Genomic DNA, 72,089 nt, shown 5'->3' with positions numbered 1-72,089 from the left:
CACGAGTGTACTGAGAAAATTCAAACACTTCTGGATGTCCCACGCCCAAAGGAAGTATCACAGTTGCAGCCTTTTTTGGAATTTGTCAATTACTATAACAGGTTACCGCCAAACCTGCCTACTGTTCTTCACTCCTTGAATTCATTACTATCAATCAGGAAGAAATGCCAATGGACAAAAGGAACATGAGGTGTTTTCCAAAATGCAAAGGAAGTGGTGACAGCAGATGTTGTTTTCACACATTATGACGCAGATCATCCGGTGAAGCTTACCTTATGGTGTTGGTGCAGTCATGTCACATGTTGTGAGTGATGGACATGAATGTTTTTGTGTTACATTGTCTTACCACTGTAGAGCAAAATTATGCACAGATTGACAGAGAGGTCTTGAGTTTGGTTTGGAATGTAAAACATTTCAACCAGTACCTGTATGGGAGAGGGTTTACCTTCATTATTGATTATCGACCTCTAGTGTCCATTTTCAATCCCCAGAAGGGTGTTCCACTAAGAGTAGAGTTCTGTGGGCGAGAATGAGATTCTCGGAATGTATGTTGCCTCCTATGTTCCAGAGCCTGGGACATCTCGGATAGAGTCCTCACAATTCTTAAGTGGGAAGATGAGCACCCAGAGGTCACTGACAGCCCATGTAGGTGCCAATGACATGGGCAGGATGAATGATGAGATTCTGTACAGAGAGTTCAGGGATTTAGGTGCTAAGTTAAAGGGCAGGACCTCCAAGGTTGTGATCTCAGGATTGCTACCCATACTATGTGGCTTGTGAAGCGAGCCCTAGGAAGAATATGCTATTTAATATATGGCTAAGGAGCTGGTATAGGAGGGAGGGCATACGATATTTGGATCACTGGGCTCTCTTCCAGGGAAGGTGGGACCTGTACAGAAGGAAAGGCTTGCACCTGAGCTGGAGGGGGACTAATATCCTAGAGGGAAGGTTTATTAATGCTGCATAGTGGGGTTTAAACTAGAGTAGCAGAGGGATGGGAACCAGAGTGATAGAACAGTTAGTGGAGAGGTTGTGGAAGCAGATGTTGCTCAGACCTCATACAAAGTTAGGAATCAAAAGTTTGAGCATGGCAAGACTAGTGTCGTGAGCTGCATATATTTCAATGCAAGAAGTATCGCAGGAAAAGCAGATGAAGATGAGTTAGCTGGTTTTGCAAACAGAGGTAATGTGCAATAAGAAGAGGCTGTTGATATGGCAAAATTACAGTCAACAGAATGAGTTCCAAAATAAAAGATGGTCTAAATCAAAAAGGATGAATACAGGACTGGAAGTGTTATATTTGAAATCATGCAGTATACGGAATAAGGGACTGTCTATTTTTGGGTCTTCAGGTTGCTGGAGAGGCTGATCCAGGATTACCTCACAATCCTGCTCCCTTCAACACTTGCTGATCAGCAAGGAATTAGGGTGGATTTTCCTTTAATGGAGAACGCCTGTTTAACTTGGGGAGGGTGATGCATGACAGCCATCACATAGTCCTTGATAGATTGGGCTCAGGTCCAGTGGCATGGAATGCAAGACAACTGGGGACCCTTCAGTGCTGCAGCCTTCCTCTGCATCAACCACCATTGTGATGCATCATCATTTTCACCAGCTCGACTGGTGAGGTGTTGGTTTGATCGCTGTTTGTCTGGAACCTTCCCCTTGACCTTACCACCATGGATAACCTTACCTTGAACTAAGCAGCAGATGACTAAACTCCAGACGGCATCACTCAGGATCTCAGAAGCTCCCAAGCCTCTCCACCTCATCAAGATGACGATCCTCTGGGAAGATGCAGGTTTACTTTAATCTGTCTCTAGTGCAGAATTGAGGAATACTCCACCGTCGGAGATGGGTATTCCAAATGGGAGATCAAATGATATCCTTGTCTGCATTCCAGGCTTGATAAAGATACATGGTACTGCTGCAAAAGGGAGATAACTCTTGTGTCCTTGCAAAGATTTATTTCTCTATCAGCATCACTAAAAAAAGCACAAGTTACCTCATTCACACAGCACTCTTTATGGCAAAATTCTACTCAAATTTTCTGACTCAATTCTTACATTAAGAAGTTGGAGCCAATTTGCTGGCTTTAAGGTAGCTTTGGTCATCTGAAGGTCATGAAAGACTTGAAACCCAAGCATTATTTCATCCGTGTTCCCCAATCCTCTCAATGAGCCATGTTCTCTTGGAGAGAAATGATGCACTCATGCCACCCAGTGGCAAAGTAATACTGATCACTGATACACCAGCAACTGCAGCGGAGCAAAAAGTAAACTGCTGGGAAAATTCAGCAGGTCAAGCAAGACCTGGGAAGACAAAGGGATGATTGACATTTCAAGTCATGACCCTGCATCGGGACCGAGAGTGCAGAGGGAATATGACCAGTATCCAGAAGTGTGGGAGGGGGAGGGCAAAACAAGTTAGTAGGTGATTGGTCAATAAAGAAAACAAAAGAATAGGTTGATGGGGGCAGGTGGGACAGGAAAGGGGGTAGGACAGAGGTGGAATCTGGTGAGTGATAGATAGAATCAGATAAGGGAGGGCTGATGGGCAGATGGAACCAGTAGGGGGATGGCATTGAAGCTAGATAACAAGGGTGGGGATGGCTCGAAAAGTGAACGAAAGGTGAGAAATCCTGGCTGGACTAACAAGGAATGTGAAAGGAATACAGAGGGAGTGTGCTACCTAAAACTAGAAACTCCAGTGTTCATGTCATTGGACTCTAAGCTCTTCAAGCAGAAATGAGCTACAGTTCTTTTAGTTTGAGTTGACTTTATCTAACAGAAATGTGGGATGAAAGGGAAGAGGTGGCCGATATTGGGATCCTGTTGGAACTAGTGAAGAATGGTGTGAGGCTAATGGGATGAAAGGTTAGGGCCAAGGGATCTCTGTTGTTGTCTGTTCTGGGAAAGATGGGTTAAGCAGACATGCAAGAAGTATAGGAAATGCATATGAAAGCTCCATTAGCTTTTGTTAGTGGAGCCCCTCCCAGTGGAAATGGTTGATAACTTCACTGGAAAATGTGGTGAGTATGTCGGATTTAGATTCTAATCTGATCATTTGGTTAGCATGGTTGTCAAGGCCAAATGAACAAACAAAATTTACATAGCATCTGTCTTTAGAATGTCCCACCATGACTTTAAACTAATGAGGTATCATGGCATTGGAAAACAGGATATTGTTTGAAAAATTATTGAAAATTAATTGAAAAAGAATATTTTAAAACAGGTAAGAGAAAAAAATAGAGTTTGATCTCATCAGCTCTCACATTTCATTAAATTTACTCCTGCCTATAAATTTAGCTTTCGACTTTGAGCTGCAGCTTACAGTATCGGAAGGTATTCTAATAGTTCTATACACTTTATAGGAGAACTAGGTCCAGTCAAGAACATTTAACATCATCAAGCAGTTGTACAGAGCTTGTATGCCCATATCTAGTACTTCTATGTGACCCAAAATGGGACTCCAACATCTCCAATTGTAACGTTCTCCTTCGCGTGTACTAATAACGCCGAATTCAACGTCGAGATAAACAGTCAATGAGACCAGATCGCAGTAAGAATAACCATTTACTGTTCACTCTTCACATTAACATATGGTGAAAACTTGATAAAACAATACAAGATTGATACAGTATTTGTTCCTTCCTTAATATCACATTTCAATTGTAAATACTTGTAAAGGTGACTATAACTACATTACACTAAGGTGCAGTATACAGGGAGAGTTTACCTGCTCCATTGACTACTTTAAATACACTTCCATGCAAACTATCCGCAACTCTTTAACTAACGAAAGCATAAACATTATCGACCGTCGTTACTTCTAACAGGATCGGCATTAACATCTTAGTTCAATATATCGATTATCTATTAACTTACAGCATTGCTCTCACTGTGATTTCAACCTCTGCTTGGGTCTGCCTCGTGCGAGCCCCCCGCCCTCTCGTTGATCTCAAACCGGTATTTTCCCACAAGACGCGGCGAAACCGGATGTGACGTCATCGCATGCCGATACATTTTACATGCAATGAATATACTTTAAACACTTCTAATTCTAACTAGAAAATACTATCGAATGAATTACTAAGCAAAAATATTATAAACTAAATAACTGTCGTAAAGACAGCACACCAATCATACCATTAAGTTATAACTGTTGAAAGAATGTACCAATACTCAGGATCTGGCATCTATATGGAGAGAAGGCAAATCATAACGTAATATCACTGATAACTTTGGTACTTTGTAACACAATGTTTGAGACAAACTTGTGTTGGTTAAATAATTTTCAGCATCTGAAAGTACTATCAACACTTCTTGGTGATCACCAATTACTGACAAGTTAATTGTTTGTTGACTTCTATTAGCTATTGTTATTGTTTTCCAAGAGTACCTTGTAGCTGGCTCAATTTTCAGAAGTCTGCAGGTGTTGTGTAGGAGATCATGAAGGATCCTGTATTCACAGATGACCGATGCTGCCTGATTTGCGGGGCATTTCTAGCATTCACTGCTCTTTTCTGGTCTGAGACAAATTATCTTGAAGTGAGTCCTAAAAGTAAAGTTCACTTTGAACTTTCAAATATGCATGTAAAACCACTCAGGATTTTATATGCTTCAATCACATCCCCTTTGACTCTTCTAAAATGCAATGAATAGGAACCACTAGTCCCAGCTTTATGCAAGAAAGTTTGGACAAGCTAGGTTTGTGTCTGCTGAATCTTAGAAGAGCAAGAGACTCTACTGAAACATATCAGATTTTGAGGACATTTATATGGTCGGCACAGAGAAAAAGGTTTCCTCTCATGTGAAAATATAGAATTAGGAATCAGAAACAAAGATGAAGCATTTTAATTGCTCAGATGGTCACAAATATATGGAATTTTCTTCCTCAAAGGGCTATTCAACACAAAACCTTTGAATATTTTTTGTGATAGTGGCAGAAAACCAAAGAAGTATTGTAGTTGGCTCGGAGTGTTTCATTGAGGTTCAGGTTACATTCAGATCAAACATGCTCTTAGTGAATGATGGGCACCTGGCCTAATCCAGCTCTTAAACTGTGTGCTTGTATGTCTTGAAGGAACAACAGTAAGCAGGAAGGGATGGGAGGAAAAATGCCCATTTTTTGAGATGTCAGGAAATTTGTGTTCCCTGGAATCATAACTAATCCTCAATATGGTACCTCTGGTTCCATTGTTCTCTGTTGAAGAACAGCCTAACACTGAGCAACACATACTCGTTTAGTAGATCATGGTCATGTTCTTAGTAGTTTGAGTTTCCAGTAAAGCACCCAGATGTTAGAAGATTATTTCACATGTGCTACATTAGAGGTTGGAATGTCAACAGGCTACATCACAGCTGGGTCCATAAATGTGAAACTGGATTTGGACACAGCTTGCCAGCTGGATAAGGCTTCAGGCTTCATTTTGAGTCATGAGCCATGTCTGCACTTGATTCCTCAATGACTTTTATGTTTAATTTTACATAGTTTTCTGGCAGGATACTAAAAGCAACAAGAATTCCATACTGTTGAATCTGAGTTCTTAATTTTAATTGTCATTTTCTTTGCAGTTTAACAATTAATTATCTGCCTGTATTTTCTATACATAACAGTTTAACATGCCTCTAGAGTCTAAACAAAACATAATTCTGAAGATTTGTACTGCATTAAGTGGCAAGTATTTTCTCATTGGTTAATGTTTTACTCCAGTATTGAATTTTTTTCTAGTTGGCCGTCTCTTACCTATAGAATTTTTCCTATCTCCATTGCATAAAAGTTAAGCTGGCTGGTGGTGTAGTGGCATCAGCATAGGACTTCAAGGTGAATGGTTGTGAGTTCAAATCCAACTGGCTCCTTGCAGGCTTTCTGTCTGTGCTGGGTTGAGGATTGAGTGAGTAAAAAATAGTCAAATGCTATGGAATGTCAAAAATGCTGACCTCAATAAGAGTACCATAAAAGTAGCTGATTTGTACTGGGTGCCATCTTCCTATTCTTTCGTTCCTCTCTTCTTCAAGAAGCAAGACCTCCTGTCACTGTTCTGTCCTCCTTGTTCTATCAACTTTTAATAAAAATATTTGTGAAGCAACAAATCTTATGCCTTGTAACTGACCTCTAATGGAACCTTGGATTTAAACACTAGAATCCAACAAAATTAGCATAGTCAGCAAAAATATTTCAAAGTTCGGAATTTCTTACACTCAAAGATAACATTGGACCTTTAAGTGCACAGCTAATATGTAAGAGTTTTTTCTTAGTTCTTCTACTCAGAGAAAAAATGGTTCTTTCAACATCAGACGGGAATCAGGATTGAGGATTGTGTTGCTAATTTTTAATAAACAGATCTATATAAAAAATGCAGCTTGTTAGAGCTATGTGCCAAACCAGGAGAATGTGGACTAAGTACAAATTGGTAAACTTACAAAAATTAATTTTGAACAGGAGGAGTTGCACGCCAGTAGAGGGCATGTGGAAACTTAAATACTTGTAAGCTCATGGAGCATGGGGAAAAATAATCAAATTCGGGTTGTAGGACAACCAGTTAAATTTTTGGCTGCAAACTACTAAAATTTCGAGATTGTGGTCAAAGTAATAAAAAGTACGTAGAAATTACGTTTCAATCAAATCAATGGCCAAAGTCATGAAACCTACTAAGAACCCTTTTGTGAATAAAACACCTTTGTTGGAAAGAGTTAATGGAAAAAGTCCAAACAAAATATACCAACAATATTATGTTTATTAAGAATTAGAAAGTGTGCACTAAGAAAGAGAAAACAGCTACTACTGATTCAGAGATAAGACTACATGCTTGGTTTGATTGAATGTGTGAGCAATTGAAAGAGTTATCAGGACAAGTAAAATTTTTTCTGAATTAAAAGGAACTCAGAACTTGTGAAAAACTATAAAAACAGCATGACAGAGGCAGTAAAAAAATCCAAAGACAGTTTTTACATTAGCTGAATGAATGAAAGACAATACGATATTTCAATCAAAGTCCCACACACAAAATGCTGGAGGAACTTGTGTTTGTGTGTGTTGCTCTGGATTTCAAGTGTCTACAGTATCTCTTGTGTTTTTAATTAAATTGATATGCATTGTTCAGAGCTGAGAAACACGTTGAAAGAATGAAAGAAAGTGTAGCCATGACTTTAAGGGGTGGTTGTGCTAGTGACACTTCAAGTGCAATGCCACTGCTGATGGTAAGGTCAAGAAACACCTGCTGGTGAAGGTTCATCTGAGGAATTACAGCCCATGTTGAACAGTCTCCCTTTACAGCGCCATCATCCAAACTCCAGGGAATTACAGGCTACATTGGCCAGACACCGGGTACAGTGACACCATCTAAGCTCCACAGAATTACAGGATGGACGTGACTTGGACTCTACAGTGGCCTCTAGTGACTCAAGTAAGAATGACAGTGATGAAACAATAAGATTGACAGCTACGTAACAGCTTGCTCCAATAAAGACCAAGGGAGTGAAGACATAGGACTGAAGATGAAACCATTGTTAATCAATGTATTGACTACCTAGAGGCAGGTTAATCAACTATTGTTTAACAACTCTACAATCTGGTGAAGGAAAGCAAGTGCTCAGATGACCCCATAATTCCGAAGGAAGAACAACTGAAAGCATTTCACACTTCAAAGGTGGCATTGTGTACTGTATCTGCATTAAGAATTCCTAATGCAGGTAAACCATCTACCCTGTATGCCAATGAGAAATATATAATGACAGCTTTAACTCAGTTACATGGAGACCGACAGTGTATATTGTTGGCTATTACTCTGTCAAAGATCTGATTCTATATACTGATGGACCCTCAATGATTGAGGGAAGAATTCAAATGGTTGTTTCTGAAACTAAAGAGCTGGCTCAGGAAATATGGCTTCTGGTACCTATGTGTAATAGGCAGAAGTAAAAGCTTTAATTAAAGCCTATAAGTTGGCACAAGGAAGTTCAGCTAATATCTATACATTCTCAGTATGCTTTTGGAGTTGTTCATGAGTTTGGAAACTTTTGGGAACAAAAAGGATTTTCTATGGCCCTGTGGACCCCAGTCAATAATGGGCAAGTGGTACAAGAACTTGTGGCTGTCATACAGCAGCTGTCAGAAGTTGCTGTATTAAAATACAAAAGCCACTCCAAAGTTGACTACAATGGAAAGGCGTTGAAATGCATTCATGGATAAAACTGCAGAACAGGCAGCATGGGAAGGAGTAAAAGAAATAAAAGTACCTAGAACATGTGCAGAACCCATCAACTGGAATTATGGAAACAAAGTTGAACTGTGTATCACAGACAAACATACAAGATACTGAAGAGATGCAAGCTGAAATCGCTAACCAGGAAATGTTGTTCTGGATGGAGAATGATGGGAAGATAAGCAGTGAAAGATTAGGGAGATATGTATTAGTCATGGACTTGTAGCCCCAACTGCGTTGCTTCCTTATCGGGAACAACAAATACACTTTACTTTGGAGTGCAAAAGATTATCAACAGATTCTCCCAGTGGTAGTAGAATCCAAAGATCTGAGCACAAGCTCAATAAATGTTTGAAAGATGTATAACATACCAGAAAACAAATCTTAGAACAATGGAAAAGCCACCACAATTAAGTGCTCCTGCTAGCTAGTCCATTTTAACATTTACAATGGTCGACATTTCATTACCAAAATGACAAGAATACTCAGATGTTCAGAAAATAATGGACTCATTTTCAAAATGGATGGAAACTATTCCAGCAAAGAAAGCCACTGCCACACACATAGCAAAAGCTCTAATTAAGGACTATATTCCTAAATGGGGATTGCCATATCAAATTGACTCTGACCAAAGAACACATTTCACCAGGACTATTTGTCAGAAATTATGTCAAATGATGAACATTGAATGGCTTTTATGGAAATATATCCATAATTCTGAAAGCTTATGAATTTATAATCTTTGTAAAATGTAACGTGTCAAAATGGAACCGTGGTGCTCTCAGAATGCTTTGCTGAGTTGTTGGATGGTTTGGATGGGTGGTCTGTGTGTGTTTTAGATCAAGATGTATGTTTATGGCAGGACTGATTTGGCAACAGAGAATGGGACACAGCTGTCATGGGGGAAGAGTCTCGAAAGAGAAATGGTCTGATTGAAGAGTAGATGCCTGGAACCAGAGACAGATGCAGAATATGAAGGGATGCCATTATAAAATGAACAACCTAATTACTAGTCCCTGTAAAAGTATAAAAGTGGCTTGTACATGTATTGGGTTCTAAGATTGAAGCTACCTCCCAAGTTAACATGTGGAGGTAGACTTCCCTTGCACTTAAACAAAAGATGATTATAATTTGGTCCACTCTAAATTTGTCTTAGCTTTTTTTTTACTGTATATTAGAAGATACAACTGAAAGGTACTCAACACCTTTTCACTGTTCACATCACCTACAGCCATCAAACAAGGACTGATTAAGTATCATAAGGAAGGTGTACATCTTCCTATGGCTTTGTGTAGTATCAGAGCAGTCCCAAACAAGACAACCAAGCCAAGTCTATTCAAGTGGTAAAAGGGCATCCAATGTCATTGCTGGTGACCCTCAAACTCAGAGGGGCTGATATATACACACTATGCAGACAGGTTAGTTAACTTTTGTGTGAAATTAGCCCAAGCTGTCCAGCCTGTTTCTCAACAGGTTTTTTTTCCATTTGGGATGATATAACAGAAGAGAGATGCACACTGATTCCTGGTGAGTGGGTCCTGATTAAGAAACCACAGAATGATCCACCGGGAGCTCAGTGGGAAGTTCCATATCACGTGTTGTCAGTTACCACCTTGGTGGTGAAAGTAGAAGGTCAAAGTAAGTGGATATACACTAACCACTGTAAGTGACACAAAGTGGTACCTGACAAAGACAATAAATGCTGTTCTTAATGTGTTACTAGCCTCTTGCTCACAATGCCTATGCTGCTGGGGTACAGAGAGCAAATCACCAACTTGCCAGAAGTCTTCACGCAAGTTACTGACTATTGGACATAATGAAGTTTATTCAATATTAATATTTGCTGTTGTATTTTTGTCAACTTTCCCTACTCATAATGTACCAGTTGAGATGAATCATGATGTATGCTTGTATCAATGAGAATCACGAAAATATTAGAAGTCAACAAAGCTCCCGTCAAGTAATAAGAAATGGTCTAAGTTCATGGAATAATATGAACTTTGAATGTGGTGTTACGAACCCCGTAACTGGGTCACTTACCAGCAAAGATAGAGAGGTCCGTTGAAGTCTGATGGTACTATTTTTAACAGTATTTATTAGTAAAAATACACAAAAATAATATCAATGCAAACATACAGATAATATACGTCGTCAATACTAAATCTAAAAGTGCGGGTATAATAATAATCAATAAGAAATAGCTCTATCATTGTCTAGGGGATAATGTATTGTCCAATGGAAATATAAAAGTCACTCAGTTCATGCAGGCTGCAGCCTTTTGTTGGAGAGAGAGAGAGATTTTTAGAAACTTGCCGGCTTTCCTTTTTATGATTTCGATCTGGTGTGGTCGTTCACTTGTGGCCTCTCCTTTAGCTAAGCCGTTCTTCTGTGATGAGCCCACCACCCTGGCAAGTGAGGAAGCGCACGGGCCCTCACTGGCATTTGCTATAAAACGCTGTCACTAACTTTCCAGCGTTTCTCCTGGTGCGTCTGTAGGGGTTGTTCTCCAGACCCTCTTTTATCCTTACTCACTGGGTCTCAGATGTCAATCAGGTTGGGATGATACAATCCCTCAACCAGCCCACTCTGGTCATCCTCTGAGGGCTTCAATGAATAGTAGAGTACTCAATACACAATTCCATCTCCAAGAGACAATAACCGTTATCAGGGGTATTGTTTTCGCTGAGGCCAGGACACATTCCAAAACCTTGTGGATTCTCTCTCATTTCCTGGGTCCCAGACCCGAATTAACAGCAATCTTGCGATTCTCAAAAAGGAGGGGGCTACTTTGTACCCTTCGGCCCCTCAGAGTTGTGGCAGATTCGTAACACCCCCTTCCTTCAAAGAGTTTTACCATTGGTAAAAATGAATTAATACAGAGTCTTACAGGATTTTAGAATCTAACACAATACAAAAGAGTTTTTTTTTTCTACAGAGTAATACAGTTATACATTCAATTCAGCATCTAAACAGTTAGCGATTACATTGTCACTTCCTTTAATATCTTAACATCTTTCTTTCTTTTTCAATCTTTTTATTAAATTTCATATATAAAGAAAAACATAACATAATATTAAATAGGTTATAAATGCACTAGGCTTGAAGTTAATTAATAATAAGATAACAATATCTTATTAAAATATCAGCAAAAAAAATCGTACAATAATCAATCAAACCTATATTGATTCTACATGAAAAAGAATAATCACCAAAAGAAAAAAAAGAAAAAAAATATAAAAATGCAAGAAAAATGTATAATAAAAAAAAATAAACCTAAACTAACATGGGCAATAATAACAGTTTATATGTACATGATAGTGTCAAGAACTCCGGAGCTCCATACCAGAACAAGAATAGAAAGAGAAGAGGTCTGGAAGAGGCCAATTAATTCATATGAAAGTGTCGAATGAATGGTCCCCAAGTTTCTTCAAATTTAATTGATGAATCGAAAATAGTTCTTCTAATTTTTTCTAAACTCAAACAAGAAATAGTTTGAGAGAACCACTGAAACGTGGTAGGAGGATTTACTTCTTTCCAATTTTGTAATATAGATCTTCTGGCCATTAAGGTTGCAAAGGCAATCATTCGTCTAATTGAAGGGGAATGTCGACTACCATCCTCATTTTGTATACCAAAAATTGCAGTGATAAAATGAGGTTGTAAGTCAATATTCCAAACTGAGGAAATGGTAGCAAATATGTCCTTCCAATAGTTATGTAAGGTGGGACATGACCAAAACATGTGGGTCAATGAGGCCACATCTGAATGACATCTGTCACATTGAGGGTTAATATGGGAATAGAATTGAGCAAGCTTATCTTTAGACATATGAGCTCTATCTACGACCTTAAATTGTATTAAAGCATGTTTAACACATATAGAAGAAGAATTAACCATTTGTAGAATTTTTTCCCATTTTTCTGTTGATATATTATATTGAAGTTCTTTTTCCCACTCTTGTTTAATTCTACCTGACATTTCTGGTTGTATCTTCATAATCATATTATAAATAAGAGCCACTAATCCCTTCTGACAAGGATTCAAGGTAAAAATCATGTCTGAAAAATCTATCGAAGTTGAATTGGGAAATGATGGTACAACTTTATATAAAAAATTTCTGATATGTAAATATCTAAAAAAATAAGATTTAGGTAACTTAAATTTGTTGGAAAGTTGGTCAAAAGACATCAAACTACATTCAGAAAAAAGATCACGAAAACATATTATACTTTTCCTTTTCCATATGCTAAAGGCTTGATCTGTTAAAGAAGGTTTAAAAAAGAAGTTAAGTAAGATAGGGCTATCAAGAACAAAGTTTTTCAGAGTAAAAAACTTACGAAATTGAAACTAAATTTGTAATGTGTGTTTGACAATAGGGTTGGATATTTGTTTATTGAGTTTGACTAAATCAGCAGGAAGAGAAGAACCAAGAACGGAGAATAAAGAATATCCTTGTGCATCATTACATTCTAAATTTACCCACTGTGGGCACAATGGTGAATCCAAATCTAGTTTCCAATATATTAAGTTTCGAATATTATTCACCCAATAGTAAAATCTGAGGTTAGGTAAAGCTAAACCACCATCTTTTTTAGATTTCTGTAACTGTCTTTTACTTAACTTGGGGTTTTTATTTTGCCACACAAATGAGGAAATTTTTGAATCAATGTTATCAAAAAAAGATTTAGGAATAAAAATTGGTAAAGCTTGAAATAAATATAAAAATTTCAGTAAAATCATCATTTTAATAGCATTAATCCGACCAACCAATGATAAGGATAAGGGAGACCATCTAGTAGTAAGTTGTTGAATTTGATGAAGCATAGGTAAAAAATTCAATCTGAATAAATCTTTATATTTCTTGGTAATTTTTATACCTAAATAAATAAAGTTATCAGTAACAACTTTAAATGGTATCCTATCATTCAATAAAGTTTGCGCATTTAAAGAGAATAATTCACTCTTATCCAAGTTTAGTTTATAACCAAAAAAACTACCAAATTGAACCAACAAGGATAGAATAGCGGGAATAGGCCTATCAGGATCAGAAATATATAACAACAAGTCATCAGCATAAAGTGATAACTTGTATAACTTCTCATTATGGGTAATACCAAAAATATTAGGAGATTCACGAATAGCAATGGCTAGAGGTTCTAATGCAATATTAAATAATAAAGGACGTAAGGGACAACCTTGTCTTGTGCCACGAGATAATTGAAAAAAAGAGGATCTGTAATTATTTGTAAGAACAGAAGCAACAGGTTTATAATATATTAATTTAATCCATGATATAAAATTAGAACTAAAATTAAAATTTTTCAAGGCATTAAATAAGAATGTCCATTCAACTCTATCAAAAGCTTTTTCAGCATCTAATGAAATAACACATTCTGAGGCTCTGGGTGAAGAAGTATAGATTATTTTAATCAATTTTCTAACATTGAAAAAGGAATACCGGTTCCTAATAAAACCAGTTTGATCTTCTGAAATAATCTGTGATAGTATCTTTTCTAACCTAATAGCTAAAATTTTTGTAAGAATCTTAGAGTCTACATTTAATAGCGATATAGGGTGATAAGATGCACATAAAGTAGGATCCTTATCTTTTTTAAGAATTAGAGAGATAGTAGCTTCATAAAAAGACTGAGGTAATCTCTTCTTAGTAAATGCATCATTAAAGATTTCACATAACCAAGGGGAAAGCAAAGAAGAAAAAGTTTTAAAAAATTCTATAATATAACCATCAGGACCAGGAGCTTTCCCTGAATTCATTGATGAGATAGCCTCTCCTACTTCAGCCATAGAAATAGGAGCATCGAACAAACTCTGATCTTCATCTGTCAGTTTAGGAATATTCAAATTGTTAAAAAAATTATCAATCATGGACAGATCGCTGTCAAATTCTGATTGATATAAAGATTTGTAAAAATCTTGGAAGGTATTATTAATTTCTTTATGATCAGTAGTCAAATTACCGTCTTGTTTACGTATTTTAATAATTTGTCGCTTTGTCGAAATAGCTTTTAATTGGTTAGCTAACAATTTACCAGTTCGATCACTATGAATATAAAATTGAGTCCTGGTCTTAATTAATTGATTCTCATTTGAAGAAGATAATAATAAACTATTTTCCATTTGAAGCTCAACTCTCTTATAAAGTTCTTTGGTAGGAGTCACGGAATAAATCTTATCAATTTCTTTAATTTTATCCACCAATAAAGCTATATCTAAATATCTTTGTTTTCTTTTACCAACAGAATATGAGATAATTTGTCCACGGATAAAAGCCTTAAAAGAATCCCAAAGTATTCCTCTGTCAATCTCTTCGGTATAGTTTGTTGAAAAAAATAAGTCAATTTGCTGTTCTATGAAGGTGATAAATTCTGGATCTTGAAGCAAAGTAGCGTTGAGTCTCCAAGATCTAGTATTAATGGAAGAGTCCGATATCTTAATAGATAACTTCAAAGGTGCATGATCCGAAATGGCAATACAATTGTATTTACAATCAGTAACATCTGTTAATAAACGATGATCAGTAAGGAAATAATCAATTCTAGAATAACTATGATATACATGTGAAAAAAATGAAAATTCTTTATCTTTAGGGTTCAAAAACCGCCATATTTCAGTAATTCCCAAATCAACCATAAAGAAATTAATAAGTAAGGCTGATCTATTCGGAAGAAATCGAATAGGTTTAGATCTATCCATCAAAGGATTCAAACAGCAATTGAAATCTCCACCCATTATCAACATATATTCATTTAGATTATGAAGGGAAGTAAATAAACGTTTAAAAAATTCAGGGCAGTCAAAGTTTGGAGCATAAATATTAACTAGAGCCACTTTTCGATTAAAAAGTGAACCAGTAATCAACAAAAACCTACCCTGTGGGTCAGAAATAATTTCATGATGTGTAAACGAAATTGAAGGGTCTATAAAAATAGACACACCCCTAATTTTGGCGGTACAATTTGAGTGAAATTGTTGACCCTGCCAGAACCCAAAAAAGCGTTGATTATCCTCCCTCCTAATATGGGTTTCCTGTGCAAAGATAATATTAGCATTTAGTCTATGGAATACTTTAAATATTTTTTTACATTTAATCGGATGATTTATACCATTAGTATTCCAAGAGATAAAATTAATAGACTTATCCATCATGCCAATATTAATTGTATCTATCATAAAAGGTTAAAAAGACACATAACCCATAATTCAGGAAGAAGGAAAAATGATTCAGGAGCAACCGGAGAACATGACACCTCAACAATATTAATAATTTAAAGTCGGCCCATAAACTAAAAGCAAAAAAATAAAAAGCAAAAGCTACCCCCTCCCCCAACCCCTCGAAAAAAAGCTAAGCGGCAGGCGCACAAACTAATACTAATATTACCCCCATTTCAAGATGGCAACTCCATGAAAAGATAAAAAGAGACTATATAACACCCAGATTTAAATACAGGGTTGCAAAGAAAAAAGGATATATATCAATCAAAATGAAAAAAAATTAATATAATAAAGCAAAAGATCATTAATAAAAAAAGGATAAACATTAAAGTTTGAAAAAGTGTAATATGCCTTTAAAAAAAGAGATTCCATATTCAAATACAAGAAAATGACGTTTCAAAAGCAAAGACTTATGGGAAGAAGAAACGACATTTTGAAAAAACCATATTACAAAATATAAATGTAAATTCACCAATCTATTAAAATTTTTTTTTAAAAAAGTCATCAAAATAGGATTGAAAAAGGATTCAATAATCACTACAATGTAAAAAAAAGGTCCAAAAATCCAAAACATTCGTCCCATTTTCAAATACAAGCAAACAAATAAACGCTTACGGAAAGCAAAGTCTTATAGGAAGAAGAAACGACATCTTAAAAAATAAATCATTACCACAAAATATAGACGTGCATATCCAATTCAGAGAAAAAAAATTAAGAAAAAAGACATTATAGTAAAATTAAAAGAGCATCTATAAGCCATGATAATAAAAAAACCCAGGTCTACAGACCAAAGTAAAAAGCTATAGCGCAGCTTCATAAGTTAAAGCCCAAAACGAAATGGCATCTTCTCTCCAAAAATTCTTCAACATAACACATAGTTCAACTTATACTAGAAGGTCGATATTCTTCGATGAATTTCTTCGCATCTGCCGGAGTATTAAAGAAGCGCTGACTGTCGTCATTCAACGTAACTCTGAGATTAGCTGGGTATCTTAAAGCTTGTTTAAATCCAATTGAATGAATCTCTGCCATCACTGGTTTAAAAGTGATTCTTCTTTCATCACTTCAAATGAATATCTTAACATCTTGTACCTTAATAAAATTCTTGTAGCATCGGACTCCAATTTAATAACCACCTATTTTTATTCCTTTTCTTCAGCAAACAAAAACTAAAGAGTTGTGATCTTAGCTTACGTGTATACCACAAAAATTTATGCAAATACTAATTTTTATGTTATTTTCAAACTTAACAGTTAATCTTCCATGGGGTTGTCTTTATTATTCACCTGCTTTGCCGAAATCCCTTAAACCCAGGTCCTGTTATTAAAAATGGCATCCCGTCAACCCTCGCCCCATTTCCAGTTAACTCCCATGTGGTTAACTTGTATACTAGTGTGGAATAAGTTTTTGCATGCTCCTTTCATAGGAGTTATTTTATCAACAATGTGTTCCAAACTTAGGCCATTTTCCGAATTTCCACGCAATTCTTTAATTTTAAGTAAGTTGTTAGTTTTTTCTTCAGGACCCTTCATGCTATTGCTATTAGTTTTCAGCTTAAACGCTGCAAGCGATCCCTCTTTCACAGCACACTCTTGAATAACAATAGTGCGTGGGGCACCTTTACATTCTAAATCAACCTGTAATTGATTCGCAGGCACCGTGTTACCAAGCCATTGTCCCTGTAGCCTGGTTGCTGCTTCTGGCATCAATCCAGACTTTAAATTTTCTTCATTCAATTTAGGAACTACACTTTTCCCTTTTCCTTCAATAATAATATTCACCTCACCACCTTTTATCTCCTCACTAACTTTTAACACACCTTCGAACACAAACAACTGGGAATTCTCACTTCCCACTAGTACCAAGGTTAACCCTTTCTTCACTGAACCAAGTCCATCTGACCCATAAGGACTGCATTCCTTTTCAACTGAATCAAATACCTCAGACTTTTTCTGAGCTCCGTTACTAGGTTCAGTACCACATGCATCCACATCTTGGACACACTCAAATGGGACATCTGCCTCTTCCAGGCTTTCAATACTCGTACTCTGTTCAAATTCTAAATTGCCCGGATCCTCCCAGTTACTCTCTGGGCAATTCCCTTCCAGAGTAAACTCAACCCCGCGGGTTGAAACAACCTCATCTGCCAACCCAGCAGATTTCTTCAAGGTAATGGCATCCTTTTCATCTAGGACTGCCCTCATTTCATTATCGGGAACACCTTTAGAATTTTCAACTTCTTCAAACAGTTCTGCCAAACCAGACAGATCATCCATGTCCAACCCTGGACCTTTTAACAGCCTTATCTGTTTCTCATCTTTACTTCGTGCCTCTATAAATTTTCTCCTGGCTAAGGGCAGGTCTACCTCCTCTCCCTTACTCTCTTTCACTTTCCTATTCTCTGTTTTACCACCCTCTAAACCCTCTTGGTACAGGGTCAGTAAAAACATCTCGGCCAAATCGATACTGGCTGGATATAAACTAGTCTCGTTCTCAGCTGCCTTTCTCGACATGCTGCGAGTGGTCACGCATGTGGGATAGATCTTGGAATCTAGAGGCAGGACCTCAACACTCGTCAGCACCATGGCCGACCAAACGTCACCACCAGCTAAATCGTTACCCAGAAGGATGTTTACGTCAGTTCTCGGGAATTCTGATCGCACCCCTATTTCAACTGGTCCAGATACCAGCTCACAATTTATAATGATCCTATGCAAGGGCACCGCTTCTGTCCCTTTTCCTATGCCTCTCAAAGCTACCTCTGCAGGCTTGCGACCAAAATCCAGTACCTTACTGCTAATCAATGACAGTTCAGCTCCCGTGTCTCTCCAGATCCGCACTGGAACTGGTGTGTCTCCTTCTCTCACAGACACGGTTCCTTCTGAAATACATTTCTCAGACCCTTCTCGTACTCTGTCTACCTTGGGCTCTCTCGTCAATTTACTGATCACCACAACACATCCTGTAGGGACTGCTGCTTTCCATTTTCCTGTCTCCTTCCTTGGAGCAAGGCACTTAGATGCAATATGACCCACCTTTCCACAATTAAAGCAGGTCAAGCCAGGACCCCTCCTGCCATCTTACCTCTCCTGCTCAATTTTACCACTAGCTCCTGGCAGGATCTCTGCCTCAGCTGGCGGGCTTTCTCTACCATACCCACGGTCTTCCTGGTAACTTTTATTCGAGGAAAACTTTGTCTTGAGGGTTAGGGCATATTCATCTGCGAACCTAGCAAATTCAGAGATGGACTTTATTCGGCTTCTCATTCAAATACAGCCGTATATCATCCAAAACACAACCTTTAAATTCCTCAATCAGAATTAACTCCCTGAGATGCCAAAAATCTTCTTCCACTATTTCTGCTGCACACCAACGATCCAAGAGCACACCCTTCTCATAGGCAAACTCTGCATACATCTGATTCTACCCTTTCTTTAAATTTCTGAACTTTTGTCTATAGGCCTCAGGTACCAATTCGTAGGTCCAAAGAATGGCCTCCTTTACTTTTCCATAATTCTCCGACTCTTCCTCCTCCATGGACAATGCCACATATGCCCGTTGTGCCTTCCTTTTTAACACACTTTGTAACAATGCCACACATTGCCCTTTGGGCCACTTCTGACTCACTGCCACCTTTTCAAAATGCAAGAAATAATTATCAACATCCGTCTCCTCGAACGGAGGTACTAACCTAAACTCCCGACTAACATTAAACCGCTCCTCTCGGTCTGACCCTTGAGCTCTTCGCTCTTGCCTTAACTTCTCCATGTCCAAGTCATGTTGCCTCTGTTTCTCCGCCTCCCTCTCCTCCTCGGCTCTTTCCTTCTCCTTTTCAGCTGCTTCCAGCTGTTTTAGCTGAATTTCATGCTCCCTTTGTTTCTCAGCTCTTTCCTGCTCCCTCTTCACCTCTAACTACTTTAGCTGGAGCGCATGCTCCCTTTGCTTTTCGGCTCTTTCCTGCTCTTTTTCCTTCTCGGCCCTTTCCTTCTCCTTTTCCGCCCTTTCTTTCTCTTTCTCGGCTCTTTCCTTTTCCTTTTCAGCTGCTTCCAGCTGCTTTAACTTAATTTCATGTTCCAACCTTAATTTCTCCAACTCTAACTGAGCCGTCCCACTAGCTGGTGCCTTTTCAGGGATATTTTCCTATACCTCAGCAGAAAACACATTCTTCACAACATAATACTGAGTTATGGCCCTCCGCACCTCCTGCTTTTTCATTGACAACCTCACCTCTGCGAGGTTTAGTCCTTTCTCAATATTTATCAAGTCTGACTTGGTGGCCGCCTCCAGAGTCGGGTTTTCTATAAATTCATTCATGTCCATCTTTGCTGGTTTCCCGTCTGGCTACCCGCACAACCAGACCCACGTTTGGACTTAAGCCTGATTCTCTGGCCCTCCAATTTGGTATCAAATCCTGAGACAAGATCTCCACTTTGCTACGAACCCCGTAACTGGGTCACTTACCAGCAAAGATAGAGAGGTCCGTTGAAGTCTGATGGAACTATTTTTAACAGTATTTATTAGTAAAAATACACAAAAATAATATCAATGCAAACATACAGATAACATACGTCGTCAATACTAAATCTAAAAGTGCGGGTATAATAATAATCAATAAGAAATACCTCTATCATTGTCTAGGGGATAATGTATTGTCCAATGGAAATATAAAAGTCACTCAGTTCATGCAGGCTGCAGCCTTTTGTTGGAGAGAGAGAGAGATTTTTAGAAACTTGCCGGCTTTCCTTTTTATGATTTCGATCTGGTGTGGTCGTTCACTTGTGGCCTCTCCTTTAGCTAAGCCGTTCTTCTGTGATGAGCCCGCCACCCTGGCAAGTGAGGAAGCGCACGGGCCCTCACTGGCGTTTGCTATAAAACGCTGTCACTAACTTTCCAGCGTTTCTCCTGGTGCGTCTGTCGGGGTTGTTCTCCAGACCCTCTTTTATCATTACTCACAGGGTCTCAGATGTCAATCAGGTTGGGATGATGCAATCCCTCCCTCAACCAGCCCACTCTGGTCATCCCCTGAGGGCTTCAATGAAGAGTACAGTACTCAATACACAATTCCGTCTCCAAGAGACAATGGCCGTTATCAGGGGCTTTGTTTTCGCTGAGGCCAGGACACATTCCAAAACCTTGTGGATTCTCTCTCATTTCCTGTGTGCCAGACCCAAATTAATAGCGATCTTGCGATTCTCAAAAAGGAGGGGGCTACTTTGTACCCTTCGGCCCCTCAGAGTTGTGGCACATTCGTAACAGTGGAAATGGAGCCTACGCCTCTCTACCATGTAATTGGGTGGGGACTTGTTCTTCTCGCCATGAGACAAAAACATACCATTCTTTTACCTCCCAGGTCTAGAAGCCGATGAAACATCTCTGAAGGAAATTATTTCAAGTCCATTTTATTCTCATTTTATGGTGTGTGTGTATGTGTGTGTGAGTGAGAGAGAGAGAGAGAGAGAGACTACCATCTGACTCTTGCCTCGTTGAGCCAAAGCCCTCCTACTCTGTCTCCCTCTACTCTGAAGCCCACTCCTCCAACACTCACTCTATAACCTATCTCTTTTAAACTCTTTTCACTGTTCTAACTGGCTGATGCCCACATGTTTACACAGTTGTGACTCAATCAAACCACTGAAGAATTGAGATAAGGGATACATAAACTGGTTTGTTATTATCACCTGTGCGGAGATACACAGAGAAAGTTGTTCTGCATGTCATCCATACAGATCATATCATCACAACAACTTATGGAAGTAATAAATGGAAAGCACTAGCAGAATGCAGAATAAAGTGTTACAAAGAAAGTGCAGTGCAGGCAGAATAGCTACAAGGCCACAAAGAGTTAGATTGTGAGGTCAAGCATCCATATTGTCATCCCATTCAATAGTCTTATGACAGCACGACAGAAGCTGTCTTTGAGCTTGGGAATACATGCTTTCAGGTGCTTTATCTTCTGTTCACTAGGAAAGGGGAAAATAGGGTCTTTGATTCTGTCGGCTGCTTCACTGAGGGAGTAAGTTTCAGATCCAAATAAAAGTGCAATTCAAAGACTCAAGATTCAAAATATGTTTATTATCAAAGTATGTATGCAGTATACAACCCTGAAAATTGTCTTCCCCACAGACCGGCACGAAACAAAATACCATGGAACCAATGAGTTCATGTATCAGACCCTGCCTCCCCACTCTATGTTGGTTCTTTATGTCTTTGTTATGATTACCAGGCAGTGCGTGGTCCAACAAATGGTGGAAATCATTTATATATACAGATGGGGGAGTTGTTTTTTACACACTCTGGTTATAGTCAGGGTGATCCACAAACACACAAGTGAATAATTGTATAACCCAAGCTAAAATGAAACCATAAATGAACTTAACATTCCACCATAATCCCACAAATACATTTTAAAACAAGAACAACATCTAGCACTGGCCATTGGGAATGCTGGGGTGAGCTGTCGACCACACCTTTGGAGGGCCACACTGCCCTCACCTGAGGGGGTCAGTCATCTCCGGCAACCCCAGAGTCCCCAACAAAGTCCAAGAGTCACGGTGGTGGCTGGGGGATGTCTGGAAACCCCTCAGGGGAGGCACTGTTTGATGAAGCAAGTGGCAGGTGACCTGGAGTGACCCTTCCTTCCTTCAGCCCCGCTGGCTCGGTGGCAGCCTGGGACCAATCCCGGTACGGCACCACTGCCTTCTGAAGCTCAGGCAACTGCACCCAGTATACCACACCGGAGATGCAGTTGAGCACCTCTCCCTGCCCCTCCCAGGGGTCTCCTGGCTTGGGGAGTGGCTCCTTCTTCAGGGAGGTGCAGTAGACCCTTGCCTGACACCACCCTGCCCCCCCCCCCAGTAAAACCCTGTTCCTGGCTGTGGGCATCAGAAGCCCTTTGGATCTGCTGATCCATGTCGGGAGGTGCTACAGGTACTCCAACCCGCACTCCCAGGGGAGCGCTGACTTGGAGGGGGGATCCACCCGTGTGCGCAGCTCCCACCTGAACACGGGCACAGCCGGCGTTCACCCGGTGCTCTCCTGACCTGCTGCCCGGTATGCCCACAATACCAGGTGGTCCCAGTCACACTGGTGCAGTTATGCCCCCTGTCACCTTGGAGTTCCTCAGGGGCACCAAGAAGCAGAAGACCCCCTGCACTAGTCTCTCAGCAGTGGTGGTGGTGCTCTGGTCCGGGTCAGTCTACACCTCCGGGCATTTTGTGAAGTAATCAGTGGCATCGAGGATGTAACAGTTCCCAGCATCAGTCCAGGGGTAGGGGTCAGAATGTCCACCCCTTCCACTGGAGCTACCACCATGAACTGCTGCATTGGCACCCTAGACTGGTGGCTTGGCCCCTTCTACGACATTGAAGCATGAACAGCTCACAACCTGCCTGCTCCCAGGCCAATAGAAACGTTCACACAGCTTTACGAATGTCTTTGTAACCCCAAAATGGCCGATCCTCAACAGCCCGTGCACCGGTCGTAGCACTGTGGCATGGAGTCCTCAGGGGACCACCGTCTGCAGGCGATATCTGTCACCGTCGGAAAACTGTCACTGCTGGAACAGCAACCCGTCACGCATCTCCAGCATGCCCCACTGAGAGTACGGGGCCTCGGTCTCTGGATCCAGGGCTTAGACCACCCCTGACGCCAGCCGCCATCCCCTCACCCGGGCCAGCGTGGGATCACCCTCCTGCTCACTGCTGGAGGTCAGTGGAGGGGAGGTCTCCCTCACTGCCGTTTGCCCCTGGGTTTGTTCCTCGAGGCAGTGACAGTAGTGACACTCGGTGGCCTCACAGGGACGGTGCGAGAGTGCGTCAGCATTGCCGTGGTGTCCTCCGGCATGGTCTGTACCTGAAATTGTAGCCCTGGAGAGCCTCCAACCACCCTGCCAACTACCCCTCAGAAACACGGACGCTCAACAGTCAGGCCAGTGACACATGGTCTGTGCAAAGCAGGAACCATTGGGCGAAGAGGTTGGGGCGAAAGTAGTGGAGGTCCTGGACTAGGCCATGAGCTCCCAGCGAGTGACACAATAGCTCTGTTCACTGTGGCTCAGGATGTGGATGAAGTAGGCCACAACGTGCTCTCCTTGGTTCCGCTCTTATGACAGCACTGCATCAAGCCCCACCCCCCCCCCCCCCGCTGCATCTGTGTCAGTAACAAAGGGGGTGCTGGACTGGGGTACACCAACACTGGGGCCTGGGTGAGTGCAGCTCAGAGCTGGTTGAAGGCAGCAGCGCAGGTGGAGGGCCTCCCCTTCCTTGTGAGCTGGTGCAGGGAACTGGCGATGGTGGTGAAATCTATTATGAACCGGTGGTAGTATGATGCTTGCCCCAGGAAGCTGCGAAGCTCGGAAGCATCACAGGGTGGGCCACACTGCATCCCAGGTAACTATTGGCACCTTCTGAGGGTCCGTTACCACTCACTACGTGCCCCAGCAACTTCGTCTGGTGCCACATCAGGCGGCATTTTACCGGACTAAATTAGAGGTTCACCTGGCAGATGGCGGTGAAGGCCTTTTCCAAGCTCCACAAGACATAAACAAAGCAGCGGTGTGCACAAGGAGTCCGTCCAAATAGGTGACACAGCAACTCCGCAGAATGTAAGCCAGCACCCTCTCCATCAGTCTCACAAATGTGGCCGGGGCGTTAATCAGGCCAAACAGCAATACCTGGAATCGCCACATCCCTTGAGCGATGGTGAAGGCAGGCTGGGGCCGGGCCTTCGGGGCCAGTTCGACCAGCCTGTAACCACTGTGGAGATAGAGAGAGCTGAACCAGGTCAAACCCACGATACCATCCAGGGTATCATCAGTTCAGGGCAGTGGATAGGAGTCCTTCTGAGTCACCGTGTTGAGACGGTGGTGGTCTCCACAGAACCGCCACGACCCATCTTTCTTCCCGACTAACACCGCTGCGGCTGTCCACGGGTTGTCGGAAGGCTCCATGATGCCAAGCTCTGCCAGCTCTTTGATCCGCTGCTCCACTACCTGGAGCTGGTGATGGGGTTGCAAGCGGATGGGCTGCGCATCCCTGGTGTTAATGTGATGCTGGACCAGCCCTGAGCATCTGCTGCCCTCGTCCCTGGCTGTGAAGATGTCACAGTGCTGGTCGAGAAGGTCTTTCAGCCACCGTTGCTGGTTCTGACCCTAGCCCTGGCTGCACGTCCGGGCGGTCTCGCTGGAGGGTGCTGCTGATGTCATCACACTGCGCCGACGCAGTTGCTGGTGACAGGGGCCAGGTGGACTGTGATGGGGTGACCAATGGTGGCTGTTGCTGTGTCTGCCTGGTGCGGTCCTGCCAGAGAGCTACGGTGTCAGCACGTCCACATGGGCACCCCACCAGGACAGCAGATCCAGGCCAATGATGCAGGAGCCCTGGAGGTTGGCTAGCCACGTGCTCTGCTATGCTTTCTCTCCACAGCAATGTACCTCTTCATTCTCATCACCGCATAGTCACTGGTTTCCTAGCCCGTTGGACCGCTGTCATTGTCCACCCGTGTTGGAGAGGACACCTGGACGGATGATGGTGATGGTTGACTCCGCGTCCGCTTACGCACGGCATCCGATGCCCTCCGCCACGCAGTCTTGCTCTTCACCCAAATGGCCCACTCGGGGAGGGAACCACAGAGGGATCTGCTGGAGGTCTCGGGCGTCACTGGAGCACCTTGCGGAGCCAAAATTGCTTAGGTTCTCTCAGCCAGCGAAGATGATGATGTCAGGCGGACATGCTGCTGAAGGCGCTCCTGAGTCAGCGCCTTTACAAAAGAGTGGAGGGTAAGCTCTTCCAGGGCTGCAGGAGGGAACGGGGGTGGCTGTGCCCAGCACAGTGGTGGAGATCTGTTGCAAACGCCCTCAAACTTTCCCCTACCCGACAACATCCGTCACCCAGTTCTTCACTCAATGCTCCCTCCAATGGCCTCTGCTCGAAATGCTGCTCCAGAACCACTATGAGGGCCCTGTAGTCATGCTGCTGCACCAGTGTTAGGTTGAGAAGGTGCCCCCTCCAGTGCCAAGGCAAGGTGCTCCACCATCTCAAGCTTGCCTTGCTGGGGCCATTCTTTCTCCCATGGAGTTGGTGACACCTGCTGCGATGCCTGTCCTCCCATGGCTTCCATCTTAGCTTCCCAGATGTGGGACTCAAGGGAGGCAGATGATGTGCTGCGCTGTGGCCCTCGGAGGTGGGGGTAAGGCAGGGTATGCTCACCCCATCAGGGTTCCCTGGGAAAGCACAATGCTTGGCTCCCAGGTTCTCCCTCCAGATCTGCACCCCGTCTTCAGGAGCCAGCCGCAGGGGTGCGGGGATGTCATACTCTCGGTCCCTCGACTTATTCCCCGGGTCTTAATGCAAACTATCCAAAGTCATACCTCTTCAATTTCGCTATTAATTTCTGATCCCATTCCTGACACTGATATGGCAAGCAGTCGGTCCACGATGACAGGCGGGAAAAGCTTGTTTATCTCAACTGACGTCTTTATTGCGACAAGCACAAAAACAGACCAGGCGCTCTGAGCCGGGGAGAGAAACTTCTCAGTCGCGTTCATACAGGAGAGGTGGTTATTACACACCCTGGTTACAGTCAGAGTGACCCACAAACACAGAAGCAAATAACTGTATAACCCAAGCTAAAATGTAACAAAAGTGAACTTGAATATCCCACCATCATCCAACAAATGTTTTTTAAAACAAAAACAATAAATAGGCTGGCTGTGGTGAACTATGTGCCTATCTGGACACGCCCCCTTCTGACTGCTCCTGTGGCTCCTCCCACAGGCCCCTGTATAAAGGCGATCGAGGTCTGATCCTCTGCCTCATTCTCCAGGATGTAGTATGATGGTCACTCACTGCTGGTTCCTTCTTCAGTCAATAAAAGCCAATATCTCGCCTTACGTCTCAGTGTGAGTTATTGATGGTGCATCAATTTTATTGACTGAAAGTTTTAAAACATGGAAACCGTTTTACGTCCGGAAAGGTTGGATTTGGACCCTCAAGACCCTGAAGCAGCTCTTGCTTTTCAACTCTGGCTTGCATGCTTCCAATCATACTTGGCGGAGCTTCGTGCGACTGACCCTGCCGTTATGTAAGAATTCTCCTCTCGAGGGTCACCTCAAAAGTTTATTCCATTATCCGGGACCTGCCGACCTACGAAGGGGCACTGGATGCCCTCAAAAGACAGTACCTGCGGCCGGTGAACACCGTCTACGCAAGACATCGTTTAGCTACCCGGCGACAGCGGCCTGGAGAATCGAGCACCGAGTTTCTCCGAGCACTACAGACACTCGTCCGAGCTTGTGACTGCAAGACGCTCACGGCAGAACAACGTGCGGAGCTGCTAGTGCGAGACGCCTTTGTGACGGGACTGAGGTCAGTGTACGTGCGCCAGCGACTGCTGGAACACTCCGATCTTACCTTATGCTCGGCGATCGAGACGGCCAACGCTCTGGAAGCTGCGCTGCACAATGCTGACGCTGTCCAGTCGCGCGATTCCCCGCCGGTTCCATGGACACCTCAGACCCCGCCACCGCCGGCTCCCGCGAGTGAATTCGCCGCTGCTAGTCGCAATTCCACGAGCTCCCCGAACCCGACCACGGCGGTGGCCTGTCAAAGCCACTTTGTGACGGGGGGGAACTGAGGTCAAATTTAGGGAGACTAAGAAGGCTTGCTAGATTCTTTCATGAGATTCAGATGGGCCTGAGTTATTCTGGATAGTAATCAAATAATTTTATTGATCAGCTTTTTATGCTAATTACACAACAACAATACTTTAGGTCAGCATTTTTTTGAATGATGGTTCTAGTGTGTGGCAACAGCTTGGGTAATTTGGTCTGGACTAAGTAAAGACATTTAATATGTCTTTGGGAGGATGTTGCTTTAGTTTTTGTGGACTCATGCACACCAGAAATTTTCCATTGGATGTCATGACACTTGTTGCGTTCACTTGACACCAAAGCACATACCCAGTGAAACCTTGTGTCTGACTGTAGAGGCCTTGGTTAATGATCCAGAAGCCCTTCAGCTAGCCCGGGGGTCGGCAACCTGCGGCTCCGGAGCCGCATGTGGCTCTTTTACGTCTGTGCTGCGGCTCCCTGTTGCTTTGGGAAATAATTGGTTGTGGCGACCCTTTTCCTGGCACATCCAAACCAGCTCACAATTAGATAGCCTACGGGGGTTTGCGAGCACAGAGCTTTGGAGCCTCTGCGCCATGGGGGGCAGGTTGAGGGAGGCTTAAAAGTGAGGCTGAAGATTTCGAATAAAGTTTTTTCCTTCGACTGCAGTTACCGACTCCGTGTCGTAATTTTAGCGCTGCGTGTAGCACACCGCTACATGGTCAGTATTTAATTAAAATGTATTTTATGTTAGTTTGTTAGTTTTTGAAATGTAAATCTAAATTTGAAGATTATGGTGATCTTGTACAATCTAAATAAGACGTTGTGGCGACCCATTTCCTGACACATCCGAACCGGCTCACAATTAGCCAGCGTTCAGGCTAAGGGAGATAGCCTATGGGGGTTTGTGAGTACGTGTCTTTTGCAGCATCCGCGCCCATGGGGGGCGGGTTGAGGGAGGCTTAAAAGCAAGGCTGTTTAGTTCGAATAAAGCTATCTTTGACTGCAGTTTACTGACTGCGTGTAGCACACCGCTACAACGTGTTTTTATCGCTGGCTGTCCAGAGGGGAGGTGCTGAAACGCTTTGTCGCGTGTCTGGAAGAAGTGAAAACTTCCCTGGGCAGCAAAGGGTTCAACTTTCCTGAGCTGGAACAGCCAGAGTGGCTGGAAAAGCTACACTTCATGGTAGACATGACAGCGCACCTGAACACGCTGAACACAGCTCTTCAACGGGGTAAGGACGTACAGCTCTGCACATGTTGGAGGATGTTTTGGCATTCGAGCGCAAGTTGACAGTGCTTGCCAGAGATTTACAGAAAGGCACATTGTCTCACTTCCCCAATTTGAGAGAGTTCAAACAAGGTCACGACATGATAAATTCGGAGTATTTACATTCTGCAAATATCGCAATGCAAACATCGTTTGGGAAACGCTTCTGTGAGTTCAGAGAGGAAAAAAACACATTATCCTTCCCGGTCACTCCCCTAAGCATCGATCCATCCCTACTGAATACGACTGCATTGTCAGGTGTGAGTCAACCTGAACAAGTATGATAAATATTTTAATTGCCTATTATTTTACGTATATTCATATGTTTTCATTGTTCAGTGAAATAGTCCTTTTATTTTTCAGGTTGACAGCTGGCTGACGTTATTTTTGGTTTGCTGCTGGCGGCAAATTTAAGTTTGGCGTTTTTCATAAATACAAGAAGAACTCAAATAGACATTGAGTATTTTATTTAAAAGTAACCTTCAACCCAACCTCTTTTTTTCGGAGTTCAAAATGTTTTTGTTGCATGTAGAAATGTAATTTCGTTTTCTCTGCAGGAGTTCATCAATTTCATAAATGCAACACATTGTAGTTTGTTTATACATAGCATAAAGGCAAAACAAAACGTTGTATGCAGTGTTATTTCATTTTAAATGTCAAACGGGTTTTGCGGCTCCCAGTGTTTTCTTTTCTGTGGGAAACGGGTCCAAGTGGCTCTTTCAGTGGTAAAGGTTGCTGACCCCTGAGCTAGGAGAATTAAACTGTGATAGAATTTCAATACCACAAAGTAAGACAAAAATACCAGCTCCTATCAAAGCCATGCTTTTTCCTAACTGCTACTAAACCCATGGTATATTTTCTGTGTTCTTCAACTCCCTCTGTTATTTCCCCATCTGCAGTGAAACATTATGAGTAATGTTGCTTTTTGAAGCTTAGTTTATGTTATTAATATCAAGTCTTTATTTTATTTCATAACTTGAATAAGTTAATCTTCATGTGTGAACTCTGCAGCAGTCCATAACTCTGAAACTTTTACTATTTTTTACACGAGTCCACAACAGCATAAATCTGTTGTGCATATTTTGTTGATATAGTACATGGCTCTTGCCAGGGGAGGGTGCTAATGTTGTCTTCTACATGAATCAATATGTACTGCATTTGGCTGTGCTAGGTACTGCAGTGCTGTGGTTTGTGAAGAATGGCCGGCAGCGTGAGTTTTTTAAGTTTCAATCATATGAAGTAGGTTGTTCTCTAGTCATTATGAACAATAAATTTCTGAAGAGGCAAAAAGTGGAAAATTAAATTGAGCAGGAGGGTGATGGATATAGCCAGCTTATTTGTTTGTTGATTCATTTACTGATACAGTGCAGAATGCCTTTTAGTCCACTGAGCTGTGCTGCCCAGCAACCCACCGATTTAACCCTGGCTTAATCGCAGCACAATTTACAATGACGAATTAACCTACTTATTGGTAGACTGTGGGAGGAAGCTGAAGCACCGGGAGAAACACATGCACAGAAGAGGAGAACATGCAAACTTTCTGACAGAGTGTGCCAGAATTGAACTCCAAACTCTGTCTCCTTGAGCAGTAACAGCACCACGTTAACCACGATGCTACCACGGCGCCCAGTTGGATGATCATGAGAAGGATGGTACAGAATATCAAGGGTGCTTGATTCTGAAACATGACCAGTTCCATATGCTTATTGTTTGCTGTGAAATAAATAAGACCTTAATTCACAGGGGCCAAATTTGATCACTGCTCTCCCCTCTCCCCTCTTGCTGTGAAATGGGAACACCACTTTTTCCCTTATTAAGGAGGGGGAGAGAGCCTGTGGGATGTCAAATACCAGTTGAACAAGTAGTCTTTAGGATACTGTAAGTCTGTGTCTTTATTGATGACTTGCTGCACGCTTGAGAGCTCGGTGGAGGGGGCCGATGTTTTTTTGCGGGTGTGGTGGATGGGGGGAGTCGTCATGCTGCTTGTGCATGGAAGGAGGGGCTGGGGGGATCTTTAGGGTTTTCTAACATTTAACTGTCATTCATTCTTTGGGGCACTCTGTTTTCGTGGATGTTTGCAAAGAAGAAGAATTTCAGGATGTACATTGTATACTTTTCTCTAACATTAACTGTACCTATTGAATTGAAACCATTCCATCATGGCTGATTGAGTCAGATTCTCTTGCCTTCTCTTCATAATCTTTGATACACTTACTGATCAAGAACCTATCAATCTCTGCTTATTTATACCAAAAGACTTGGCCTCTGCAGCTGTTTATCAATAAATTCCACTTACTGGATAAAGGAATTCCTCTGGATAAAGACCCTTTATCCTCTAGATCAAAAAAATTCCTCTTCATCTCTGTCCTAAGGTAACATCTTTGTATTCTGAGGCTGTGCTCTCTGAATCTAGATTTCCGCGATGTTGGACACATTCTCTCTGCATCCACTTTATCTATGCCTTTATATATTTGATAGGTTTCAATAACATCCCCCTTATTCTTCTAAACTCCAGCGAATACAGGCCCAGAGCTATCAAAAGCTTCTCATGCATTAACCCTTTAATAATGTCTTTAACAGAGAGAAATGACAGGATCTCTAATTTTCATGGGTATCATGGATTTATTACAAGTACAAAGTACATCTCTTCCCTCCTCCCCCACCCCACCAAAGAACAGTATGAAGTCTCACAAAGATTTGTTTGAAAAAACTGCGTTCCTTCATCCTTGCACAAGCGCATTTGGGATGATTATAAGGTCAATGGACGAAGGCTGTTTGCATGAGACCAATAGACACAGATGAAAATATAGGCAAAGGGTAACAAAGGGATCCAAGGAGAAATAAAACATTATTTTTACTTGATGTAATAATAGAGAATCCACTGTCCATGGGGAAGGTAAAAATAGTATCAATCAGGGATTTGGAGAAAATTGTACATCATAGAGACTAATCTGCATGACTACAAACATAAAAAAATTTTGTAGATGCTAGAAATCCAAAGCAACAATCACAAAATGCTGGAGGAACTCAGTACGCCAGGCAGTATCAATGGAAAAGCATGAGCAGTCAACATTTTGGGCTGTCCCTAGATCAGAACTAGAAAGACGGAGTGCATTAATTTGCTGGAACCAACAAGTTTGCTTTTCTGGGAGCTGAATTAAATACAGTGGGCCAAATAGTGACCTCCTATGTCATAAAAAAATCTATCATTGTGTCCTTTTTCTCCTTGGTTAACTTTCATCATAAAGCAACTTCAGCACTACTCACCAATATCATTGATTGCAAGTTGTTTTATTTCCCAATGGATTGAGTGTTGGTGAAAGATTGAAATGAATTCTTGGAGAAATGGAAGTTTCAATCAAAGATGTGATACATGGATTCTCTCACCGTGACTGGAAGGTGATGGCTCTCCTTGATTATTCTCTGGTTTCTGTCAGATTTTAATGCTTTGATGGATGCAGTGATCCAAAAATAAAAGTCCAGCTGTATGGTTAAGGATTTTGCCCCTCTGAATAAGTCATGTTAGTGTTTTCATGCTTGATTCTTGATGCTGCAATCAGGAAGATTGCAGGACTCAGGACTCACACCACTCGGCTCAGGAACAGTTATTACCCCTCAACCATCAGGTTCCTGAATCAAAGGAGATAACTACACTCAGCTTCACTTGCCCCATCTCTACACTGTTCCGTCAACCTATGGACTCACTTTCAAGGACTTTTCATCTCATATTCTGTATATTTATTGCTTACTTTTTGTTATTATTATTGTTATCATTATTCTTTCTTTTTTTCTTTCTTTTTGTATTCATAGAGTTTGTTGTTTTTTGCACACAGGTTGTCCGCTCTGCTGGTGCATAGCAGAATTAATGTCATTGATTCTATTATGATTGTTAAAACATAGAAACATAGAAATCTACAGAACACAATGTTGTGCTGGCCACGTAACCTACATGAACTGCCTAGAATTTCCCTACCACATACCCCTCTGTTTTTCTATCTAAGAGTCTCTTAAAAGACCTTACTGTATCCGCCTCCACCACCTTTGCTGGCAGTGCATTCCACATATCGAGTATGCCCATATAAAAATCAATCTCAGGGTATATCATGTACTTTGATAACAAATTTACTTTGAACTTTTAGAGTGAAATACTGGACTCATCGGGGAGGAATGGTCTGTTACTTTGATCTATTTAAGTAAATAAAACTGTCTGATTCTTTGATGTATCTGATCGACACAAATGAGCTGAAGTGGAGGCAACTGATGATGTAATTACACCAAGCTTTCACACATCAGCGTTAAAACTGCATGCCATGCATCAAGTGGAATGTAATTGCTTCTCATTATTGGCTTCTATCATAAAAGATTATTGAACAATCCAAGAGACTGCAGATGCTGGAAATTTGAAATGAAGGTATCAACTGTTGAAAATACTGAGCAGGTCAGCAGTAACTATGGAAAGAGAAGCAGTTAATATTCAGAGAAGGATCTTGAGATGAATGGTGGTGGAAAATGTCCTTGGTCACTTGTATTAAAGTTTAAACACATTGAAACTCTCCTGGAAATTTGGCTTCATTGAAATGAATTTCAGAAGCGTAGTACAGTGTGAAGACAGTATGATCATCTGGGGGGGGAAGCAAGAGACCCTTTCTTCCCACTTAGCTTCCTGTACTTATTCAGGAGTTCAATGTGTTGTTTCAGTTTCTGACTAGAGCGGCAATAATCCTGGTTTTAGATAAACTTCATTCCATTATGACTTCAGACGTTCTTGATGTTAGTGCAATGTGGTGCCAACATATTCGAAAACTAAACTGATTATGAAGTATGCCTGCATTTGCATCAAAATGAGATTATCCAACATACACAAAATGCTGGAGGAACTCAGCAGGTCAGGCAGCATCTCTGGAAAAGCGCAAACAGTTGACGTTTTGGGCCAAGACCCAAATGTCAACTGTTTGCTTTTTTCCACAGATGCTGCCTGCCCTGCTGAGTTCCTCCAGCACTTTGTGTGTGCTGCTTGGATTTCCAGCATCTACAGATTTTATCGTGTTTGTCACCCAACATAGATTACTTGGTCATACTGCCAAATGCACTATATGCTTTTCTGATTTATGCTACATATACGAGATAGAGACATGGACAGAAAGTCAAAAATTGCACTTACTAGAAATTTAATATATAGAAAGTATGCTGGAAACACCCAAACTTGGAATTCATCAGTTTAAAAAGTTAATGCTTAGGTCAAAAATAAAAGGAATATAATTAGAAATATTAATGATACTTCTTTTTCCCTAGACAGTGCATGATTTGCTGAGTGTTTCCAGAATTTCCTGCATTTATTCAAGGCCACATGCTGGTTACATTCTTGAACTGTCAGAACTATTGCTCTTACATAGCTTAAACTTGTGATGCTCTCTCTTTGTTTATAAATAAAACTGAAAGCAGCACCCTTAATTTTTAGTTGGGACATAATGGCTGAATAGTCACTCTCGAGGTGCACTATGGGTACCAATGCTGTGCCCCTGTGTCATGTTGCCTCTCTCAACAGTACATTAAAGAAGCAACTTTATTTGGAAAATTCTCGTGAAATCTTCACAATTTTTGGGTGAAAGATAAATTATGGGTGTGCTACACGCAGCGCTAAAATTAAGACACGGAGTCGGTAACTGCAGTCGAAGGAAAAAACTTTATTCGAAATCCTCAGCCTCACTTTTAAGCCTCCCTCAACCTGCCCCCCGTGGCGCAGAGGCTCCAAAGCTCTGTGCTCGCAAACCCCCGTAGGCTATCTAATTGTGAGCCCGTTCGGATGTGCCAGGAAATGGGTCGCCACATAACCCCCCCCCCCCCAGAACCGGCGATACACCCCCCAATGTCCACAGTCTGGGCCAGAACCTGCTTGGGAGGTTGACCTCTGCGCCGAGGTGCCGGAAACTCGGCCGGTTGCGCCAGGTCCACATGGGCCGGTTTGAGGCGGTCCACCGTGAAAACCTCCTCTTTCTGCCCAACGTCCAGCACGAACGTGGACCCGTTGTTCCGGAGCACCATAAACAGCCCCTCGTAGGGCCGCTGCAGCAGTGGCCGATGCCTGCCCCTTCGTACAAACACAAACTTACAGTTCTGCAGGTCTTTGGGTACGCAGGTCGGGTTCTGCCCATGCTGTGAAGTGGGTATGGGGGCCAGGTTACCGAGCTTCTCGCGTAGTCTGCCCAGGACTGCTGCAGGATCTTCCTCTTGCCCCCGTGGGGCTGGTAGGAACTCCCCGGGGACGACCAGGGGCGCGCCGTATACCAACTCGGCCGACGAGGCGTGCAGGTCATCCTTGGGCGCTGTGCGGATGCCGAGTAGGACCCAGGGAAGCTCGTCCGCCCAGTTGGCTCCTTGCAGGCGGGCCATGAGGGCTGACTTCAGGTGACGGTGGAAACACTCCACTAGCCCGTTCGACTGTGGGTGATAGGCAGTTGTGTGGTGCAGCTGAGTCCCCAAAAGGCTGGCCATAGCTGACACAGGCTGGAGGTGAACTGGGCGCCTCTGTCGGAGGTAATGTGGGCCGGTACACCAAAGCGAGATATCCAGGTGGCGATCAGGGCTCGGGCGCAAGATTCGGAGGTGGTGTCGGTGAGCGGGACCGCCTCTGGCCATCTTGTGAACTGGTCCACGATAGTCAGGAGGTGCCGCACTCCGCACGACACTGGCAGGGGGCCCATGATATCCACATGAATGTGGTCGAAACGCCGGTGGGCGGGATGGAACTGCTGCGGTGGGGCTTTGGTGTGCCGCAGCACCTTGGCCGTCTGGCAGTGCATGCACGTTTTGGCCCATTCACTGACCTGTTTGCGGAGTCTGTGCCAAACAAACCTGCTGGAAACCATCCGGACAGTTGTCCGGATGGAGGGATGCGCCAAGTTATGAATGGAGTCGAAAACACGGCGCCGCCAGGCTGTCGGGACGACGGGACGGGGCTGGCCGGTGGAGACGTCACAGAGTAGGGTCCTCTCACCTGGGCCTACGGGGAGGTCCTGGAGCTGCAAACCGGAGACTGCGGTTCTGTAACTCGGAATCTCCTCATCCGCCTGCTGCGCCTCTGCCAGTGCCTCAAAGTCTACCCCTTGGGAAAGGGCATGAACGGTAGGACGAGAGAGTGCATCCGCCATGACATTGTCCTTACCCGAGACGTGCCGGACATCCGTCGTGTATTCAGAGATGTAGGACAGGTGGCGTTGCTGGCGGGACGACCAGGGGTCGGACGCTTTCGTAAACGCAAAGGTAAGCGGTTTGTGGTCCGTGAACGCGGTGAAGGGCCGACCTTCTAGGAAGTACCTGAGATGCCGGATTGCCAGGTAGAGCGCCAACAGTTCCCGGTCGAAAGCACTGTACTTGAGCTCAGGTGGCCGCAGGTGTTTGCTGAAAAACGCCAGGGGTTGCCAGCGACCTGCGATGAGTTGCTCCAGCACCCCACCGACTGCCGTGTTAGATGCATCCACTGTGAGGGCGGTAGGGGCGTCCATTCTGGGATGTACTAGCATTGCGGCGTTCGCCAAAGCTTCCTTCATTTGAATGAAAGTGGCGGCGGACTCCTCGTCCCAGGTAATGTCCTTGCTCGGACCCGACATCAGGGCGAACAGGGGGCGCATGATCCGGGCAGCTGAAGGGAGGAAGCGGTGGTAGAAATTGACCATACCTACGAATTCCTGAAGGCCTTTGATCGTGGTGGGTCGGGGAAAGTGGCGGACCGCATCTACCTTAGCGGGCAGAGGGGTTGCCCCGTCTTTAGTAATCCTGTGGCCCAGGAAGTCAATGGTATCGAGTCCGAACTGGCATTTGGCGGGGTTGATTGTAAGACTGTACTCACTCAGTCGGGCGCAGAGTTGACGGAGGTGGGACAGATGCTCCTGACGACTGCTGCTGGCTATGAGGATGTCGTCCAAATAGATGAACGCGAAGTCCAGGTCCCGTCCCACCGCGTCCATTAACCGCTGGAACGTCTGTGCGGCATTCTTCAGGCTGAACGGCATGTGGAGGAACTCGAAAAGGCCAAACGGGGTGATGATAGCCATTTTGGGGATGTCGTCAGGATGCATCGGGATTTGATGGTACCCTCGGACGAGGTCTACCTTGGAGAAGATCCGTGCTTGCAGGTTTGCTGCAAAGTCCTGAATGTGCGCCACGGGGTAGCGGTCCGGTGTGGTAGCCTCGTTCAGCCTGCGGTAGTCGCCGCACGGTCTCCAGCCTCTCGTTGCTTTGGGCACCATGTGCAGGGGGGAGGTCCATGGACTGTCGGACCTCCATATGATCCCCAATTCCTCCATCCTCTTGAACTCCTCCTTCGCCAGTCGGAGCTTGTCTGGGGGAAGCCGCCGAGCGCGGGCGTGGAGGGGTGGTCCCTGGGTCGGGATGTGGTGCTATTCGCCGTGCCTGGGCATGGCCGCTGTGAACTGCGGTGCCAGAACCGATGGGAAATCCGCCAGGACCCTGGTGAAGTCGAAGTCGGACAGCGTGATGGAGCCGAGGTGTGGGGCTGGCAACTGGGCTGCACCCAGGGAGAACATCTGAAAGGTCTCGGCATGTACCAGTCTCTTCCTGGGCAGGTCGACCAGTAGGCTGTGAGCTCGCAAAAAATCCGCACCCAGAAGCGGTTGGGCTACGACGGCCAGTGTAAAGTCCGACGTGAACTGGCTGGAGCCGAACTGTAGCTGCACCTGATGGGTGCCATAGGTCCTTAATGTGCTGCCATTCACGGCCCTCAGGGGGGGACCCGGTGCCCTGCTGCGGGTGTCGTAACTCGTCGGAGGTAAAACGCTGATCTCGGCCCCAGTATCGACCAAAAACCGGCGTCCCGACCTTCTATCCCACACATACAGGAGGCTATCCCGATGGCCAGCCGCCATAGCCATCAGCGGCAGCTGGCCCTGGCGTTTCCCAGGAACTTGCAGGGCGGAAGACAACGGCGGGCTTCTGCGCCCCACTGCTGGTGGTAGAAGCACCAGTGTTCCTTGGGCCGGGAGTTGGCGGGCTCTGCGGCCGGGCCTGGACTGGTTTGCTGCTGGGAGCGTGGCTGGAAGATCTGTGCGATGGACGACCCGCTCACCTTTTTGGCGTTCCACAGCAAGTCCGCCCGGGCTGCCACCTTCCGGGGGTCACTGAAATCCGCGTCGGACAGCAGCAGGCGTATGTCCTCGGGTAGCTGCTCCAGGAATGCCTGCTCAAACATGAGGCAGGGTGTGTGTCTGTCGGCTAGAGACAACATCTCATTCATTAAAGCCGATGGAGGTCTGTCGCCCAAGCCATCCAGGTGCAGTAAACGGGCAGCCCGCTCGCGCCTTGAGAGTCCGAAAGTCCTGAGGAGCAGGGCTTTGAATTCCGTGTACTTGCCGTCTGCCGGGGGCGAATGTACGAACTCCCCGACCTGGGCCGCTGTGTCCTGGTCGAGGGAGCTCACCACGTAGTAGTGGCGGGTGTCTTCTGAGGTGATCTGGCGAACGTGGAATTGGGCTTCGGCTTGCTGGAACCATAGGTTCAGTCGCTGTGTCCAGAAACCCGGCAGTTTCAACGAAACCGCATGAACAGAGGCGGCGTCGGTCATTTCTGGTCCAAAAATCGTTTGGACCGTCGGGGTCACCAATTGTAGCGGTGTGCTACACACAGTGCTAAAATTATGACACGGAGTCGGTAACTGCAGTCGAAGGAAAAAAGTTTATTCGAAATCCTCAGCCTCACTTTTAAGCCTCCCTCAACCTGCCCCCCCGTGGCGCAGAGGCTCCAAAGCTCTGTGCTCGCAAACCCCTGTAGGCTATCTAATTGTGAGCTGGTTCGGATGTGCCAGGAAATGGGTCGCCACAACCTCAATATATTATGCCATATGGAAAGCAGCTTGATCTCCTACTTTCCCTTAAACCAAATATAAAAGATATGATTTTATATATACTTAGAGTGTAGCTGACTAGCAGAATTGAATTACAGCACTGACAATTATTCCTTCTAAGAAGATATAAGTTCCTTGTGAATGCTTCCAGTGAAGGTGATAAATTTATGTGCCTATTTTCAAAAACAAGCCAATACTACTTTGCAGCTTTACAGAACAGGTGAGGTAACTACACTTGATAATGAATTATTAATGTGCCAATTTTTCACTATTGTTCCGGTGCTGGAGAAAAGTAAAAATACTTGACTTTTACTCTCCCTTTCTGGGCAATGACTCTCTTACAGTTAGAAGAGTCTGTGTTCTAATTGGAATTGTTAAACAGGAATTCTGATTTTTTTTTAGAAGGAACTATGACTTTGTAAAATTTGCATTTAGATTGACAAAGCGGCAACAAAAGTTATAATTTTGAGGGATGTGGGAGGAAAAGGTTAAGTGAAATGGAGTGTGTTATGTAAAATATAAATGCAGGTCTATAATGGAGAGGGAAAGATGAACTATTGCTTCATTGATTTTTAAATGTATTTTTGGTATTTTGAGCTTTCAATTGTAATTTTCAAAGAATAACTTTAACTTTTTCATACCAACCATCTGAAGATTCTGACAACATTGAATTGATACAAAAACAATAGATTAAAGCATATACTGTATATGCTATAGTCAGATATTGTGAATAATACATGCGAGAGTTGTTTTATGTGCTTAACAAAAGCTGCAGTGCCTTACTTCCATTACGAACAGAACAAAAGCAAAAACAAAGCAAAAAACCACATCAGTGATTTTTGGGACTGCCTGGTAAAGGAGGCCATTGAAATAAAACTAGAGGAAAAGAATTTTAACAAAGATGAAGGTCTTGCTCTAAGTAAGAATGGGAATTTGATTGCAAACAAGGTGGGAGCATGGAAACCTGATTGGATGAGGACGAACCAATCAGGAGGGATGGAATACAGGGGTATAAATACCACCGGACTACACATGCCTAGGCATCATCCCTGAAGAAAATGACAGCATTTGTCATCGAAACATCGATTATAATCAATACCTGTACCCGGCTGGAAGCCCAAGAAGAGCTTATTCATCAAAAAAAAAAGCAGTCACCCTGCTCCGATGCCATTACGTCAGACACCATCTCTTAAGGTGAGTGCAACAACTCAATGATGGTGTTTGTGAATTATGTAGAACAGTTTCTATTGTGAACAATATGTGTCATTATCACCCATTATATTACCCTACACAGACTCCCAGAACTCATAGAAATACATTCAGATTTTCTCTTCCCATCAACAATTTCAAAACATGGAACTGGGCGTCGTAAGGGAGCTTAAGGGGATGTCGATGTGTTTCAAGGTGGTAGACTGTGGGTCAACTGGAATCCAAGGGTGCTGTAAACCATAATGGGAGGTAGGAATTGAGTTTACTGGGGAGGGCGAAATGCTGCTGACATGCTTGCCAGGTGGTCATGGCATCAGGAATAAAATCAGCTGGCACCTGTAGTAGCTGTCCGTGTACCAACTCAGGTGGGGAGGACTGCAGGCATTCTAAACCCCAGCAGATCCATGGCGACGGTCGTTCCAATACTTGTACTTCAGCCTTTAAGGAACAGTGAAACCGCTTGCAAGGCTATTGGGCTGTAGGTGATATGCAATGGTGCGATGTAATTTAATGTCGAGGTTCTGGGACATCGTGGCCCAGAGGTCTGACATGAATTAAGGAAGAAATATCAGAGAGGACCAACCAGGTCCACGTTGATGAGGTTAAACCATTGCTCAGGGACCTCGAATGATGCAGATGGTGTTCAAACATGACGGCTAATTTTGGCCCACTGACACACAACACAGGCTGCACTCCAGTCCTTCCTAAGACCATGCCACACAAGCTTTAAAGCAACTAGTCTCTGTGAACCCTTCCTGCTCAGATGTGAGAGGCTGCGAATGGAGTTAAAACCAGTACGCTTCGAGTTTGCAGGCACTGTGGGGTGAGGGTGACTGGTTGAGAACTCACACAGGTGAGAAACTCCTTCATCTCCAAACTTGAGGTCAACCAACCTCAGGCTCATGGTAAATGTCCTGTAAGCCTGGATCTCTGGGTTGGTAACTTGGTCAGCTGCCATTCCTATATAGTTAAACCTGATGTGTAGGGCATTGACAGTAGCCGTGAGAGGCTATCAGCCTAGCGTTATTTTCAACTTCGATGTGCTATATGTCAGTCGTGAATTCTGAAACATAGGCCAGGTGGCATTGCTGTCTTGCAGACCAAGAGTCAGATGCTTTGGCCATCACGTGCATGTGATCAATAAATGCTGTGACAAGCCAACTCTCCAGCATAAAGCGAAAATGACTGACAGCCAGATACCGAACGAGAAGCTCATGGTCAAGTGTGCTGTTCTTCCCCTTGGGGAGGCAGAGCTGCTGGCTGAAGAAGGTAAATGGTGGCCATACGTCTCCAACCAACTTTTCGAGCACAGCACCCAGAGCATAGTCTGTGGGATCAGTAGCGATAGCTACATGCGTGGAGAGTGGGTGTGTGCTAGTAAGGCTGCATTTGAAAGAGTTTGCTTGGTGTCCTCAAATGCTCTGGTCATGTCTGCTGACCACTCAATCATGCTAATAGGGCAGGTGCTCCCAACCTGGGGTCCACGGACTCAGTTAATAGTGGGGTCCATGGCATCAGAGAGATTGGGAACACCTAGATTCGAGGCACTGCATAAGAGCAGCATAATTTCAGCAGCTTGCAGAATGAAATGGTGATAGAAAATAAATCATACTCAATTCTCTTGAAGTGCTTCAGTAGCGCGGGCCACGGAAAGTCCATAATAGTGGTGACGCTTGACGGCAACCATATTGTTCCCTCTGCGGAGACCAGGTGAACAAGAAAGCCAATAGTAGACAACCCAAACTGGTATCTAGTGGGATTATTAATCAGTCCAAGTAGGCTTAAGTGTTTGATAGGTGTGTGGAGATGCAATAAGCATTTGGTTTACATGTCCAGGTAAGCAAAAAGAATTTTTTTTAACACAAAGTCCATTAGTTGCTGTATTTTCAGTCCAAATGTCATGCACAGAAACTCAAATCCACCAAGTGGGGTTATGACAGCAATTTTGGGAATGTCCCCACCTGATGGTAGCCTCTGACTATGTCCACTTTAGAAAAAAATTATCTTTCCAGCTAAAAACAGTGAGAAATCTTGAATATATGGGACACCAGGAAACTCCTCGTTAAGGGGGCAGTAATCGCCACCACTATCGGCCTTAGGGACCATGGGGAGGGGTGAAACACAGGGGCTATTCGACTTGCATACAATGCCAGGCATTTCTATGTTAACAAACTCAGCCTTCACGCTGAGCAGCTTTTCTAAGTCTAGTCTATGCGTATGGGCGTGAACCAGTCAGCCAGTTATAGATACATGGTGTTTGACCCCACGTTTTGTGACTACAGTGGAAAATGTGGGCTTGGTGAGGTTTGAGAATCTGCCCAGCAGGAGAGAGAATTCACGAGGTGGTGCATGTGCTAGATTGAGTCCTCATGTTGAGCTTAAAGGGTAATGACTTAAAATGCTTTGCGTCCACAAGCCGGCTGTTGTCAAGATCTACCAACAGTTCTTGGGAGCACAGGAAATCTATGCCAAATGGGGGTCTAGCAACTTTAGCCAAGCAAAAGTCCCATGTGTAGCATCGCCTACTGAAGGAGAGCATCACCCGTCGTGTCCCAAAAGAGCTGACTCTGTTGCCGTTGGGTGTCTCCAGTAATGTCCTGTTACTCTTTGCCTTATCATCAAAGGGCGATGCTGGAAACACAATCACTTGAGTGCCCATGCCACTCAGGAAGTTGGAACCCGCAGTCTTCCCAGACCTTTGATGTCCTGACATGCTGGCACTGTTGAAGCAGCACTTTTTAGCATACATGCCAAAGTATGTGTAGTAAAAATACAGATCTGGCGTTGTATGGTTGAGATCTGTACACATGAGTCAGCTGGAGGCTATGCTGACAGGGATAATTGAGAACGTAAGTCCAAAGAACAAAAGAACATAAGAAATAGGAGCAGGAGTGGGCCATCTGGCCCACCAAGCCTGCTCCACCATTCAACAAGTTCATGGCTGATCTGGCTATGGACTCATCTCCACCAACCTGCCATTTCCCCATAACCCTTAATTGCCCGACTATGCTAAAAACTATCCAATCTTGTGTTAAATATATTTACTGAGGTAGCCTCCACCGTTTCATTGGGCAGAGAATTCCACAGATTCACCAATCTCTGGGAAAAGCTTCCTCATCTCTGTCCTAAATCTAATCTCCTGAATCTTGAGGCAATGTCCCCTAGTTCTAGTTTCACCTACCAGTGGAAACAACTTTCTTGTCTCTATCTTATTTATCCCTTTCATAATATTATATGTTTCTATAAGATCTCCTCTCATCCTTCTGAATTCCAGCAAATATAGACCCAGGCAACTCAACCTGTCCTCATAGTCTAGCCCCTCATCTCTGAAATCAACTTGGTGAATCTCCTCTGCACCGCCTCCAAAGCCAGTATATTCTTCCTCAAGTAAGGAGAACAGACTTGGATGCAGTCCTACAGGTGTGGCCTCACCAGTACCCTGTAAAGTTGCAGCATAACCTTCCTGCTCTTAAATTCAGTTCCTCTAGCAATCCCTCCTGCACCTGCAAACCAGCCTTTTGTGACTCATACACAAACAGTTCCAAGTCCTTCTGCACAGCAGCATGTTGCAATTTTTTTACCATTTAAATAATACTCTGTTCCATTCTTCCTTCCAAAGTGAATGACCTCACATTTACCAACATTGTACTCCATCTGCCAGACCTTTGTTCCCTCATGTAACCTCTGCAAACACTCCATATCTTCTGCACAATTTGCTTTTCCACTCAATTTAGTACCAAAATGCTCAATTTGCTTTTTCCCTGAGACAAGGAAAGTTGGAGGAGTGATGCACCTCTGACGGTCAGCCATTTTAGCAAGCTCCCTACAGTCCTTCACAGGTGTATTAGCAAGGGCTGTGCGAACTCAATCAGGCACCAAAGAAACCGTGACAATGGGTTGGTGTGGCAACATGGGAAATTTGAAATTAGGCTGGCGAAAGTTATGTCCAAACCAGCGGTGGAACCGAAATACCGATTGCCAGATTGAAGGTGCTCGATCAGTACTACATATGAAATTAAATTATTTATAACTGTGAGTGCCAGAAATGAACAAGTAAGCTGAAATCATTTGGCCAAGACTAAATGTAAGTATTGGGAGAATATGCAAAGAGATAGCTGATGCTCATTGCAAATATAAGAGCAGAGGAAACCCAGAGATGTTTAGACACAAAAGAGTGCATTTTACAATTTGAGACATGCCTGAGTTCATGCCTCTTCCCCATTCATTGTGTCTTATTGGTTCTTATTGTTCTAGTGTAGGGTAATGCAATGGGTAACAGATGAAACATATTGTTCATAACAGAAACTGTTCTATATTATTATAAACCACCGTCATTGAGTTGTTGTGTTCACTTTAAGAGACAGTGTCTGATATAATGACATAAATTTTGGCATTGCACAGTAGTTCCACTGCAGCCAGACTGCTGATTCTTCTAGAAGACCCAACTCTACGTGATAAATATATCACTCTGAAAACACACCTACTATAGATTTTTGGACTGTCTGATTCTGAACGCTTCAAACAGTTCGTCTCCTTGCCTAGACTTGGCCTTCAGAACTAATGAACTACATGCTATCTTTCCTGGAGAATCACTATCCTTACTTTATTTTTAAAGACGTGACTTGGGCTCACCCAAGTTTCTCATATTTATTTGATGCTTTAGCAGTTAGGTGGCTGGAAGTATCCAGTTTCAATATGTTCACAACCAGCAATCTCTTCAACATTCAAAGATTCAAAACTTCTAAGTAAATTTATTATCAAAATATGCATGCAGTATATAACCCTGAAATGTCTCTTCCTCTCAGGCAGTCACACAACAAAAATGAACCATGAAACCAATATGTTCAAAACAATACATCAAACACCAAACCCGCCCCCCCATGTGCAAAAAAATTCTGCAAACGGCAACAAAACAAAGGAGCAAAAACACAAAATATAAAACACAAACTCAAAGGGCATACTTCAGTACAATTCAGCTCAGTGTTCATTATCTGCAGGCCATCCCCATTGAAAAATCGCCCAAAAGTAGCAACAAATAAGAGCAACCAGAATTAGACTTAAAAACCAGGACTCATCATAAACCTGACTTAAAGTCCAAACCTACAATCCCCTCTGGCACCATCAAACAACAGCACTGAGGGAGAGAGAGGTCACTTGAACGCAAGGACCTTCCCTTGGGAGCAGCAAGTAAGAGACCGACACACACAGACACCTTCTCTGGCAGCAGTGAGTGAGAGGCTGGTAGATGCCACGGAACACTCACTCACCTTCTACAACCACCTCGATGGCGAGAGATGGAGTTGATGGGCTTGAGCCTCATCTCCTTATTTCCTGGCCTCCATGCAACAGCCACATGGAACAGTCTCGGAGACAGCAAAACAGCAGATCACACAATCAGCTGGAAATCACACTGCCAGAATGTAGATAACAGGCTCTAACAGCAGCAGAACCATATCTGAAATTTTAAAAAATATTGAAAAAAGAAAGGAGTTGCTTCATGAACTTCCTTGAGGATGTCACCTTTGGTATCGTCGTTCGTTGGTGCCATCTTCTACTGGACATTCCTCTCCATCTCACATTCACCTTCATGTGTTGTAAAATCTTATATCAGGAAGACAACTTTTTTTTTGCTAAATTCTGCTTTGCTTCTGTATCAGTCATGGTCATGTGATTGGATTAAGTTAGAATTTTGGTATCCTGCTCAATATAGATAGAATTTCAAGTTCTACATTTATCTGAGGTCTATGCATACCTTTTAATAAAATTTATTTCACTCTTGCTGTGAGCTAAATCTGTTTTCACGTTGAACAAGTGATTGAAGTTCCTGTTTTCCTGGTTGAATATCACACTCCAATCTATCGAAGACATAATTGGTATAATCTACATTGCATTCATATGATCCAAAATTTACAACTTCTCTAAAACATACATTTAAATTCTCATGTTTTGATTCTTTCTCTGCTTCATAGGCATTCCCTGGTAGCCACTAACTCTTGACTAAGTCAGTTATTGAGCTTGAAACATAAGGAACAACCTCCTCCCCATTTATGAAAGTATACTGAAATCTAAACAAATTGAATAGATTCTTTTTTCATGCTAGATCATTTATCATCATCAAGATACTTCTTTCCAAGAAGTTGTTAAAGATGACCTGATCTACAAAGCCATAACCTCTTTGTAATGCATACTTCTACACATTATTATTGCTCTTTCCTTCAAAGCATCTTTTAATATTTTTGCTTAATTTTGATGCTGGGCTTTCTGCCCTGCAAGTTCTTAATATTGGCATTGTTTTTCATCTAATTTTCTGATAAGAGTTTGAAGTAATCAGAAATATTTTGATACTTACTAAAATGAGACCAACTTCATTAAATGCCTTAATTTCCAAAGGGGATCTCTTTTCTTGGTAAACAAAGCATTCACTGTTACGTCAATCATTTTAAACAAGCATTCTCTTTAGGAATATTACATTGTGATGCCCTGCCTCAAAGTAATTTTCCTTACAGTTATTGATATTTGGAAAGAACATGATAAGTTTAAATAGTTATTGGCTTCTATCACTTAAGTTTTCAGCATATTCCGTAAGTATTGATGCTGACGTAGGAAGAATATTATTCACTGACTTTTCTGATCTTCAAGGAAGTACCTTGAATTATGCCAAAGAGAGAAGTAATTTCCTTCAATCATTCCATGTTTGTTCAGCCCATGTATGAGTGGTAACCAATGTCCTAAATGCCTCTCCGTCCAATTTGCTTTATTTCATTTTTCCTCTATTCATCTTGTTGTTAAAAGTCGATCTATGATCTGCCTCTATTGTGATCTCCTGCATTTGATTCCTCAGTCTTGCAGATAATTTTCTCCTTGTAAGGTAGAAGTAGAAGTGGAAATGCAGGGCTTAAACAGGACATGCAAAGGATTTGAACTAAATGGGATGTCAACCAAAATAATCTGAATAGTTATGTAGAATTAAGTATTCAGATTATTCCATACACCAATATTAATAATTGCCACTAATGGTTAAGCCTATGATTTATTCTTTGAAGTGTGGGCAGACATGTGTCTTGCTGAACTCAGCATTGCATTTGATTCTGAGTGGAGGAACAGATTGTGCTATTAATATGTGGAACTTAAAGACCAAAAATCTACAGAAAGCTTGCAAGATATGTAGCCTGAGGAAGCTTGTATATTCATGAATGCAATTTATCTTCGCTTGTAATCTTTTCATGGTGGAATACAATGGATGAAGTATCAGTATAATTGATGGTTTCTCCTGCATATGAAATCAGAGTAGGAATGTAACGTGTTTTCTCAAGGCTACTTTTCAAGGCTCGTGGCCAAGTGGTTAAGGCCTTGGTCTAGTGATCTGAAGGTCGCTAGTTCAAGCCTCAGCTAAGGCAATGTGTTGTGTCCTTGAGTAAGGCACTTAACCGCACATAACTGGTGCCAAGCTCTATTGGCCCTTGCCCTTCTCTTGGACAACATCGGTGGTGTGGAGAGGGGAGACTAACCGCATGGACAACTGCTGGTCTCCCAATCAACCCTGCACCGGCCTGCGCCCTGGAAACTTTCCAAGGAGCAAAACCATGGTCTCTTGAGACTAACGGATGCCTATTTATTTATTTTATTTTCAATTCGGCAAAAGATGCTGGCTGATCTGATGTTAGCAAGATTCCACTGTATTGCAAGTGAAGAAAAGTTTTGTGTTATTTTAAATGTTATAATGTGTTTACTGGCATTTCTGCCTCATGTGGCTAGATTTCTTTTAAGGATTATGAAAAAGCTTCTGAAAATATTGATTTCAAGTTGGTAAATTACAAACAGCTCAGTTCATTCTAGCTTTGAAGAAATGAGGCTTACTGCATTTCTAATTGCAGAATAAGCATCGCTGTTCTCGTCAATATTTTTATTTCAGTTGACAAACAACTATAGACATTTGATTTAAGGATGCCTTTGGCCCTGCTTGAGCACTTTAAAACAATAAGGTGACAAATAAGTGGTAGAATGTTACACTAATGATAGTCTCATCCCAAGATTAGATTGCTATGGGCTTGGTTTTCTCCATCAGACTGCAAAATTGAAATCTGAAAGCCAATAATAAACCTGTGCCGGTATTCTGACAAGTAGTCAGATGCTCGTCGATCTTACTTTTTGAAAGAGGTACCAAGTAAGTCCTGGATATTCTGGGATAGGGTTTTCTGATGCCTTGGCCAAATTCCAACTCTGCAGTGAAAATAAAACAAGAACAACTAATATTTTTGCATAAGCTTGGTGTGAAAAATGTGGTTGTTCTCTTTGTTTTGGTCAGCATAACTTCACCTTCCAAAATCACTTCAATCATCATCCAGCACACACTTAATACTTGCTGCAGTGTCCATGGGCTATCATGTTTTGTGGCTGCATTTAAGTCATTTTTAATTATTTTCTACTTGTAATTATTAAAGCAAAACTAATGCAAAATACATGTTACTTATTAAATATGGGATGAAAGAGACACCTTTGTCCCTTGAGTTTAATGGGGTGCAGTATCTTGGGTTATAGCAGAAAGAACTCATAAGGGCATGAAGAAAATGAATATAATTTGTGTGGATGTTAGGAATTTTGGGAAATGCTTTTGTTAATAAAGGAATTAAAATGACTGTACTGAGTGAACCTTCTCGAGGCTTTTCTTTTTATTCCTGTATTTAAAACCACCCAAAAGTTTTTGAATATTGAGGCTTGTTTATGAATCTAAGCTTGACTGAGAGTGGTTAAGGCCGGGTTGTGTTTACTTTGCCTTAACAATTCGTCACATAATCAGGTGTACTTTTATTTGGCATTTCTTCTCCATCTGCCATTTAACCAATGTCTACTCTCAAGCTACTGATATTTCCTAATGTCTAATTAGTAAAATGGTTACATTTTTCAATCTAATTATTCATGCAGGTAAATGAGTTCCTCTACGGGCCTGGGCTATTCGTTGCAAATAGAAGTAATGAATCATGAGCAACAAGCACCAGTTCTCGCATTGAGTATTAATTCAAGTAATCTACTCAATGTCGAAGAATCACTAGATGCTTTATTTCTTTTTTCTTTACAGGGTCACAAGGATATTATGACTTGCCTTGCCAGCCCTTGTGATGCCTATTGCATTCTCTCAGGGTCTCAGTCTGGTGAGATAATTCTTCTTCATAGCATGCATACAGATGAGGCTGGCACAAAGCTTTGTTGCTGTAGTCAGCAGGTAAAGTTCATACAGTGACCACAAGGAGGCGCTCTGAGACTTGGAATGGATGTGGTTTGTATCTTGTTTACTTTGATGACACCATCTAGTACTTTCACAGAAACGGTTTATACTCCACTGCAGATGGTTAGTTTCATGAAGTAATATGAATGTTATAATGTCAGAAATGTTTTAATCAAGGAAGCTGCGAGGGGTGATTAATAAGTTCGTGGCTTAAGGTAGAAGGTGTCAATTTTAGAAAACCTGGCACGTGTATTTTTCCTACATTTGCACACTTAGTCCAGCGGTTGTGGAGCATACAGATCCCTTCCCTGTAGAAGTCAGCGAGCATATTGGACCTCCAGAAGTGGTCCACAGCAGGGGTGATTGATAGGTTTGTGTCCTAAGGTAGAAGGAGATGTGTTATTAACTTCAAACTTCCTGCATTTTCATTCAGAATTGAACTGCACGTGCACGTAACCAGAGCTGTATAACTCATCTCCTTCCACCTTAGGCCACAAACTTATCAATCACCCCTGTTGTGGACCACTTCTACAAAGAAAGGATCCATATGCTCCACGACCACTGGACTAAGTGTTTACATGATGGAGGGGACTATGCTGAAAAATAGAAGAGCCAGGTTTTCTAAAACTGACTCCTTCTACCTTAGGCCACAAACCTATTAATCACCCCTCGTATATTCATAATATAGAGAGTTAGTCAGGGCAAGTTAGGTCTGTGATTGACAGCAAAACATGTTGGAATGACTTGATAGGTTACATATAAGTCTTTTGAAAGAGAAATAGAATTAATATTTCAGATCAAAGACCCTCTGTCTGAATTGGGAAAGAGAAGGGAGAAAATTGTTTATTTCGCAGTAAAAGAGGTAGAAGGCATGGATATGACAGGTTTAGTATCTATGATAGGAGGAAGCCTGAGCAGACTATCTGTTGAACCATAACAAAACATTTAAGTTTGAAAAAAAAGCACAGTGAAAAATGGCTGAGTTAAAAACAAAGCACAAGGCATTTTCTTTACTTCAGATCTTTTCTACATGATTTGCGTGGCTCACAATCCTTTAATTTGCTTTCTATAAATGTTAAATGTGGAGAACAAAGTGTTATGTGCTAATAAAGCATATAACAAAAGCTACTGGAGGGATTTAGAGAGTAAGGTAGCATTTGTGGAGGGACTGGTTCATAAGAGAAGACTTAACCCAAGATGTTGACTGTTCATTCTTCTCCACAAATGTATCTCTAGTATAGTAGATATCTTTGTCATTCTTAAGAAAATAATTTTACCTTGTTGGGAAACAAAAGTACAAATTAAAGTGTATTTTTTTTGGTGTAATTGGTGGGTGGGGCATGCTGATTCTTGAAGTAAATTAACAATATGTAATACAATGGAGCTTTGAATACACTGCCTCTTGTAATCATCTGGTATCACCCCCAGTTTGGAAATTTGCTCTGAGTAAACAAATTTACTTTTCCTTGGTGTAGTTAAGCAGGTGTCGTGCTGTATGAAATCATTAATATTTTCTTTTGAATTTTTTGCCATTGCATTTTGTAGGCCAATTGCAAATTATGCTAAGCAGGCCTTTGTAACCCTAGGATCATCTCTGTCAAACTAATACTGAAGAAGTAAACATTTAAATTGTTGAAAGGAACTCAAAATCACACCTTGTGGAATTGCAGTAACATAATGAAAGTGAAATCCAGAATCCAGGTCATTGGTTCTCAAAGGAGAATAAATTGAATTTTTTCTATGATATCCAAAACATGAGTATGAATTCCACACAACAAAATTAGAATTTGGTTTTATTAGTTCCGTTCCTTGGTAACACTGTTTATAAACTGGTGGAACAAGAGAAAATAACACCACACACATTTAAATCCCTTGTAATAAAAATAGAATTAAGTTTATTCAGTGTCTATAAACTGGTGGAAATTATCCTTATATAATCAAATTTTCTTGATATTTCTTGATAGGATGAATTAATTGAAAATGGTGTTGTGTATGTCTAGTCTCAAATTTGAACATGTTTCAGTTTCAGCAGCATTTGTGACAGGAATATTTTTTCTGGCGGGGGAATGAAAGAGTTTCACTCTGTGAAGGAACATCTTGGGGGTCATACAGTTTGTAGAACCACTGCCTTACTGTTCTAGCAGCCCTGCTCTCTTGTGCCAAAATCAAGTTTATTCTCATATGCACAGGTACAATGAATAGCTTCCAGCCTCATCAGAGACAACTAGTATTAGAGGAACAATATTAACAAGAAAAACAAGCACGAATTGTATAAGGAATAACTCAAAAGAGGAACTGATGTAGTGAAAGATTGCCATTGTGTTGCTATATTGAGATAATGATTAGTGTTGTGCCAGTTAGTTCAAGAATTAAATGGTGGAAAGGATGTATCTGTTCTTGAACCTGGAGGTATCAGGTTTAAGGTTTCTGTACCTTTCACCTGATAGTAGCTGTAGTAAAATGGTGTGGCCTGATTGTGGAGATCATTGCTAGATATTGGCTTCTTGAGATTGTGCCTCATGTCAATACCTTTCATGATGGGAAGGATGTACCTGTTTATGTTGGCTGAGCCCAATGCATTTTGCAGCATTTTGTGTTTCTGACCATTTGAATTGCAGTACTACACCATGACCCAACTAGGATACTTTCTGTAGATGGCTGTGAGAGTGTTGTTGTCATGGCGAATCTCCTTAACCTTTTAAGTAAGTAGAGATGGTGGTGCACCTTTCTTGTGATTACAGTTAGCAGGTTATTTGGCATGTTAATGCCCGGGAATTTAAATCTGCTAAATCTCCACACCACTGGTCCGACAGTGTAGACTGATGCATATTCATTCTCCTTCCCCTTCCTAAAATCAAAAATCTGTTCCTTATTTTACTGACATTGAACACTATTCAGCCAGGTGAATTGTCTTGTTCCTGTACACTGACTCATCACCATCTATGATTTGTCCAACAACTGTGGTGTAGGCAAACTTGCACATGGCATTGGAGTTGTGCATAACCCTATATATAGTATATATATATAGGGCTATATATATAGGGCTATATATAGGGCTATATATATATAGGGTTATATATATAGGGCTATATATATATAGGGCTATATATATAGGGCTATATATAGGGCTATATATATAGGGTTATATATATAGGGCTATATATATATAGGGTGTGTATAAAGAGAGCAGAGCAGAAAGCTAAGTATGCAGCCTTGAGATGCACCTGTGTTGATGTTTAGCAATGTTGCTAATTTTCAATGAGTTAGGTCTGTGTGGGGTTTGCCAGCTCTGCTTGTGACCGCATGGGATTCTCCTGAGAGTTCCTGTTTCCCACACACATCTTAAAGGGTGGCATGATTGGCTAGTATAATGTGCTGCTAGTGTGTAGGTGAGTAGTAGAATCTGAGGGAAGTTGATGAGAAAATGGCAAGAATATAACGAGATTAGTGAAGCATTAGTGCAAAATGAATGCTAATGGTCAGCATGGATCTGATGGGCCGAAGGAACTCTTTCCATGCCATATGATCCATGACTTTAATATTGCTCCTCTCTGTCTGTAAATCACCAGTATAGTTTAAGCAATGGTTTGGTTAAATCAGTGTTTTTGGTTCGTCAGTGTTTTGATAGCGGTAGCAGCTTCTGCTTAGAGTCCTGCCTCAGTTCTGTTTTATACTAGAAAGATCAAGATTTGCAGTATAGACTTAATAGCCAAATTCCTAATTTTCTTCTTTTGTGATAGTTTGTAAGTTAGTTTGATGTATTATATTTTTTGGTAATTATCCCACTTTCATGAGGCCTTGCATTTACATGATTACTTTTGAAAACCTTTTGTAATCCGAAAGGCATCCTAGCTCTAGGTACCAGCATCTATTTGACTATTGCATTAATGCATTAAGTATCTTGTACATTTGTTTTCCAATATTCTGAAGTCTGCTAGAGGCTGTACTGGGGTTAGAGGACCGTATTTGTGGGAGGGGAGAGAGGGAGGAAGGGGACATGTTTCGCTGTTTTTGCTATGTAACTTGCTGTGTTCAGTGTTGCTCTGCCGAGCATGATGGGCAAGCTAGGTTGGCCCTGGAATGTGAGGCGATGCTTGCAGGCTGAACCCAGCACAACTTTGGGTGTGTTAGTTGTTAGCACAAATGGCACATTTCACTGTACTTTTTGATGTACTTGTGATTAATAAATCTGAATAATAAACTACATTCAAATATATTTCCTACCATCCCTTAAATTCTCTTTTAATTATTTATTGTTACGTGTAAATTTTTAAATATTACTTCCAAGATCTGGCCTTCCCTTGTGATTGAAGCATATAAGATTATTAAGGGATTGGACAAGATAGAGGCAGGAAATATGTTCCAGTTGCTGGGAGAGTCCAGTACCTGAGGGCATGGTTTGAGAATAAGGGGTAGGTCACTTAGGACAGATTTAAGGAAAAACTTCTTCTCCCAGAGAGTTGGGGTCTGGAATGCGCTGCCTCGGAAGGTAGTGGAGGCCAATTCTCTGGATGCTTTCAAGAAGGAGCTAGATAGGTATCTTATGGATAGGGGAATCAAGGGGTATGGAGACAAGGCAGGAACTGGGTATTGGTAGTAGTTGATCAGCCATGATCTCAAAATGGCGGTGCAGGCTCGAAGGGCCGAATGGTCTACTTCTGCACCTATTGTCTATTGTCTATTGACATCCCAGGAACATGACAACTTGCTTGATTTGTTAGTACCCTGTCTTCCTCCAGCCTTGTTGTTTTTAAAATGCCTCCTACCTATAGACATTCGCACACAAGCAGAGTGACGTTTCTGAGGAAAGCTGAGGAGAATTTTTATTGAGATTCTGGAAATTTCAACGTTGAAGCCTAACAGATCAAATGCCCTTCTGAAATATGAAAATCATGCTTTTCATGAGCTCGTCGCATACCAATTCACTTTTTAAATTGTTCACTCCTTATTGCAATCCATGTCTGTATTGTTGCTCGCCTTATTTTTAACCTTTATTAAATTTTATTATTTTTACAGGATATTGCACAGCAGTCAAACAGAATAACTACTAACTGCAGTTGAGCTCCTGCCAGATGGGACCACGTTGATGATTGGATCCTCACAAGGAAAGGTCAGCCTGAATGACTCCAGAAACATGGAATTTCCTGGCAAATCTTCAAAGCCACAGCAGCGCTGTGCAGTGTATTCAACTTCAGACAGTGAATAAAAAGCTACAGGTCAATATCCTTTACCTTCAATTCCATTCCTCATTTGCCATAAGCGGAGTTTCATTTTTTGCTGGCTAAAAACAGCTGTCATCACCATGTTGTGAATGTTCAGTAGTGTATGTATACTGTTACCACACATTGAAAAGCCCCAGAAACTGCATTATTTTGTCACTTCAATTTTCAAAGCTACAAACTGTTTGCTCTTTGTAGTGAACCTCTTTGAATACTTTGCAATATTTAATTTGAGGAGGAGTTTAATTCCTGTTTATAACAGTACATAGTTTCCAATCAATCTAAGATATCCTTGGCTAGTGTGAAGAAAAGGGACATTGGCCAAAGAATCATTTTCCCTTGGTCCTAAATCGGGTCAGGTGTGTTGAAATTTTTTGAGCAGTTTTCCCATAATTCCCACTTTCCAAAGCCCCTGACCTACAAGCTCTGCCTTCTTCCATTCTGGAATAGATGTGGCTGAGAGAGTTGACTCAGGAAAGGTTCTATCCAAAACACACAAGGGCCTTGCTCTGAATTCATTGCAGCATGCATTTCTTGATGTGCTGGTTGGCACTATTTTGAAGAAGCTTTGGGATATTTTTCTCCTTTTATCCTCACCAATATCTATCTCTCAGAATCTATACAATTGATTTGAGTCATTAGTTAGTATCTGAGTATAGATTAGTTGGTGTGTTTCCAACATGGCAACAGTGACTGCACTTTTACCAATGCACTGGCCCTTCTGTGCCAATCTAGACAGCAAAGTACTTTGGGCCATTCCATTCACACCTGGCCCTGACCTGCAGTATATCCACATCTGTGCAAGATTTGTCTAAGAAGGTTTTTAAAAACTCACTTGCTATAATTGGTTTGCATGTCATCCGGACAGATAATTTCATACAGAAGGATGTATGACGAGGGGGAAAAATACAATGCAGCGAATAGTATTACAGTTACAGTGAAGTGTTTACAGACATTTTTAATCTCTCCCTCTCCCAGTGCAGAGGCCCTTCCTGCTTCAAATTATCCACCATTGTCCCTGTACCAAAAAAGACCAAGGTAACATGCCTGAGCAACTGGCGTCCTGTCGCACTCACCTCGATAATAAGCAATGCTTTGAGAGGCTGGTCAAGGATTACATCTGCAGCATGCTACCACCCACACTGGATGCCCTACAATTTGCCTACTGGCACAACCAGTTGACAGATGATGCAATAGCCACTGCTCTACATACTTTCTTTACACATCTGGAGAAGAAGGATGGGGTTATGTGAGAATGTTGTTCTTGGACTGCAGTTCAGCATTCAACAGCATAATTCCATCCAGGTTTGTCAAAAAGCTCAGCCACTTGTGCAGCTGGATCCTGGACTTCCTGTCAGATCACCGGCTGCAGGTAAGAGTAGGCTCCCTCACCTGAACCCCTCTGACTCTCAACACAAGAGCCCCTCAGGGCTGTGTATTAAGTCCCTTCCTTTATTCCCTGTAACCCAGGACAGTGTCACCACCCAGAGATCTAATCTGCTAATTAAATTTGCCAATGACTCTACATTGATTGGCCTAATCTCAAACAATAATTAGGTAGCCTACAGGGAAGAAGTCATCTCTCTGACACAGTGGTGTCAAGAAAACAACCTCTCCCTCAATGTTGCAAAAACAAAGAAGCTGGTTGTGGACTACAGGAGGAATGGAGATGGGCTAACCTCTATTGACATCAATGGATCTGGGGTTGAGAGGGTGAACAGCTTCAAGTTCCTCAGCATTCACATCACCGAGGACCTCACGTGATCTGTACGTACCGGTTGTGTGGTGAAAAAGCGCCTATTTCACCTCAGATGGTTGAAAAAGTTTGGTATGGGCCCCCAAATCCTGAGAACTTTTCTACAGGGGCACAATTGAAAGCATCCTGACTGGCTGCATCAGTGCCTGGTATGGGAACTGTACTTCCCTCAGTCATAGGACTCTGCAGAGAGTGGTGTGGACTGTCCAGTGAATCTGTAGATGTCAACTTCCCACTATTCATGACACTTACAAAGTCAGGTGAGTAAGGACCATTGGGGACCTGAGTCACCCCAACCACAAACCGTTCCAGCTTCTACCATCTGGGAAACGGTACCACAGCATGAAAGCCAGGACCAATAGGCTCCGGGACAGCTTCTTCCAACAGGCCATCAGACTGGTTAGTTCACGCTGAAACAAACGTTTACCCTCTCAGCCCCAGATCCATTGATGTCAATAGCGGTTCGCCCATCTCCATTCCTCATGCAATCCACAACCAGCTTCTTTGTTTTTGTGACATTGAGGGACAGTTTGTTTTCTTGTTAACAGCTTTAAGTTCCTCAGCATTCACATCACTGAGAACCTCACATGGTCTGTACATATCAGCTGTGTGGTGAAAAAGCGTCTATTTCACCTCAGACGGTTGAGAAAGTTTGCTATGGGCCCTGTCAATATAGCTTAGAAATGCAGTGAAGGACAGTCCAGTGCATCTTGTTACGTGGAAGCAGCACTAATAGATGTGGAACAGAGTCAGGGAATTATTGCAAAACAACTAAGTTTATTAAGTTAAAGGACTAACTTAAAACTAAGTTAACAGTGCTATGCGTCTATAGCTCCCAAACGGTTAAACTTAGAAACAGTTCTTAACAGAGTCTTACTGAAGCACAGCCTCAGAATGTCAGTTCAGAAAGTTTCAGGGATTCACAGGGGAATTGAGAGGAGAGACTTTTAGATTCGAAGTGTCACAAAGAGATGATCTTGAAGACGGAGATTCAAAATACAGTGAGGAAGCGAGTCTCACAGAGATCCGCCAGAAACGTCCACTGTACTTTTCTGAAGGCGTTTCAGCAGACACACAGTACCTCTGGAACACTGATCTCACAAAGTGGCCACCGTACCTTTACAGTGGGAGTGAGTTCACGATGTTTCGAAGAGTCTACGATGAGTCCCCAAAAAGTGAGAATTTTACCATGTAACTGACAGGAGATGTCCCTTTACCAGGACTGACGCACCCGAGTCTTTGCAGGGGTTTGCCAAAGTGGGTGCCAAAATTCCACGTTTGGATTATGAAATGTCAGTCACCTCCGAAATGCGCTGTGTTATCGACTACCCACTCCCTTTTGGGTTCGATCGAAGCTTGCACTCTTCACTCTCACTAATGACTCTGCTGTCCAAACACAATGACTCTCCACTGAAGTGTGTTTCTGGAGCAATCCCCCTGCTCCTTTTATACTCCTGGGGGTAGGTCCTCGCATGACACTCACAGAAACTAAGTCTCAGATTCCCAGTACATCACGTACCGTCCCAGAAATTGAAACTGGGGTTCATAACAATCTGTAGTTGTGAACTTCCCATGATTCAGGACATTTAAATGACAGCTGTGAAAAGAGGGCCTGAAGGATTATTGGGTACCCGAGTCACTCCAACCACAATCTATTCCAGCTGCCACCATCCGGGAAGCGGCACCGCAGCATAAAAGCCAGGACCAACAGACTCCGGGACAGCTTCTTCCACCAGGCCATCAGCTTGATTATCTCACGCTGATTTGAGTGTATTTCTATGTTACATTGACTGTTCTATTTATTATAAATCATTATAAATTACTATGATTGCACATTGCTCATTTAGATGGAGACGTAATGTAAAGATTTTTACCCCTCTTATATGTAAGAAATAAAGTCAAATTAAGTGCAAATGAAAAAGCGCAAGGGCCAAGACAAGGCAGGCTGGGAGATCAAGATGTTCATCTTTATTGACCATTCAAGAGTGGAATTAAAGCTGTCCTGAAAGCCTACTTTCTATGATTGATTGGACAATGTTCACAACTTTCTGCAGTTTCTTGTGAACATGGGCGGAGCAGTTGCCATACCAAACTGCGATATATCAAGGTAGGATGTTTTCTATGGTGCATATGTTAAAAAAAAAGGAATTTGTTGAATGCCATTGGGAATATGCCAGATTTCCATAAGCTCCTGAGAAAATAGAGGCACTTGTGTGTGTTTTTGTTTGCATCTACAAAACTGGTCCAAAACACACAGCTGGTGGTATTTGCATCTCGGAACTTAAAGCTGTCAACCATCAACATCCTTCTAACATTCTTGCTGGCAAGAGAGTATTGGTTTGGATTTGAAAGCCTGGATCTGGATGATAATGTCAGCGGGAGTCAATAATTGGATCTCAAGCAAGTATTTCTTCTGATGGCACCTTTAATAAGGTGACTTGTGTAAGCAGCTCCTATGGACATCTTCAGATGTTACTATTTTAGACGGTGATGGCCATAACCCACAGCCACAGCCATGGACAATACAGTAAGCTACATTATTTTAAGGCATTTAAAAGTCTATCACTACTCAAAATCAATGAATCTTGGATGGCAGTCTCTGTTTGCAAGTGAGGTTATCCTTCAAGGTAGAGGAAGAGAAGATGCCATGTTGGATTAAAAGTTCATTTAAGGAGAAGAGAGTTCTGTTTTCCATTACTGTCTATTCTGTTGCCAAACAGACAGTCTCTGGAAAATGAAATGGAAGTGCTCAGAGAAAGACTGTTGTATCAGATGGATATCAGGAACTGGCGTATTTTTTGTTTCACCAAGAAATTTGCTATCCCCCGCCATTCCAGATGCTGTGATACAGCTCGCTGGTTTAATGTTTCACCACGATGATAGGACTGTTGAGTCTTTCAAAGGCAGAGGAGATGGAGTTGGCTTTGTGATTAACTCCTCATAACTCCTCACGAGGCACAAGTGTGGCAGTTCTGTTCCAGTCCTGCTCGCCTGACCTGGAACATCTAGAGATCAAGTGTTGTCCATTTTATCAGCAGTGGGAGTTTTATAGCCGTCATCTTGGCAGCAGTGTACATTCCATCTCAGGCCTGTGTCAAACGGGCTCTAGATGAACGGAGCAATGTAATCAACAGGCATAAAACAGTACACGCTGATGGCTTTGTCATCATATTGGGGGAATTTAACCAGGCTAGCTTGACAAGTCTCTAAGTAATTATCACCAACATGCCATTTGAAGAACCGGTGGAGCCAGGCACACTGGACCACAGTTATACTGCTATCAGGAACTCTTACCTTGCCATCTGACCACCTGATTGTACTTCTACTCCCCAAGTATAGGCAGAGAATGAAAACTGCAGCATCAGTGGTGAGGACCAAGAAGATATCGACAAGGGAAACTGAGGATCACTTACAGGAATGTTTTGAGTCAGTGGACTAGACAATTGTCAGGGATTCATCTTTGGGTCTGAATGAATACAACACAATTATCACCGACTTTATTAAAACCTGTGTGAAAGAGTCTGTGCCTGCAAGAACATACCATGTATTCCGGAATCAAAAACCATGAATGAACCAGGAGATTCCTAGTCTGCTGAGGGCTAGACCTGTGGCATTCACTTCTGGTGATCCAGCACTGTACAAGAAGGCCAGATACAACTTACAGAAGGTTCTCTCAAGAGTACAATAATAACTCTGATTGAAGTTTAAAGCAGAATTGGATGCTCATGGTATGGTTTGCAGGCCACTACTTCTGACAAAGTGAAAACTAACATCATGAACGGCAGTGATGTTTCACTCCCAGATGAACTCAATGCCCTTAAGCACACTTTGAAAGGGAGATTAAAACGACAGTTATGAGGATACCTGCAGCATCCGGTGACCCTGTCATCTCTGTTTGGAGGTCATCACCAAAAACGTCTTTCAATAGGGAGAACCCTCAGGTACTTAATGAATACTTTGCTTCTGTATTCACTATGGAAAAGGATCTTGGCGATTGTAGGAATGACTTGCAGCAGACTGAAAAGGTTGACCATGTATTAAGGAAGAGAATGTGCTGGAGCTTTTGCAAGTACGCCAGGCTACTGTGGGAAGTGAGGGAGGAGATTGCTGAGCCTCTGGTGATGATCTTTGCACATCAGTGAGGACAGGAGAGAGGTTCTGGAGGATTGAAAGGTTGCGGATGTTGTTCCCTTATTCGAGAAAGGGAGTAGAGATAGCCCAGGAAACTATAGACCAGTGAGTCTTACCTCAGTGGTTGGTAAGTTGATGGAGAAGATCCTGAGAGGCAGGATTTATGAACATTTACAGAGGCATAATATGATTAGGAATAGTCAGCATGTCTTTGTGAAAGGCAGGTCGTGCCTTACGAGCCTGATTGAATTTTTTGAGGATGTGACTGAGCACATTGATGAAGGTAGAGCAGTAGATGTAGTGTATATGGATTTCACTTGGTAAGGTACCCTATGCCTGGCTTATTGAAAAAGGAAGGATCCAAGGGGACATTGCTTTGTGGATCCAGAAATGGTTTGCTCATAGAAGGCAAAGAGTGGTTGTAGATGGGTCATATTCTGCATGGAGGTCGGTCACCAGTGGAGTACCTCAGGGATCTGTTCTGGCGCCCGTACTCTTTGTGAATTTTATAAGTGACCTGGGCGAGGAAGTGGAGGGATGAGTTAGTAAATTTGCTGATGACACAAAGGTTGGGGGTGTTGTGGATACTGTGGAGGGCTGTCAGAGGTTACAGAGGGACATTGATAGGATGCAAAACTGGGCTAAGAAGATGCAGATGGAATTCAACCCAGATAAGTGTGAGGTGGATCATTTTGGTAGGTCGAATATGATGGCAGAATATAGTATTAATGGTAAGACTCTTGGCAGTGTGGAGGATCAGAGGGATCTTGTGATCTGAGTCCATAGGACACTCAAAGCTGCTATGCAGGTTGATTCGGTGGTTAAGAAGGCATACAGTGCATTGGCCTTCATCAACTGTGGGATTGAGTTTAAGAGCCGAGTGGTAATGTTGCAGCTATATAGGACCCTGGTCAGACCCCACTTGGAGTACTGTGCTCAATTCTGGTTGCTTCACTACAGGAAGGATGTGGAAACCATAGAAAGAGTGCAGAGGAGGTTTACAAGGATGTTGCCTGGATTGGGGAGCATGCCTTATGAGAATAGGTTGAGTGAACTCAGCCTTTTCTCCTTGGAGTGATGGAGGATAAGAGGTGTACAAGAAAATAAGAGGCATTGATCGTGTGGATAGCCAGAGGCTTTTTCCCAAGGCTGAAATGGTTAGTATGAGAGGGCTTAGTTTTAACGTGCTTGGAAACAGGTACAGAGGAGACGTCAGGGGTAAATTTTTTACACAGAGAGTGGTGAGTGCATGGAATGGGCTGGCAGCAGCAGAAATGATAGGGTCTTTTGAGAGACTCCTGGATAGGTACATGGTGCTTAGAAAAATAGAGGGCTATGGGTAAGCCTAGGTAGTTCTAAGGTAAGGACATGTTCGGCACAGCTTTGTGGGCCAAAGGGCCTGTATTGTGCTGTAGGTTTTCTATGTTTCTATAAGGTGACAGGTCTCAATGGTGTACCTGGTAGGGCTTTGAAAACCTGTTCCAAACAACTGTTGGGGGTGTTCTAAGAGATTTTCAATCTCTCATTGCTATAGTCATAAGTTCCCAACTGCTTCAAAAGGACAACAATCAAACCAGTGCCCAAGAACAGTACGGTGAGCTGTCTTAATGACTACCATCCAGTAGCATTCACATCTATGGTGATCAAGTGCTTTGAGAGATTAGTTATGGTTAGAATCAACTCTTACTCAAGCATAGAACTGGACCCACTGCAATTTGCCTATTACCACAATAAGTCAACAGTGGATGCCATCTCATTGGTTCTTCACGCAGCCTTGAATCACCTGGACAATACCAATACTTATGTCAGGCTGCTGTTTTTAGACTACAGTTCAGAGTTTAACACAACCATTCCTACAGTGCTGAACAAAAAGCTCCTAAACCTGGGTGCAACCCAAGTTAATTAAACCCAGAAGATATAACGTTGGAAAGTTCCACCTGTGGAGGAATGAAAACAAGTTTTACCGAGTTTAAAAAAAACTTAGGTAAAAAAAGTACACGATAATGAGGCATGGCTAGCACAGCAGAGGAAAGTAAGAGAAATGCAGCACACTATTTGAAACTAAAGACATAAACTATAAAAGTGGAATTAGTAGTGAATATCTCTACTTTACTTGAAAACCATAGGGTGAAACTCATGGAGGAGAGACAATAGCAATAAATGATCTATTGAAGCTATGTCAAAAAAAAAGCAACAGCTGTAATGAGACAGTATTTGTAGTGACGAGTGTCCAAGATCTCTACCGTGTTCTGTTAAATCACACCAAGGGATCGGTCATGTTTTTTTTTGTGAATCAACTCTGTGTAGATGATCAACAATTACATCCAATGAAGCAAGAAGCAAGATGACGAGCCACCCAAGATGAAGAACCAGCATGAGAACGCAATGTTTCATGACCTAGATAATTTAGTATACTGGGATCTATTAGTTTGTTTTCATTTGAAGGATCTGAATTTGACTTTCTGCAAGAACTGTTTATTTTTGCAAAGATTTTGAGAAGTTACCGGAAGAGATTTACTCTGTTTAAAAGTTGTGATGTTGGAAAATTGTTGCGAAAGGAGTTAAGCTGTATAGATCTATAATTTTTAATTTGAATTTGTAGACATACTGAGTGGAACCTAAACTGAAGTTAACCATAATACTTAAGAATAGGAATTCAATTAGTTTTCTAACTAAGGATAAATAAAAAAGAAAGGTTAGTCTGTAAACCTTTAAATAGGGAATCTCACTAGATTTAATTAGTTAGAGAAATCGGAGTAATAAAGGTTATTCTGATGAACCTCACATGATTCTAACTAAGTATGTTGAGTATGTAAGAGTGTTGGAAATTTGAATTGTTCTTACTAATGTAAATTTTTTTAAACAAAACTTGCATCCAGATGTGTGTATTTTCTACTCACTGCCTCCTTCTGATATTGAGAGCTTCTGATGACCTAACAGCAGTTGGTGTAGTACTATGTGATTTGATTTTCTTGTAAAGAATGCAGTGACCAGTGATACAAGAATAGACAAGAGCTATATAGGTGTGCCCTACTCTCCATACACCCATGACTGTGCAATTAGGCACAAGTCAAATGCCATCAATAAATTTGCTAATGACACAACTATGGTTGGCAGAATTTCAGATGGTGACAAGAAGTCATACAGGAGCAAGATAGATCATGTGGTGCCACAGCAAAACCTTGCACTCAGTGTCAGTAAGACCAAAGAACTGATTGTGGATTTCAGGAAGGGTAAGATGAGGGAACACACACCAGTCCTCATTGAGGGATCAGAAGTGGAAAGCATGAGCAATTTGGGCCCAAAATGAGTTGTTGGGTGTTGTGCTCTAGGCCCGGAGCAGCAGTGTGAGGATAATTCGCTGTTTAGACAATTTAAAGCCAGCCCAGATCTGAAGCTGGAGCCAATTTCACTCACTCTCCACGATGTTCACTCTTCTCTCCAGGGCACTGGAGCCTTTTTCTATCTATTGTTTGGCCAATTTAAACACTGGCCCAGATAGACTGAAAGGATAGTGTGTCAGAATCCAGGACCAAAGCCAATTTTGCTCATTCTCCACCATGGTCACTCCTCTCTCCTTGGTGCTGAGGCTATGAAGACTGCCCCAGCTGCTGTGCTCTATGATCACTAATATGATGAACTGATAAATGATGCTTTGGGCCCAGTCTGAACTGCTCTGGCAATCAGATCTGAGGACTTAATTTTGATTCAGAATGTTATCCGCTTCAATTTTTGCTTGACAGGTTTAAGGACAAGTTCAACCCAGCCAATTACTGTCCTGTTAGCCTACTCAATCATCAGCAAAAAGTTGGAAGGGGACATCAACACCATGCAGCACCCACTTGGCAATAACCTGCTTATGGATGCCCATTTGGATTCCATCAAAGCCACTCAACCTCTGACCTCATCATCTCCTTTGTCCAAACATGGACTAAAGAGCTAAATACCAGAGGTGAGGTGAGAGTGATAGCCCTCAATATCAAGGCAGCATTTGACTGAGTATGGCATCAAGATGCCATACCTAAAATGGAGTCAATGGGAATTAAAGGGAAAACCCTCCACTGGTTGGAATCATATTTGACACAAAGGAAGATGGCTGTGGTGGTTGGAGGTCAATCATCTCATCATCAGGACATAACTGCAAGAGTTCCTCAGGGAAGTGTCCTAGGACCAACCATCTTCAGCTGCTTCATCAATGAACTTTCTTCCATCATAAGGTTAGAAATGGGGGTGTTCGCAGATGACCGCACAATGTTCTGCACCATTTGTGACTCCTCAGAGAGTGAAGCAGTTCACACCCAAATGCAGCAGGACCTGGGCAATATCCAGGCTTGGGCTGACGGTGGCAAGAAACATTCAAGTCATGCAAGTGCCAGGCTCTAACCATCATCCCTTAACATTCAGCAGCATCACCATCACTGACTCCCCTACTATCAACATCCTGGGGATTACCATTGACAGGAAACTGAATTAATCTAGCCATATAAACACCATGGCTACCGGAGCAGATCAAAGACTAGGACATGCGGCGTGTAACTCACCTCCTGACTCCCCAAAGCCTGCCTACCATCTACAAGTCTCCTGTCAGGAATAGAATGAAATACTCACCAGTCGCTTGGATGAGTGAAGCTCCATCAACACTCAGGAAGCTTGACACCATCCAGTACAAGGCAGTCCACTTGATTGGTACCCCTTCCACAAGCATCCAATCTCTCCAACATTGACAAACAGTTGTAGCAGTGTATACTGTCTACAAGATGCACTGCAACAACGCACCAAAGTTTCTAAGGCAGCATCTTCCAGACCCACGACCACTACCATATGTAAGGACAAGAACAGCAGATACCTGGGGTCACCATCACTTGGAAATCCCCCTGCAAGTCACTCACCATCCTGACTTGGAAACTTATTGCTGTTCCTTCATTGTCGCTGGGTCAAAATCATGAAATTCCCTCCCTAACAGCACTGTGGTTGTACCTACACCTCAGGGACTGAAGCAGTTCAAGAAGGCAGCTCATCACCACCTTCCCAAGGGCAGCTAGGGATGGGCAATAAATGCTGGTGATGCCAAAATCTTTTTTATTTTTCTTCTTTTTTTCTTTTATTGGGTACTTTCGGGTTTCTTGCTTTGTGGCTACCTGTGAGCAAGCAAATCTGAATTACACTCTCTGATAATAAACGTACTTGAATCTTGTCTTGAGTCTTGGCTCATGTTGTTCAGAATCTATTACTTGATTGCTGTAGAACAAATAATATTGAAATATGTACAGATTCTGGTTAGGATAAGCTGAATATGAGAAGACTATTTGTCTGTTAACTGCTCACCTCCAACAACCCAATGATAAAAAAAATCCAGGATTCCCTGTTGCCTTAAATATTCCTGCATTTTGTTTATGGTATGTATTGAATCCAGTTCAGTATTTAACATTAGCTTTCCCCATATCTGTTATTTAACCAGTTTAATAGCTAATAAAACTTTTTTCCTAGTTTCTAACATGACCAGCTGTAAGCATTTTAGTTATAAGATGCTTGCTTTTATGTACATACTTGCAGATTTGCTACAGTAAGAAGAGATGGAAATTTGATGTTGGTGGGATTTAAAGCTTACAACTGCACTGAAGATGTGTGTAACCTGTTTGTTCCATCGAAAAGGCATATTTTTATCTCATCTGCAGTTCCAAATGGATTTGTTTCTGTTATCTGTTTCTTGTGTTTATACTTCAATGTTGAAATTATATCATCTTGCATGGCCATGCCCCTACCTTTAATATATTTTGCAAACTTTGGTAGTAAGAGGAATCTTCATGGTTTCTATAGAAAGAATAATGATAATGGCACTATCTTATTTGTTCAAAGTGTAATAGATTTAATATTTCATTGTATGCTGTAAATTTATCATCTGCAGAAGGAATGTTATAATCATTTGTGATGCCAGACTTTGTATTCTTTTAATTTTCTTTCATATTGATACTATAATAGGGAAGTTCTGATGTTGGCTGTCTTGGACCTCAACTATAGATTTTCATCCAATCTATGGCCATCCATTCTTGTTGATCTGGTTACACTGTGTTGCACTGATGCTTTAGTGCTTTTTGTGTACCTTTCTACCATGATTGGTGGGATAATTACTATTATGTTTAGTTTCTTTCACTATTTTATGTCTCCAAGACTCTTAACATCATTATTACATTGTATTTCAGTGAATAGTAAATTACTTGAGCAATTCAAAAAGCGCTTAATTTTCTTAGTGTCTATATTTACATAAAATCAATTGCTCCTTTCTGTCTGTAGGTTTGACTTGTGTTTTAATCAAGTAGATATTATATATAGTGATATTAATATCTGGCAACTTGCTTGACTTTTAATGATATTTGCCATTGTCGATCAGCTTCCATACATTGCACTTCCTTCCAGATTTTAAAGATCATTGCTAATTTGATACCAAGAGAAAAGTCTGATAGTTATAATACACAGAAAGAAAATACTGTGTCTTCTTACAAGTTCTCAGATCCCTGGTACACTATGAATGATTGAAGCTTCACTTTCTCCTTTTAATGGCCAAACTTAGTTTATTACTTGTAATTGTACTGAACCAATAGTAAAAACAAACCAATTTCTGATTCTGTAATACTTCTATTCTTAATCTAATCATTTAAGGATTTTAAAGAAACTCATCGACAGGATACTTTTTTGTTATTTCTACCTTTGGAAGTTCCAACAACCTTGAGGTGGCAGGGGTGTGACTTTAGGTGGTGTTAATGAATAGGTCTATGAGAGTCTCAGTTCCTGTGCAGTCTGGAGTTTTAATGCTGTGTTGTCACACAGTCCTCTTCCCAGTCTACAATGCAATGTTTCAGTTCACTTCCTATGTGCTCTCTGCTGCAATGCAAGAGATCTTTAGGATTATCTGGCAAACATGAGATTCAGGTGTCCCCAGAATTAGGGTCAGTCAATGATTTGTTGTACAGGGACGATCCTGGCTGCTGAAGAAAGTTCTCGAAGGTCTAGAGCAGGAGTCGATGACTTGGGGTCCATGGACCCCTTGCTTAATGGTATCCCCTGGTCTAGCGTTAAAGGCTGGTGTCAATCTCCTTCTATATGAGGCAACTACTTTGACAAAATTGACCACTTGCAATAAAGCACTGAATGAATACGCCAATGATCTCTCCACAAGATCTTCAAGTCCAGAACTAAGATGGGAGAACCCACATCAACGTTTGCTCTCAGGACTGAGACACTGATTATACTCAACCAGCTATGCTGGATTAGCTGAATGGTCCTGGCACCCACAATCGGCACTCCAGACTAAGATTGCCAGCAGGGCAGAAAACATTCAAACCATATTCTTAGGGTCTACCTGGGGGGAAAAATAACCTTACTCATGCATTAGTATCATTAGACTGTGACCATTTAATGGAGTAGGAACATGCAACAATATAAAAAAAAACAGTTCAGTGTTTGTGATGGAAAGATGCAAAGGGCATCCACAAACTATAAGACCATAAGCTATAGGAGCATAATTAGGCTATTTGCCCATTGAGTCTGCTCCGCCATTTCATCACGGCTGATTCATTATTGCTCTCAGATCCAATCTCTACATTCTTCCTGTATCCCTCCATGCCTTGCCCAATCAAGAATCCATCAACCTCTGCCTTAAATATTCGTAAAGACTTAGCCTCCACAACAGCCCATGGCATCAAATTCTGTAGATTAACAAGTCTCTGGCTAAAGAAGTTCCTTACCTCTGTTCTAAAAGGATGCCCCTTTATCCTGAGGCTCGCTACGACGGCAACGCCTCCCGACTCGGCCTCTGCACCCGTTTTCAGCACTTGGGTTCGTTCCACCGCCACATCCTTGCAACAGAATGAAGCCGGAGGTCGAGGTGTACTGCAAGTCATGCATTCGAGGGCTGCTTACGAGGGCTGCTCCTTTGACCAACTTGGAAAGTGTGGTGCACCTTGAACTGGTGTGTTGTGTGTGGATTTCCTATCAATGGAGCCAGGTATCAGCAACATCGCAAAAGTCTAAGTCAGTCCGGATCACTACACCAGAGATGCGCAAGTTTTCCCTACCAGTCCTCCAGTCCTTAACTCTCCCAGTCCATAGCCACTCTATCAAAACCTTTCACTATTCAATAGGTTTTCCATTAGGTCACCGGCATTCTTCTGAATTCCAGTAAATGCACGCCCAGAGCCATCAGGTACTCTTCGAATGACAAATGGAAACATTTTTGTGAACCTCGTTCAATGCTCTCCAGTGGCAGCACTTCCTTTCTAAGGTAAAGGGCCCAGAACTGCAGACAATACTCCAGATCAGGCCTCACCAGTGCTTTATAAACCCTCAACACTACATTCTTGTTTTTATATTCTAGTCCTCTTGAAATGAATGCTAACATTGTATTTGCCTTCCTCACCACAGACTCAACGTGAAAATAAACCTTTAGAGAATCTTGAAAAGAACTCCTAAATCCCTTTGCACCCCAGATTGTTGAATTTTCTCTCCATTTAGAAAAAAGGTCTGTCTTTTTATTTCTTCTGTCAAAGTGCATGACTATCCACTTTCCAAAACTGTATTCCATCTGCCACTTCTTTGCTCGTTTTTCAAATCTAAGTCCTTCTGTAGCATCTCTACTTCTTCAAAACTACCTGCCCCTCCCTTATCATCGCATCATCCACAAACTTTGCAACAAAGCCATCAATTCCATCATCCAAGTCATTGACATATAATGTAAAAAGAAGTGGTCTCAACACAGAACACCACTGCTCTCCGGCATCCCACTCTTTGCCTCCTGCCAATCAGCCACTGCTTTATCCATGATCACATCTTTCCTGTAATACCCTGGGCTCTTAACATGGTACCTTTCCAAAGGCCTTCTGAAAATCCAAGTATGCAACATCACTGGTTCTTGTTTGTCTATCCTGTTTATTGTTTCTTCAAAGAATTCCAACAGATTCGTCTCGCAAGATTTTCCCTTGAGTGAACCATGCTGAAAACGGCCTATTTTATCATGTGCCTCCAAGTACCCTGAAACCACATCTTTAACAATTGACTCCAACATCTTCCCAACCCCTGAGGTCAGACTAACTGGCCTATAATTTCAGCCCCCTCTTTCAGAACCCTGGGATGTACACCATCTGATCCTGGTGATTCATTTAGTTTCAGATCTTTCAGTTTCCCAAGAACTCTCTCCCTAGTAATGGGAATTTCACATACTTATGACCCCTGACTCTCTGAAACATCCACCAGACTGCTAGTGTCTTCCTCAGTGAAGACTGATGCAAAATACTTATTCAGTTTGTCTGCCATTTTCTATTCCCCCCATTACTACCTCTCCAGTATTGTTTTCTGTGTCATCTGACATCCACTCTCACCTCTCTTTTACACTTTGTGTATCTGAAGAAACTTTTGGTATCCTCTTTAATATTACTGGCTAGTTAGGCACATAGAACATGTACATAAAATAGATCCTGCAGGAGATAGTTCATGCAGAACATGCAGAATTTGAGTTGATGCCAGTCCTCCTTTACCAGGGAGGATGACCAAACCAGAAGAAAAGGGCCTTCTAAGTTCTCCCCACAACAGATTTAAGGATATCCTATACCTGGCTGCCAATGTCTCAGCTTTCACTATCCAGCCTGCCCATTATTACTATTATTATTAATAACTACGATCATAATTTTGTTATGAATTCATTATCAATGTTATCAATTTCCTTTATCCTTTTACGTTGAAAAAAATGCTTGCATTTCTTTGTTTCCTCAAATAAAACTTCTAATGCATCCTAAATTTTAATTGATTCATGATTAACAGCTGTGCCAAAACCAGACCATAATTATCTAAACCTCTCCATTGTAACTTTCTCTTTGCCAAGCTTTTAATTAATTGTTCTAACATGTGCTTGTGTTCCAGTTGTTGATTTTGCTAGTATTTCTGTGTATATCAGAGGTTACTTTCTTCATCATCATTGGTATACTCACTTAGTGATAGGACTTGCACTGTAAATTTTCTGACCTTCATGCAGACTAGAGGAGAGCAGTTAGTAATTCGCACGAATCTGCATCACTGCTGTTTCCTCCCACAAATGGCTTTCTCTTGCCAGGTTCATTCAAATGATGCAAGAATAGTTTGATGACTATTGGAATAAACGTTGCTGCTACAATAATGGACAATAAGGAGAAGCCAAGAAAGTTGCATGCATTTCCCAAGCTTTACCCTGTGAGAATAGAAACAAAGATAGTGATCAGAAAATAAAACTGGATTGTGAGGCAAGTAGCTGAAGGGAGGTCAGCTACAGAGTTTGTGCAGTTGCACGTCTCCCATAACATACGATTAGGTTTGAGGCTGTTCCAGAAGGCATTTCTAATTGTTAATGCATGATATGTATAAAAGTCATCTTATTCTGTCCTGACGAAGGGTCTCAGCCCAAAACATCGACAGTGCATCTTCCTATAGATGCTGCCTGGCCTGCTGCATTCCACCAGCATTTTGTGTGCATTGTTTGAATTTCCAGCATCTGCAGATTTCCTCGTGTTTATTCTGCCTTTTGTTCCTGAAACTGGCAACCTATATGTCCAATATCTTGGCTCTAAGATCATTATTTCTGTAAACTTGGGATCTCTTGAGTATGTGTGATGGGGAATCCCAGCCACGTATGGTAATCCCAAGAACATTTTAGCACAGTTTACTAGAATAGGCACCATGAAAACTTTGCTATTCCACCTCCTCACTACTAGACCTAGTTACCTGTGATCAGCCCATTGCCTGACAAGCCCCTCTCCTCCAAGTAACTATCCAAATGACTCTGTGATGTTACAATCCTACCCATCTTGACTACTTCATTGTGCAATTCATTCCAGGTATTCACTGCCCTCTGTACAAAGTTGACCCTTGTGTCTCTTTTAAATGCCTCTCCTCTTGTATCTTTGCCTGAAAGACAGACTAAAAAGTTAAGAAGGCAGTTCAAACAGGCTTGGTGAAGCCAATTAGGGTTGGCAATAAATTCTACTTTCCCAGCAGTGTCCACATCTCATAAATAAATTTTTGGAATAAAGACTGATGATGACATCTGCTCTTCTCAATGCTGATCTTTCTAATGAGCATGTCTGTCAAGGATACCTTGATGTTGCCAGCTGACTGGCATTGGCCTTTGAAATCTATTGTATTCCAGCCATGGGAAACGAAGGCAAACTTGTACAATATGTTGAGTTCTGTACTTAAATTGGGAACGTCCTGGAGAAATTAATTGCTGAGAACAAATCTTAAGCAATAGCCTACTGTTTCACTTTGTCAGGCAGAGTAATGGAGTTCAGGAAAGTGCAGCTAGATCTCCATGCATTGGAGCACTACCTCAGATGATATTTACAGTGGTATCCAAACTCAGTGAAAAGAAAACATTCCATTCTCAGGGTGCCTGTCATCTGAAGGCAGTAAAGCCATGCATGAAAAGTTCACTTTATGGGAAGTAATGGGCTTGAAAACAATCCTGATGTGTTTCAGTTTCGGTGCATCTCAGTTTTTTTTAGTGCAGAAATCCTGTTGAGAGCAGACTATTTCCATGGTGAAGTGCTCTGGTTAATTGCTTAACTCTTGACATACATAAATCAGGATTTTATTTAAAATAAATACTTTTGCATTAGATTTGCAAGCATTTCAGATTTAAGACAACCAATATAGTGATATGTTCAAAGGTTTGCTTGTTTTGAAATGTATCGTGTTTTCATGACCTGCGTTGAAAGTGAGGAGCAGTTTTTTTTTTTGGCTTGTCACTATCTTTTACCGAGTGTCATTAATAACGATTGAAAGGGATGTTGTCCTTATCTTTCATTGCGAAAACTGGCCCTTTACACTGAGATTGATTATGTGACCTTCAGAATTGGCCTTGGCATTTTTCCTTCATGTGCCAACAGGTGCTGCTTTACATCTGAAGATAATGCAACAAGAAAGCAAAATCCCTTGAGTCCAATGCCTAAAGTTACCATGTAGAACAGTACAAACCACTGCTGTGTTATAGAACAGTTTAATCCTTCAAAAGATGAAAGCAGAATGGGAATTAACTTCTGCTCCTGATATCAAACACCTGTCTTAAATGTTTATTTTGTGCTTTGTGTACAGGCACAAATTATGAAACTAGCATTTCAGCTGAAATTAAGAGACATTAGCTGCTCAGATTGAGAGGTATGGGAAATGGATATGATCTTGGGCAGTAGCTCGTCACAGTGGGGTATAGCATGATGGTTTCTTTATGCCTTTGTTGCTGTAAATTCAACATTACCTTTTGAGAAATGTAGGGGATAGTGTGAGCAAACAGAGGAAAAGATCTTACCTTGTGTGTTGACGCACTAGATCATTTAACATTTACAGCAGTCAACATCTAAAACTGAT

The sequence above is a fragment of the Hypanus sabinus genome, chromosome 19 (genome assembly GCF_030144855.1).
Source record: "Hypanus sabinus isolate sHypSab1 chromosome 19, sHypSab1.hap1, whole genome shotgun sequence".
In the NCBI taxonomy this organism is placed as follows: Eukaryota; Metazoa; Chordata; class Chondrichthyes; order Myliobatiformes; family Dasyatidae; genus Hypanus; species Hypanus sabinus.
This window is presented reverse-complemented; position numbering follows the sequence as displayed.